The following is a 72,089-nucleotide window of genomic DNA, read 5'->3' as shown; positions in this document are numbered from 1 at the left end:
TTCAACTGCATGCAGAGGCAGACGGACATGTACGTAGGTAAATGCACCATCTGTCACAAAATGTAGAATTTATAAGATTTTTGAAAAGTTATTGATTGCCCTGGGTGTGAACATCAGGCAAGCTGTAAATAGGAGATTTAGGAAAAAAAAAAACTATCCTATGAACAGGTTATTTCATAAATGCTTACTACAGGGTTTTTGATACCTCTTCCCGAAACACATCTAGTACAGGTCACTGTCAGAGAGATACCTGAGAAGATGGACCACTGCTCTGATCCAGTGTGTCAATTCCTATGTTGAATCAATGATATAGAGATGAAAAGTTTGATATCACATTATCAGTTTCTTGAACCATCCAATTCTCCTCCTCTTCCCCATTCAGCTATTGATTAAATTAAATGTACTAAGGTAAACAGAGACAGAAAAAAAAAAATCCTTATCTTAGTGCGGCGCTTTGACTATGCAGCCTGCAGAAAAAAGAGACAGTAACACCAAACTACTGAACAATGTGTAAGCTAGGATTATTCACAACATCTCATCCGTACAAAGGTGCAGCTATTTGGTTATTATTTTTAATGCCATTTAACTTTTTATTATTTTTAGTACTATGAGTATGCATTTGCTGCTCATTACATGCTGCAGTTCTGGGGCAAAACTAAGTACAAAGAGCCTGTGAAGGACAAACCTCTACCATTCATCTGTACATATGTACCATGCTGAATCCTGTATGTTATGGAAAGATTCTCTGTAGATTCACCAATCTGAAGAAATAATGAGCTTAAAGCAGTGGAACCTCTGAAAATAGTTGACAGTTAGATAATGATGGATATGCCACAGAATCCAGAGATCTTGGTGCTGGAGGATGAATGATGCATATAATGAAAAGAAGGCTAAAGCTGATCACCTTCCCTGTTAGTATAAACACGTAAAATGCAATTCAGTGTGATGATGGTGGTGGTGCATTGCATAATAAATTATGTGTCTAGATCATAAAGGCAATTTTTTATGATAGAAAAGTTTAATAGAAAACATATGTAAATGAGCATAACTTGCCAATTGATGCTTTTTGACCAGAATGTTACAGGAGAAAATAATTTCTTCACTGGCAAATTTGCAAGTTGAGCTGAAAAATGTGACTGAGTTCTACATTCTGATTTTGCTCACATTCTCAGACATAGAGGGATAATAGATTAGTTAAGAGATGTATTTTATTACTGTAAAACTGCTTAGCATTGTGCAGAAATTTTGGAAGTGCTATGAGTGAAAGCTGGTGAAGAGGAAAATGTGGTCTAAGTTGTTGATTAATAAAGCATGAGATGGCCAGCTCCTGGTTTTCAATTCCTGGAGGTTTTCATGGGCTCAAGATTGGGCCTAGGGCATTAGGAATATAAATTGTCCCAGAAGAGAAAGGTCCAAGAAAATCCAATGGGGGAAGAAACAGCAAACAAATAAACAAAACAAACAAACAAACAAACAAAAAACAACAACTGGATAGTAACATATCACTGAGATAACATCCCTTGTTATCACATCCCTGCACAATTAGCAAGGTTCTATGTGGCAGATGCAGCCAGGATACATAAGCCATGTAAGTAAGATGGGAGGTAATGGCTTTAAGTCACACCAGGGAGGTTCAGGTTGGATATCAGGAAAAATTTCTTTTCAGTAAGAGTGACAAGATATTGGAAGATGCTGTCCAAGGAGGTGGTAGAGTCTTCTTCCCTGGAGGTTTTCAAGAAAAAAGTAAATGTGGCACTCTGGGACATGGCTAGCGAGCATAATGGTGATGGGCAGATGGTTGCACTAGATAATCTTAGAGGTCTTCTCCAACCTTAATGACACTAGGATTCTGTGATTATACTAGGAGACAAGGCATCAGATGAAAAATCAAAAGGTAAAAAACCCAGTGTAGGGAGGCTTCTGACAGCCTGTGGTCGCACTAGCAGCATGATTTTCAGGATATGGATATGGATATATGGATATACTTTGAGTCTGATTTCTCCACTGAGTGTTCTTATTTTTGGCTATTCCAAAACATTCTCCCTAGGATTGTCTGTACTGAGGTGAGCTCTTAGGGATTTACTGTTCCTAAGATGAGTAAGGTAGTCACTGAAATATCTTGCTCATACCATGAATAAGAAGTGTCTTTCTTTACCGAGATTTATTTACAAATGTAACGAGGGTGGAATTTGCACATAGTAGTGAAGGATTTTTTCCATGCTATTGGCCATAGATTCAGTAAACTGAGTGTTTTCCTTTTTTCTTTATTTTCTATTGTTGTACTGGAGGTTGTGGATGTTGTTGTCTAATAGTATCTTCAAACACTCTTTGCAGTTTTTAAAAATGGCAAAAACTACCTTTTAGGAAGTTTTAATAAAAAAGTATTTTTCCATGTACTATTGTCTGTAGAGCTGTGAGACAATTCTAGCAAAAAAAATGTTGTTGAAAAACATAGGGTTTTTTTTGAGCCTTTATTTTACTATGGAGAAGTAAAATTCAATGAAATTTTCTCAAAAAAATTCTAAATAAAATTTACACATCAGATACAGCCAAAATACTGATAAAAATATACCAAATTGACATTTTGAAACATAGCAGCTTGAATCAATGTTTTGTTTTGACATTTTGATGCAAAATGTAGATATTTTTGTGTGACATTTCCAAAGCAAGTTGGGATTTTTTTTGGTAACAGTCCTATGGAAATATTTAATGATTTGACAAGCAAATGTCAAACTGTTAGAATTCCCATGCAACATAAATCCTGTTTGCTGATCAGCTCTTGTCCATGCCCCCTGAAGAGGAATTAAGCCTATCAGTGTAATAGAAATCCATATTCCTACACAATAAGTTCCAGTTCAAATTTGAGTTATAGCAGTCTCGCATAATTATTCTTTTTTGGCAAATTCTTTTAAGAAACAGTGGGTGTAATGTTTTGTCACTTGGAGGTTTTTTTGAGGAAACATCAAATTAGACAGAAAAGGCATAAAACTCATTTCAAGGGGAATCTAGTAAATTATTTTATTAACTGAAGCCAGAAGCAATTTTTTATTTTGTCAAATGCCATGCCGCCCTCATCTGTACACAAGGGAAAAAAAATAGCCTAAAATAATTTTTCACTGTCTTAGTGCACTGCAGCATTCACTTCTGGTTACTGAATAGATGTCCCAGATGTGGAAGTTGCATAATGCTCACTTTGGCTGATACCACAGACTTTAATTTAACCTGTTACTAAATACCAAAGCCAGACCACTAGTTTTATAGAACTATATATGTACTATATATTTAAAAGGCTAGAACCACAGCAGAATATTTTTTGCAGACAAGACGGACTGTCCATCTGAAAACACTGTAAATGCTCTTCCTAAGAAGGCTTGATAGAAAAGCCAGCTACAGTCTCGAAGAAGGAGATCAGAACAGAGCCTGCCTTTAAGGTTGATATCTCCCAGTGTTCAATAAGGAGTTTTAGTTCTGGTCTGACAATGATGAACACACGTGAGGAACTGGATTCTAAATGCTCAGCTCTGAAAATATATACTAGCAAAGGCTGCCTCCAGAAGGCATTTGGTGGTCTCATTTCAGTCAATCAAACAAAGATTTCTGAGTTCCAACCCACTGCTTCTTTACAGTTACTTAAATTCACATAAATGAATGGAAAAAAAAAAAAATAGTGCTAATGTGAGTTTTCCTTTGGTAGAGAGAAGCAAAAATAAACCCAATTTTTCCATGTTTTATTTTCATATATTCTCACCAGGGCTTGAATTCTTATTCATACCACAATATGTTTTATAAAAAATATAAGAACCAACACAAGCGAACCTTGAATCTGCTAGAAATCTGCTGATACTAGCTGTTCTCCGCTGAAATGGTTAATAACAAAAGGAAAAAAGAAAATGAGACCCTTTATTCTAGAGAGCGCACATTTATGCAAAGAGGATGTTTAGCTGGGGGTGAAGGGATGAGGACTTGGCTAGTTATGAACTTGTAGAATAATCATGGGAAAAATGATGAAGTGTTCATAGTGGTATAGTAATGACATACATAAAGCAAACGTGTTATGATTAGATCAAATTACAAAGAGAAATGAGTAAATGTTGAGAACAATGCTGTGTTCAATGTGTAAACAACACATCTCTCCTTGGCCGGGGTTGTTATATGCAAGCAAGAGTTAAAAATACAAGAGCAATTTTTAGAGGCAACCTCATGACTGGCAATCAGTGCTAATAAGATTCTTTTCCTCTTGCAAGATTCACAGAAAGCCCTCAATCCATGCCAAGCACATTCAAAGGCAAGGGACTAAGCGCTCCCCTTACAGGTTCATTATCATTCGCAGGTTATCCCAAGCCAAGAGAATCAGGAAAGCAAATGAATTAGTGAGAATTAAGGAGCCTCTGTGGTCTGAACCCTCTCCAAATCTCAGCTAAGATGAAAGGTAGACGCTGATGTCTTGTGTCCCAAGGTTTTCAGAATTGGAGCCCCAGTGCTGAGCCGCTTCCTCCAGAGCCTTACAGAAATGTGCAGGCAGTTAATGTTGCCTAACGTCTCCTGACCGTGGGTTCAGCCATGTGGGAAAAGTTTTACGAGGCTGCAAAAACCAAACCCCCTTTCACTCACAATTAATTACAGGAGAGTTGCTATAGCACCTCGCTGTCAATGAGTCCAGTACGAGTGCACTTCCTTCTCATCTCACTCAGTATTAATCAAAGATACTGGGGTAATGTCTTAGTACATAATGATATCAAATAGGATAGTTAAAAGACAGATCTATAGCACATTGAACCTGCAACTGCATACTAGTTTACTGCAAGCAGTATCTTAAAGGATACAATTTGCATATGACACAGATCAAGATCTCCAGTGTTTGCCTCACCTATTTTGATTTGTGTGCAATGAGTCAGTAACTGGCAATTTTTTAATCATATACTTAGTTGTAGTTGTTATGATACAATGATCTCAGGGAAGTGATGGACTTGAAGTACAGCATGTTGGAGGGATTTCAAAGGGAAGCAGTTTGTTTTCATTAAATACTTGTTACTGCTAATTACATTTGATCACTGTAAAGAATACAGTTTAATTAAAGAAGCATGCTGTCTAGAAAAAATATTTGATTTCCAAAGGATAACTGTATATCTTTGCATCTGTAAGTCGGGAGGGAAATATCAATTGAAATGGTGTAGATATGTAGGTATGTACGTGTGCGTATGTGTGCATGCGTATAAATAAAACAGTATTGGTTTGGGGAGAGTAGAGGCTTAATAGGAAAAATATTTGTTCAAAAGGATTTTTGTAACTCTGATAATGGAATTACTCTAAAATAATAAGCTTGTATCACATCAGATGCTATCTTTATGTGTTTTTCAAATTATTTAACATAAGTAATTATCTGCATTAAAATAACATTTGGCACATGACATTAACCAGTGTTTTCACAGCCTAGGTTTGTATCAACATTTTCATCAGATATGTTTCTCTGTAAAGATTTTTAATGTCATCCATTACATGAATAGTTCAGTATGAAATTGCATGTTTTTCTTAATAATGTGGAGGTTTACTTTTTTTTATTGCAAATGATATTTTTCCAGGCTAGTTGGAAGGAAATTAATATAAAATGAAGGCTGCTAACTCTGCATATGCAGCTGAAGTCTTGAATTCATGTGTCAGTATATGTAATTGTTCCTTTAAACAATCATGTTGGAAAATTTTCTAGTTTTTACTTCCCCTCTTCATATAATTTCTGACTCATGACCTGCTATCTACCAGTCAGGCTTGATGTGCACGGCTGTATCTCATTTATAATAATCATGATCTTTACAGAGAGATCGATTAAAATATTATGGTTCTTTTAAAATCAGAATGCATATCAAACGAAGCCTCACTTATAAAATAAAGAAGCTCAGCCTTTTGCAGAGTCTTCTCGGTGTGAATAAGGTGTTGTAAAAATCTTTTAATATTCAAAGACAGTTAATCATTAAAGAGGCAAATATGTTAATAAGTTTTTATCACAACTGAAAATGCTGTTAGTGGGTCTCTGAATTATGCTGTTCTATATACACCGCATTTAACATGGTTAGGAAAATGAGCCCTTGTCCTGAAATCCTCAAGTTTTTTTGAAAATCACCACCTCAAAAATAATGTGTAGTTCTAATAAAAGGCTAACAGCGTTTACGGAACAATTTTCCTTTTTATATGCGCCATAGCTCTTATAAAAAAATATTTTAGAAACAACAGAACATTTTAAACCCCTTTCCTTTCAAATAAAATTGATGAATGTGAAGAAAAAAAAAAAAATGTATAATTTAAATGAAGGCTGAAAATGTCTATCTGAGACATCAGTTTTAGATAGTTTCTTTTCCTTGTACTTACAATTATTTTTTGGCATAATGTTAGAAATCATAGCCTCTGTGTTCCCTGCAAATAAAATGGTCTGAAAATCAAAGGAAAGGTGAGTGCAAGCTGCAGGATAGTGTTAAAATTCAGCAAATTTCAGTCTTAATTCCTGAGCATTGCAGTGCTTGTTTCCTGTACCTCTTTTTGCTTGCACTAAGCATTGTGCACATCTACCTGGAATTCATTTTTATAAATAAGATGACAGAAATACTTCAACTGATATAAATCTCCCCAATTTCTTACGAAGCCCTCTGTGTAGTGAAATTATCCTATTAACTGCATTTTTTTAATACTGCTCTTATTTTTAATTCAGCTTCACCTGTGTTACCTTATGTCTTCCTTTAAGTCAATTTAATTTATATTCTCCAAAGAATTAAAGGCAGCAGATGCTGGTAAAATCCTACGGAGAAAGGCTTTAGCACACGGCAGAAAAAAACTGTTAGAACAATTTCCCAGAAAGAATCAGTCCGGAAAGAAGCGAACTACACACTACCATTGTGTGCGCGTGTGCGTGCGTGCGTGTGTGTGTGAAGAGCTTCCCAACACAAATATTATTTAAAATGGTGTGAATGTGCAGCAGGCTGCAGCGCCAGCAGCATCAGCCAGCCCTGCATTAGCAAAGCAGCGGGCCCTGCCCTTGTGCCGGCCACAAATGACCAGTGAAATCCCAGAGGCACTCTTGAATTTCTGCATTCTCATTTCATCAGCTGCAAAATATCTGTCACTCACATCCCACACTGGGCAAAGTGACACCTGCCAGTCTCAAGAACAAGGACAAATTAATGTTCCTTCACCAACTGTATCTCAGAGACGAGGAGCGAGCGGCGGTAGGAACAATCAACAGCTCAAGTACATTGTTAAAGTTTGCAATATATTTCTGGGGTTTCCTTTCAGCCTGGGTAATTTCCAGCAGCTGTTGTCATTTTGTGTTGTTATTGAACATGTGTTCTGCTGATTTCCTTCCTAATGAATCTTTTAAAAATATTTGCAAAATATGTGCAGAATTGCATTGCTGAAGGGTTCTTAAAGCCACAAAACAACGCTGCTCAATTTAGAACAATGCGTGGCAGAGGCAGCTTGCTGGCTGCCCGAGGAGCACACAGTGCAGGCTCTTACTCCTTGATCTTCCTAGAAATCACTTAGAAACATTTTGGACACCAGACACAAAAAACTTAAAAAAAAAAAATAAATAAAAACAACCCAAAACAACATAAAAACATTTCTGATGTCTGTCATCATGTCACATCATGTTATGCAATATTATATCTGCTTGTGATGAGATGCAACATGACAGGATGTAATGCAATGTAACGTATCAAAAAATGTAAATAATCCACTTTTGGGGATTAGATATCTGCTGTCAATTCCTATAGCAAGAGTCTGAACTGAATTTATTGAGGCGGATGGAAGCTCAGCGAACGCCAAACTGTCCGTGGTGTTTGCAAACCAGCACACATCACAGTTCACTGCCTCTCTCAATTACTTTTGGATAGTTTGGCTCGTATATGAGTGTGTTACAACGTTAAATAAAAGTTCTTGCGGTGTATGGCTTTGTGACTAAATCATTGTGTTAATTACAACTGCCTACAGCGATCATTCTGATTATGCCTCGCCTTACCATGAACGGCACTTTCATTTCTAGTGCATTTCTAAAACTGCTTTGTGGAAATTGCTGTACTGTTCCCATGGTGGAATGGGAACACTCTAACTCATAGAGTGTGAGCACGAGATCCAGTAATGACATGAGAAAAAAATGAAATGATGCTTTGGGCCAAACAAGAGAGAGCTGCCCTGCCTCCCTGAAGTTCCGAGGCTGCTCAGGGGTTGGAGATCTCCCCTTAGATAGTACAGCTACTGCCACTGTTCCTGCCAAAGGACAGGAAGGAAGGATGAGCATTTCTACCCTATTGGTAAGTTACTGAGGTAAAGCACCTGCATTTAGACTTGTGCAAAGCTGGATACCTCATCCAGCAGTGGAAGCCCACCGCTGCTTTCCCATCGGCTCTGGAGGGCCAAAGCCATAACACTGAAGAGGGGGCTTTCCTGGAGTTGCATCATGTCCTGATGGTTTTTGGAAGTGAAAAGACCTCGGTGTGCCTTCTCAAGAGGGAGAGGGGAACTCGAAGGGCAGCACACCCCCGCTCCTGTGCCATCAGTGGTCAGCCTTGCTCCCAGCCACCGCCTGGTCCCATCCCTGCCCCTTCTTTCCCTTTGGCTCCCTCATGGCAGTTGCACCCAGCCCAGAATTAACCCACCTATGTGCCCTGTACCTGGGAGACAAATCCAGTGCATGTATTTCCCCAGTATCCAAGTGTTAATGGATGTTTTGGAAATTGTGTTTTATTTTCTTTCAACAGAAGACAAAAAGGCAGATTGTCTGCAGCCCTGTCTGCAGCACAGGCACTCTGCAAAAACCTCCTCAGCGCTCCGATGGATTCACCCCCACTGCCTTCAGCTGTGTTGGGAGCTCGAGCGCAGATGAGTGAACAGCATTTTAAGTACCATGTTTATTCAACGTGCTCTAAGCAGGGTTAGATAATACGATATTTATAAAGCCCAATTCTCTGTACACTTGAGGGTTGCCCACCTCACTAGCACTGATGCAGCTGAGCTGATATTAGCAGTGGTGAGGGGCAGCTGTAAATTTTGCCTCATGTAGACAAGGCGGACAAGGTAAGCAGGCAGACCCTCGCTGCCGCCGCGTGCCGAGGAACAGAACCTTTTATTTGCTGTCATAGTGATGACTTTTAATTGTCCCAATAAACAAGCTTTTAAAAAGCTTCTAAAATGTTCTCTAATAACACACTTTGGTCTTTAGCCATAGAAATGCAGAAATAATTAGAAGTGCCATTGTGTACAGTGCCTTCTGGACTGGGCTGAAGGTGAAGGAGAAAGTATCATGCTATCCTTGTCAGCTGCAAGGGTAATTACTGCTGGCTGAAATTACTCAACATTTGTTTATAAGCTCCCCAGAGCATGCTGTAAATAGATTGTCTGTTATAGTCCAATCACATTAAAACGCTGCTCCTTGCAAACTGCTACCTCCTGTTTTCTGTAAGCCAGGCAGAGAAAGCCTGCTGCTCACTTATTGAGCACCAAGCACTGAAGAGCTATATTTAATGTGATTGTTTTCATTAGCTCTTCTCTGGCTGATATTGCATTTGTAGTTTGTTGGGTTGAAAAATGGTGTGTTGCATTGCTTTCATTTGTTGTAGTGCAAGTGAATGTCTTTATTTCTAGAGGGTGTATGCAACAGTTGATGGGAATTTTGGAACAGCAGAAGCATGGGAATATCTACAGACACTTGTTCTCCTCCCAGGCAATGGTGTTTTTCTATTGGCCTTTTAAATGCTTCTGTACTTGTTCCAGTAGTGGTCACATTGCCTAAATTGTCCTTTGAAGGATGAGAAGTATTTTCATAAAAGGTTAGAAAGAATGTATTTTCCTTAGCACTGAATTTTGCAGTACAGCATTGTCCTGTCCATTATGACCTGAGTTCTATGAAATAGTGATGCAGCCACAGCCTGTCTGTTTGATTTGCTCTCAGCATGATTTACCACATCATATCACTACAGCCCAGGTATTTCCAATAAATATGGGGCCAAATTCATTGCTGACATATGCAGACTCAATTCCATTGCTATCGATAGAGTTGCATTTGCTCCCACCAAGGTGAATCCGGCCACTAAACTGAAGATTTAGGGGAACGAAGTGGAATTTTGAAGGAAAAAAAAAAAAAAAAAAAAAAAAAAAGCAAAATCCAAAAACCAACTCCCTCTACACCACAACCACTGTATATTAACAAAAAAATAAAGGCAGTACAGATCCATTACCGGGGCAGAAATTTGTAACCCCTGTTTCATGAGTAATTCATGAGAACACACACAAAGGGTATTTCAACAGCACTCATTTTTATTTACCACTGATTACTCCCCCATATCAGTACTGATTATATATAGAATGAAGTGTGGCCCCATCTTGTCGCATTTATTTGAAAAGGCTAGCAACAGCAAGCTGTTCTGCCTGCATCCGTAGCTGGGAAAAAGTCTGGACATTAGGGAAATTTAAGCAGGTTTTCTTTAAACCCTGATACTGCCCTGGTGTAAATTCTCACGGAAGACATTGCAGCCACGACAGCTTATACCAGCTATTGAGCTTCCCAGGAAATAATGCAACAAAGCAGCAACATTAGTGACCAGTAGACAATTACTAAGGGAACACAGATAATTGGAAGAAAATAAATGACCTGGATAGAATAGGGAGTATAAAATGAAGTGCAGGCAAAATCACTGTGCTGGATGCTTTCCAGCAACCCATGTCCCAGGTGCCTTTCTTCCAAATTTTAAGATCTGCATCAAGCTTCTGTTCTCTGCAAACCAGCCAGGAAAAGATTAGAATTGAGATCTGGATATCCACATTTTCTTCTAACTGGAATCACTGACTGTGGAAAACTGTCCTTCTGGGAAAGATGCTGGAGTGCTAGAAATGATGATTCAATTGCCCATTAAGATAATTCCTGGAAGTACTACTTTCTTGAGGCTGTAATTCCAGGAATGGCAATCACAGCATCACTTCTCTGACAGTGCGATAGGTATCTCCAGAAGCGGATGCAGCAGGTGAATATTTCCAGTTACTGCAGGCAATGCACCACAGGTTAGATCTCCTGGTTATCTTTATTTGCAAAAGCTAACTAATGCAGAATATTGCAATGCTTTGATGATGAATTACACCAATTGTTTTGCAATAAACTGAAGCTCTTCTGCAATCCAGGTAACATTTTTTATGTTCCCATTACTGCTTTTTGTGCTATTAGAGAAGCAGTGAATCTTTAAAGAGAAACTTCCTACAGCTAAAAAAGACATTAAGGGGGAAAAAAGCTGGGAGCCATAGTGACAGGTACAACTAAGGCTGTATCCTTCGGTTCCCTGGAAACCAGTCAAACACTATCTCATCTTGCAATGGTTGTGTCTGATCCTCCGCTTCAGACATCTTCCTAATAATGGCAACTACAGAGGTGACTCTCTGCAAATAAGGGCTTACAGCAACTGGACATCCATCATATATCTCCAGAGCAACATTAGACCACCCTAATGGGTACTCCCGTCTTCATTATGATATTAATTCTCTAAATTTCCAAAGTGATTTCATTTGTAAAATGACAAAGGCTGGCTGCTCAAGAGACAAACTGTTTTCATCCCCCTCCTGCATGCTTACAAAGGCTTGCTCGCTTTAGTCTTTGGGGGAAAAGAAATTTGATAGCATCAGATCTCTTGTGATACACAAGGCTGCCTAACAGCTACACCACCTGCCAGCACTGCATGCCTGCCCATCCAGGCTGAAGATTTCTAAAGCAATGGTTGATGAGGAGAACATGGAGGCTGGTTTGGGAGGGGGCTGCGGGGAAGCTATGCAGAGAGAAAATAGAGGCTGTATAAAATACTCAGTGTGAAAGTGAGGCAGGATTGAGGGTAAGGGTGAGGTCAGAGCCAAGGCTGGAAGCTGAATCAATCTGAACAAAGTTGGTTTGGTTAGATTAGGTAAAAGCATGATTTTCTCCCTGGTGAATCAAAGCCATTGCTGTGGCTACAAATTCACTATCAGCCAACCAAAGCAAACGTTGCACAGAGAAGCAATTTTTTTGCATAGCTCCTGATCTCCAAACTCTTGAAGATTAAATAAAATAGAGATTAAATTAAAAAGAAAATCAGTAAACCTGTGACATCTCCAGCACTTGCCCCAAATAGCAACTAACTAAAGTGTCTGAATGAACAATAGTGAGGAAATAAGGAGGTTCTTCCAAGGGCAGCAATAATTGTAACCTGACTGGTGAATGAATTTGGAAGCAATCGAAACAAAACAAAGCATTTAATGTACTGAAAAGTTGAGAAGACACCAATCTCATTAGGCTTTATCCTGCTTTAAGAGAGCACCCAAATGGCATCCTGAAGTTTGCCTACGTTTGGTTTTCCTTTCATTTCACTCCTCATCTTTCTGTCAACAGAGCTGGGTGCACGTGGGCAGTGGTGCAAGGGTAGCCTGCGCCAGAACTCTGCTCCTTCCTTCTGGGAAAACCGCCTTTGGCAAGCAGATTGGTTCTGCTTGCTCCTGTGAGTACTCACATACAACTTCATCCCCTTTTGTCCTCATTCCACTGTCAGTTTTCTTTCATACCAGTTCCTTCTTTATCCTGTTACCAGTTAATCTTAGTGGCTGCATGGGGCATCCTGGGCTCTGGGCAGCCTGGTCTAGTGGTTGGCAGCCTTGCACATAGCAGGGAGGTTGAAACTAGATGATCATTGTGGTCCTTTTCAACCCAGGTCGTTCTCTGATTCTGTGATTCTATGATCCTGCATTGTAGCTGACCTTCAGCTGGCATGAAGACAGGGAAATGCCTTCAGGGGAGGCAGAGTATGCCCACATGCTCCCTGCTGGCACAACACGGCTGCTCAGCATGGGCAGTGACACAGGTGGCTCTTGGAATGATGGTACAGGGCATGGTGTCACCCTGCACAGATCGTGGCTTCACATTCCAACACAGCCTTTCATCAGGCATCTATTGCAAACTCACCTCTTCATTAATGTTGATAAATGTATCAAAGAGTGACTCCATTCACACATATGAAAATCTTACTGTAAAACCTCATTTAAAACTAAATTAATTAGAAACATTAGCAACATTGAAGAGGATGGCTCTTACTTTCTCCCAGTGGAAGCCTTCATGTTTAGGCTAGAGTCAAGCTCCATTTTTCTAATTTTCTCTTTCTCTCAGGCCTTATAAATCTTACATCCTTTGCTGAACAGCTGCACAGCTTCAGTGGGAAGCCAACTGCCCCTCTCCTTCTTTTCCTGCTCTGCCCTCCTTTCCCAAATCACCAGTAATTGTGACTTAACTTGGCAGCCAGAGGCTGGGCTGGAAGCCATAGATTTGAACCCCCTCTCTCTGAGGAGGTCAGTGAACCATAGTCAGTTCACCAGTTTCTGGGTGAGTGCTTTAACCACTGCTATAAAAGACGAGCAGCAGCATCACCACCATCCATCTTCAAAAATTAAAGAGTAATCCAGTTGTCCAGCCCTCGAGGAACAAAGCGCCTGTGAGTCAGAAGGTTTTGCTGTGAATGTGAATGTGAATTACATCTTAATGCTTAACTGAGGGCTCTACGTGCGTGGCTTAGTCCTATGGGAAATATGATTTGGGGTTATTAGCTTCTCTTCCTCATTTCTTAGTGGGTTTAAACATTGCCTCACTCAACATACTTTCTGCTAAAAATCCTTGATTTCAGTGGCAAATATGCACCACCAAAGGAACCTGGATCTTGGAATGGGTAAATTTTACTCCAGAAATTGAGGCTCCTAATGTATTTTAGGTTCTAGCTGTTAGGGCTGAATTCTTCTGCTATATGACCCTGACAGATGACAATTGTCTGATTCTGATGTTTCTGTATCTTCTTTTAAAATAGATAGGAGACAGAGATGTTCAGCACCTCTGGGTAACACTCCACTGCCCAGATCTACAGATTCATTTTTCTGTGTTTTAAGTATTTATGAAAAAGACATGATGATCTGCGGTGGGCTTGAATCTGTCCCTACCACTTATTTATATTTTTCAAGATTTTGCATTCCATAGGCACAAATTCAAACATGCTGTAAAGATTTGTACTGTGATTGCTTGTCTCAGGGATAAAGTTGGCTTTATGTTGTATGCTTATGACGTTATTGATGGCCCTCTGGCCTCCAAATTAAATTATCAATGGAAAATTCTCTGTCATTTGTTTCTCAATGTCACATGAATGCAAAAGTATTTTTCTGTGCGGATTCATGGAGAAGACATTCTCGCTTTGCCTTGAACTTTGCCTTTTCTGAAAGAGGTGCAAAACTACTGCTTCTTTCCATCTTCAGGTAAATACCGCAGTCCCCTGCTTAAGATGAACTCATTGCAGTTGCCATCAATGAAGCCTCTACTAAACCCCAAAGTCCTGCTTTTTTTCCCCAGATCACAGGCTAGTGCTTTGGTTATTGTTCCAGTTTCATGTGAGCCAGTATAAATGCTTTCTGACATCATAAACTTTGTTTTTGCATACTATTAGATGCTTCCAAAAGGTCGAAGCTCAAGATTACTATGTCACTTCAGTATGGATAACAGGCTGCATGATTCATTAGGGAAAAATAAAAAAAAATAATTTCTTTCCATAAGCCCTTTCAATGCTCTATATTAATCTACTACAAAGCTAGAGCAATCATACACCTGTGTTTAGGCATTTTTACTGTGGAAGAAAATTAGCTGTAAGAGCTTTTGTGTTTTTTGTTGTATCTACTCTTAGGAACAGGAGGAACATTTCTTAATGTTTTTTTATGTGTGTGTTTTTGTTTTTTTTTTCATGGTGAGGGGAGGCCAGACTCTTAAGAAGTGGTGTGACATGGCTACTTTGGCATAGAGAATGGCATGTATTTCCAGCTTCAGGGACAGCAGATCCATGCACAAGGAGTGGTCTATGCTCTTGATTACGCACAGGAGAGTTGAACTGATCTTTGTTTGCAGAGTTGGGGAGAAGTGAAAATGTGGTACAAATGCTATTTAGTATGCTGGTAGGCTCAGTTTCCTAAAGGGGAAAATGTAACTGAAAGCCATTTCTGTTTGCACTCTCCACCCAAACTGTCCCTTTATTGCTGAGCCTCCGGAAGGCACAATACAGTCTGACCGGTGCTCTGCTCTCAGATACCTCTCAAGCAGAAAACAAGTTGTTTGCCATTTTCTTCTCTTGTCAGATCAAACCAATGCACATACTCAATATACCTATCTTGAGAAGTTTTCTTTATTGATGACTCTCACTTTCTCTGCAAACAATATATTTTCTACAGCAACCGTCCAGGTAAATAGGGTTCACTCTGGAAATAGAAGGAGCAGAACCATATGGGAGAGTATAAAAATGAACTGACCTGAACCACGATTCTGAAAACATTGTAAATTGTTTCCATACCTTGACAAATGTTCACACTGGTTAGGAATGCCTTTGTTGTTGTGACTTGTCCTCTTATTGCCTGGCATGTCCCAGAGAATAGTTCTGCTACTATGCTAAATTATAACACAGGGAGATAGTTTTACAGTTTCATCTGGTCTTCCCTGCTTTACTGACAGGCTTCTGTTACGCTGCCATAAAACCCAATACATGAATGAGCTCAGAATTTGGTTGACTTTGTTTGATGTTTGTTTGGCACGTGCTTTCAATGGTATTTGAACTTCTGCAGTAGTGTGGAGGTGTCACAACTTCAGTGGAGTCTGAAATGTGACTGGTTTGGTAGCAAACTGTTCAGTGGCTTTGTGGTGTGCAGGAAAGCACTGCACCTTCTAATGGTTGCCTGGGAACATCTGAAGTAATTTTTACCTCCTCTGTGCATACATACTTTAAAAAGTCATAAATCTATTGTATATACAATAGCTGTGTAGCATAAGTGTCACAGATCCATACAACACATTTCTCCAGAACTGCTCTTTTGGAATATTGCCATTCAAGTATAGGGGTATCCTCAGAAAAATACTAGTGGCACACATAATCTACCATTAAAAATAGCAGTCCTGTATAAAATCACAAGTGTAGAACACAAATATACTCCAAATTTGCTGCTGTATTGTCCTGTATTTTTTATTAATTTTATATACAATATTTGTTTTCTGCCATTTGGGATGGTAATAACAGGAATTATGTCTCTTTCACTAAGCATGCTTTTTTAATATAAATAAGCTTTGTATATGCTAATTAATAATATATTGCATCTACAGTGACTACTGCATACATTAACCCTTAGATGGAAAGGACTGGTCTTAAAATCCAAAATTGTCAGATGTTCTCTGCACATGCTAGTGACATTGCATTTTTAAGAAGGGATTTTTATTTTGCAGTTCAAGCTGGCAATCATCTGGGCATGAAATTATGCTTTTGATTTTATAAAATCATTTAAAATTCTGAAATTAGGGATACCTCATGATAAAACCTTATTAAATGATAATAATAACATTTTGCCAAATGGTGCTGAGAATTGTTCTGAGAAGAAGGCAGACATTTCCATTGATTCATGAATCTTCAAATTATCTTCAAATGATTAAGTGCTCAGGTTCCCAGCACAGTAGCTGTGTGGAGTGGCTTTACCACATGGTGATGGGGAAGTGGAATAACACACCAAGCCAAATAGGGCACTGCAGGAGCCAAGGGTGACCTCCTGCCAGATGGACTCACACACTGTGAGGAGCACAGAGGAAAGAGTGTAGCCTTCAGCTTGAGAGACAATATCATCAGTGTTTGGCTTTCCTAAACCATTCACACTGATTTCCAGTGCAGGAAGAGCAGGTTGATAGTGATTCTATTTACAATTCATTATAAGATTGTAGAAGATTGTTTTAGACAGGAACCACTGACCTCCTATTTCCCTTTCATCTGCAGGAGTACATTTACAAATGAGAGTCTCCTTTAAGGACACTGGAGTGTAGAATTATACTGGGCAGCTTCTTCTATGATCTTCTTTATTTTTTGGGTCAGGAACATCACTAATTGGCACTTGACAGCACACTTCCAGATACTCATTGTGAATCTCATAGTGTGTCTGATGGTTGATAAAGAGAAGAATTCACAGATCCATTTTAGTCCATCAAAAACTAGATGCTGCATAGCATGTACCACATCTGGCAATTGACAGCACCATGTTTGCTAAGGTTATCTGATTGGAAGAGCTGCAAGCAATGAATAACACAGCAAAGCTGCATGTGATAACATCCCCATAGTGAAACTGCATCTGCTGACAGCTTCATGCTTGCCATTTTAATATTCTGGACATTATAAGTGGAAAGTGCAAAGAAACACTCCCAATTTCCTGAATGCACTTGCCAGACAAAGATACACCACAATGCATTTGATACATTCTTTTTTGTCCTGCTACTTTTTCACATCTTTTCTTTTTGCATTAAAAAATGGTAGGATTTTATTTTTCTTTCTGATGCCTGAATGTATTTGAGGTATGGGTTTGTTTTGCAGTAGAACTACTGCAACTTTTCTGCTGATGCCCAGAGAGAAGCAAGTCAAAATCTGTTTCTTTTCTTTTTTTAGTCTAAAATAGTTATTTTTCTATATACTTTATAAATAAACTAATCATTTCAGGACTTTACTGAACACTGAAAAAAAAAAAAAAAAAAAGACAGTAACCCTGCCTTTTTAGTATTCTCAAAATATAAAAGACACTTTCTGAGAACAGAAGAGCTCTTCTGTTCAGATGAAATTCAGATGAAATCAGAAATCAGATGATTTCTCCATCATGAGAAATCAAGTAGAGGAGGCAGGAAATCAGCATGGCTGAGCAAGGACCTCCTGGTCAAACCGAGGGCTCAGAGGGCTAAAGCACCTCTGTTATGAAGAAAGGTTGAAGGAGTTGGGTTTGTTTAGCTTGGATGAGAGAACACTCTAGGGAGATCTCATTGCTGCCTTCCAGTGCTTGAGTACAGTACATATAAACAAGAGGAAAAAAAGAAACATATAAACAAGAGGAATTTTTATGTGGTCTGATAGTGATCAGACAAGAAGGAATGGCTTTAAACTAAAGGAGGGGAAATTTTGGTTAGATGCTAGGGGGAAATTCTTTATTGTGAGAGCAGTGAGGCAGTGACACAGGCTGCCCAGAGAAGCTATAGATGCACCATCATTGGAGATGCTCAAAGCCAGTCGGGTGGGGCCCTGGGCAGCCTGATCTGGTGAGTGGCAACCAGCCCTTGACAGGTTGGTGGAATTAGATGATGTTTAAGGTTCCTTTCAACCTAAGCCATACTATGATTCTATGTAGGCTGGCATATTCAAAGAAAGAGTTGTTATCAGTCCTAATAAATGGAAATATTTTATTGTACATGTTCAACAATGTTTGTAAATTTTAGGCTCATTTTATCTGAGAAATAGTTTTCTCAGATGTGGACATCATACCTACTTACAGGATCTTCAGTAGAAAGTAAAAAGCTATGTCACTGCATGCACTAGATTGGCTGGCTCTGATGTGGCATTGAATGATGGATGTTCTCCTGGCAACAGAGGAAAAAAGCACAGCAGAGAGAAATATTAGTGTTCTGTTGCATATTTTTGTGCAATATAGTCTCTGAATCTCAAATGCCCTAACACTTGCATGCATTTCAGCACTGTGTTCTTATAAGTGCATTACATAAATCTGAATTACAGGCAGAGCTATGCAGACTGGCAAACCCTTCTTCTCTGAACTCTATTATTTATAAGATTAAAACCCCTGAGGTTTCAAATGGCAGGTTTATTGTCAAGTACAATGTACTTTTCATTCTGAGTGGACAAAAGCCTTTGAGCTTACCTGAGTCTGCATGGAAACCTTCCTGCCTGCCCTCAGTGCTACCACATGTATTAGTGGAGGCCAATCTTTTCTCCAGGGGTGTGAGACAAGCATCCTGTAGGGCCCTCCACCTGTACTACTGATAGGTACCCTATTGGAGGAGAGCTCTTTCTTTACAAGCATTGGGATGGCCTTCATCCAGGGTTGTGTTAGAGCTAGAAGTACTTAGAAATGTTATTTGCAGGAAACAGTTATCCACTTAGTTCAGCTTCTGGATTTCTTTGCATTGTAACTGCATACAGATGTGACCATTCTTCAAAGCCATTCACTGATAATGGCATGGGATAGTCACAAATTATTTATTCTGTTGTTATTAATTATTTGGTACTCATGTGTATGGACGATTCTTTAAAGTCACAAATCAGTGACCATTCTCCCTGATTAGTTTTGTGAGCTAAAAAAAGAAAGAAAGAAAAAAAAACAACAACCACTATAAAGAGGATAGAAGAAAAAGGTTTCAGAAGGGCTTTTTAAATGTTGCTGATGCAGGTCTCACATTGGCTTACATAAGAGCATTTCCAAATATTCTAGCAAAGTAAACTAGGCTGCAGTCAAATATAGTCAGAAGGAAAGGTTTTATATATTTTCAAATTGAGAAGGCAATTAAGGCTCCTTGGATGGCCATTAAAGACCATAATCTGAGGAATTTCAGCTGAGGCATTTTAAAGAACTACAGTTGGTCTTCCAAAGTGTCAAATGTCTTTCAGATGTGCTTGTGTTAATGAAACATATATTCATCAATCTTTAGGGTGGGAGGTTTTTACAGCTGCTTACCATTGCTATATATGCACATAAAATCTCCTCTCTTGTTCTCAAATCACAGACATGGGGAAAAAAAAAGAAATATTTTTTTAACTAAAGAAGTTCCTTGAACTGCTCCAGCAAGTGATCGCAACAAACTGCTGACCTCCCTGTTTGATACATGTTTTTTTTATTCCAAGACTTTTAGAACTTGTGGAGGCATGCAAATGGAAACCAGTAAACTTGCGTGAGATCTATCAAACTAACATTATGTTAGTTTTTGTAACAAAGACAGGAGCTTGTGGGCTTTGGATGGAAGAATGAAAAAAGAAATAATGGTTAATATAAGAAAGGACATACAGTTCTTGTTTAATGGATTAATAGGAGCAATTAACCTTGTAGTGCATTAACATTTTAGGACTGAAATGTGAGTTAGTTTTACATGAAGTGTCCTTGTAAAGGTCAAACTGAATTTTTAAAGAAAATTTAAACTCAAAAGTTTGTATTTTTCATCATTGTCTGCTCAGTGATATATGAATGGTCACAATTCAATACCACAAAAATTAAATACGGTATGAGATACTTAGCTGATTAGTATTAGAAATTCACATTTAAACTATATTTTGCAGAACCAATAGGTTATTAGTCAGAATGTACTTAATTTTATTTTATTCTATCTTTTCATTATCTTGTGCTTCTTAAGTCTGAAGTGATATAAGTAAATCAAATGTATTATGATTATGCCAAAAGACCACCAGAACCTTTATGTTACATAAGTGTTAGTGGTACACTTACTTATTTAATATTCAAGCATACGTGTCCTTAGTTAAGTTTAGTCACTTCCATGTGCGTGCTTAGAACGGTTATATTCCTTGACCAGCCAAGATCTCAATATAACTAGTAATTACAAATGCTGTGTACAGACAGAGGGGAAATGTAGCATGACCTGGAAGGCAAATCAGAGGCTGTTGTCAGGAATCATCCTCAAAAGTTTGCTTCAGTAGAAAGGATTCTAGAGTTAGCACTTCAGGGAGCAAAACATGGATGTTCTTTATTTTTACTATTTTGATATAAATAGATATATATACACTTATTTTCTGAATTCAGACTTCTGGATGCAAATGTTTTCTCAGTAATATGGTAGGGGACTATATGGGAACTGCCGAATCATGGCCTGAACCTCTGATTGATCACCTGAGTCAGACACAGAGCACAGGTGAAGGCAATTTACCTGTGCTGCTGGAAGGGGTGGAGCCTGGCTGCACCTCTCCTATACCCATTTAAGAGCTGACTACCTCTGGGAAAGGATCTCTTCTGGAGATCTCTCCTTAGGAGTTATGCAGCAAGCCCAGGATGTGGGTAAGCTTTCTATTTATTCTTTTTGTTGTTATAATCTGCTCTGCCAGACTCACTTGTTTGTCTCATAATTATAACATCTCTGTTTTCATTGACTATTTACAACTATTTAGGTCTAAAAATTCATTTTTACTGAATGTTATCTTTCCAAGCTTTTGGCATACACTTTAATTTTCTTTTGGATGTTTGCTTATAACCTATAACCTTATAACCTTCCTATAACTCTTTGTTTAAAACCACGTGGATGTTTGGTCTGGTTCCTGTTGGTAGTTGCTGTAGACTTTCCAAAGCAGAAGAGTCTGTCAGATGGAAGTTATGTGGCTTGATGGTTTGCTCATATCCCTTTTCTCCTACAGCTCTATTAGGCCAAGTTCTTGGCTATAAGAGATAGCTTCTCACTGAGGCCCAGGAACAAAAGGTGTTGTTCCTTTCGTGCTTGCACACTTCCTGACTGACCTCTTCTTCCTCATCTGGTTTGAAAGAAAAGATGCCAGCATTGATCTTGGGATGAAGTGCACATAACAGCACTTTTCCCCAGATGATTTTCATCTTTCTCTTCTCTTATTTGAGTTCTCGTATTATCTACAGAAATTATAATCCCTTGAGGGCAGAAGCTATGTTTCACGTGGCTACAGTGGCGGCACAGAAAGCCAAAAAGGATTTAAATGCTATTTAAGTGAATAGTTTGCTGACACATACTTTCAAGTTATTTAATCGGTGTCCCTCTTTTTTTTTTTTTTTTTTTTTTTTGTTAAGTCTAATCCACAATTGTTATAAGGCATTTCTTAATGTGTAGATTATTACTTTTTCACATGTTGATGATGATTCCATCTGCTTGGCTGCATGATTTAGGAGAAATTCTCCTTGTTATGTAGCTTAAATAATTATGGCATTTTTGCCCAGGCCTTGAGTGTCAAAACAGAAAAACAGAATTAAGGAATAGCCAGTAGGAAACTAAATTGCAAGATTTGTGTAATATAAGGACAATATCTGAGCATGTTTTTGGCCATTTTTTTTATATATGACTATATGACAGTAAAAGCCAGCAATCAGGCCAAGGACCTGATAGAATCTGATAGAGCATGTCTGAAAGAAATTTCAGTTTTAAAAACAAACAAAAAAGACAAAGCAGCTGAGGAACTAGCCAAAAGGAAAAAAAGCATTGGTAATGGTGTAGACCATTCATGGCTACACAGAATTGTATGTGTACTGCTTAGCGTTGACCATTGCTTGTGATCTAAAGTTTCTTCATATTTAGAGTAATGCAGACTTTGTAAGCTTCAGAATGTGAATTAGGCTTAGTAAAGGTCTGGAAGGTGAGCTATTCATTTGCTTTACACGCTTGGGTTGTTTGCTTGACTTTTCAGAAAGATTCTTTCATGTATACGACATAATGTCAGGAAAGTCATGGAGATGAATAAGGGAGAGATGTGCAGATAAAGAATGGAGGCTGTTCAAAATGGTGGGTAGACCTCATAATCAATAAATAATATTTTAAAAAAATATAGCAAGTCTTGGAGACCAATAATGGAAAAAGGGAGTTAAAGAGAAAAAAATAATTCTTGAATGAATCCTGTAAGATGTAAAAATGGTTTCAAAAGGGGTCTATTAGAGACTCAGTTCATTTATTGAAAATTAGAGCTTTTGATATCTTCAGATTATGTCTCTTTGCAGATAATCTTGAAAAACCTGGATTTACCTGTACCATGGTAGATTATGATAATATAGATATTTAATGATAGTCTTGTTTTCCAGGTACTGCTGACAGTAGGGAGATAGACAACGTTCGTGAACTTTTCAGAATGGAGTATAGCTCTCTTATGTTTGTAAGCACCCTTCACTATTTTGTCACCAAAGATTGCAGATATTCAAATAGCTAAGCCCACATCTCAAAAGCTGATCTAATTTCGTATCTTTCTTACTCACAACAAAGGCAAAGAACAATGTTGTCTGTTGGCCTGTTCTTGGTATGTGGCAATGAAGCACCTGAAGGAAAGCAGTAAGTGCATGAGCTTGTCTAATACAAAGAAAAACATCCAGAAAAAAATATTTTGGTGGCAGTTTGTTTATTGACAGTGATACCTCATAGGTAAGGAATCAGCAGTAACTGGTAGATCAGCATTTGACTTCTGAGGTTTTTGTTAATGAAGTATGAGAATCTAGCCATTTTCCTAAAGAAGTGGGCTCTCCACCAAACTGCCTCTGTGATAAAAAGGAATGTTTTCACCCTGAAAACCTCTGCTTTTATAAGGTGGTTCTGAGGACGGAGCTAATACTGAATGAGAGAGAGATACTCTTTCTGCCGAATTCTCAGAGACTTGTTTTGCCAGGTTTAGAAGACAGCATTCCAGAGAGATTCTCTGAGAACCACTTAACGTTAGAAATATGTCAGGCCTAAGTAGGGCTTTACCCTTCTAGTCTCCTCTCTCAAAAGTAAGCTCAGCATCCCTTGACTTTTATTCCGTTTTATGAAGCCTGCTGTTAGAGACACACCATTTTTTTTGTCTTCAAAGCTTAGAAGATAGTTAGCATAGGCAACCTATCTTTGAGTCTCCAGCTCACTCCTGTTTAGATACCTCTCCCTCTTATCTTCCTAAACTCTCTTACTATCCACAGATACTGCTAGTCAATTGGGATATCAAAGATTATGCAGTTTCATTTTTACATTCCCTATATTTCCAGTTAATTAACTGGCTTTTGAATTTAAATACAACAATGCCGCTGAGGCAGTTGTAGAAATGAAAGTATAAAAAATGGTTCTGGCATTTGTGCAGCAAATGTTCAAATTAGTGATATTAATGACAGTAATTATTACACGCAATCTATATAAAATAAAAAAAAAAAAAACTCTGACCAAAATGGGAAAATGTGATTTTTAGAGTCAAATGCAACCACGAGAGAGTATTTCAGGTCCCTAGTGTGCGGTAGTGGTGATGGTGCAAGAGTTCATACATCACTGTGAGTGAAAGAAACGACTTAATCTTACAACTGTGGCTGAGGCAAATTCTCTGGCTTTATCTTTTGAGATCTAGTCTGATTTTCAGTAGTGGTATCTGTCCTGTCTGATCTGCAGCATAGTTACAGCTTTACCACATACCTGACTAAGTGAAAAGTATAATAAAAGGAAACACTTACTTGAAAATTCTCAGTGGTAGCCCCATAATATCAGGGAAGCGGTTTTGGTCCTGCTGCTACCAGGATCAACTGACCATGAGGGGTAAAGCAGTTGTGGTCCAGCTGGGACCATGAAGAAGAGTATCTGTAGGACTTGCTCAGAGCCATTTTTGCATTCTGAATAAAAAACCAGTTATAAATTCAGAAATATCAAAAGAAGTTCAGCTAATTACCATGTTATATCAGATCAAATTTCTAATTATTTCTTCAATCTGCTTTTACTGTATGTCTGAGTCACAGTAAAGATTTCAGGAATATGGTGAAGCTGTGCATTTATACCTGTGTTTATTACGAATCTGTGCACAGAGCTCTACCTGCAAAGATACTTGTCAGTCAAACAGATTTCACCATATTAATTCTCTTTTACTAATTGGGAAATGGAGGTGAGATAACATTTATGTCATGTGAATGACGTATCTCTGAGCTGAAGCAAAATCACAACATGGATTTATTGTAAACAGAAAACAAATCAGTTTAAAAGTGGAGTCACACAAGTGTTTACTTGTTCATTTAGAGTTGAAAGAAAAGCAGCAGCAAAATTTGTGGGAATACTGACCATACTGAAGGCCTAATTATGGGACAAGCATATTACCTACTTTGTAAAATTTGTGAATTTATATGTTTGCCTGGTGTATGGAAATATATACATGGGTCTGTAATTTATATGATATATTTCTTTAGTCATTAATTACCACTTTTAGCTCTAGCACTTTAGCGAACTTACATTAAAAATAAAAACAAGCAAGTAAAGTACACAAACAAACAATACAGTAAAGTAATATCTCCCTATAGGGGCATAGGAAATGGTAAGGAAACACATATCTAATACAAAAGAAAAGGAGAGAAAAAAAAAACTACAATTACAAAAAAAAGCCCTACAAACTTGCCTTAATAAAATGCATTTGCCTTTTTTTTCCTCAGAATTGAAGATCCACTTGGAATCTGAGCCCTTATGAAAATGTCCTGTTTTGTACAAATAATCACAAGACCAATTTCAAATTCATCTTTACATTGGACTTGTTGTGAAGAATGCTCTTATTATTAAATGAGGATTGTCTTATCCATTTTTTCTTAATAATTTCATCGCACTTCTTTATTTTTTAAATTTAAAATGATGCTGTATTTCTTAAAGAAGCAAACAAATTCATATATGCAAATATGTCACAAATCTAACAAATGCTACAGATTATACAACTGCCATGTTATTACGTCCATAACTTTAAAACCTTTGCTTTGGTGCAAATGAACTGGTAGCAGGAGAAGTTGTGTCAGGTTGTCATTGACTGCTAAGAATAACTGCATAATTGCACATTTTATTCTATCCAGATAACGATGTCTTTGAATTATCCATTTTTTCCAGGGCGAATTTAAAAAGTGTGGGAAGGAAAACATGAAAATATACTGCCTTTTGAAGCAAGTTAGTAGTAAAAATGAAGTAGCAAAATATTTCCCTTTTCCCTGCTGGCTTGTAACTAATGTGAGTTTCTTGAAGTTTTACGTGCCAACAAAAAATGATAAATATGTTGGAAAAAGGAAGGGGAAAATGAAAGAGTAAGCTGACCATATAAAGTAGCTGATGTAAAGATGGAGAGACATAGCCATAGAAACTAGTCACATAAATAGTCATGAAATGAAAAGTTTCAGATTTGTATTGAAGTAAAAAAAAAAAACTACTTAGAGAAAGGCCAACAGGCCAGACTAAATAATCCTCGACTTAACGTCCAATTCTGAATCACATATTAGCTGCAGAGATTTTAATGTAAATATGCCATTACACTGTCATTACAGTGATCAGGCTGCATGGCTCACAGGTCACATCTCAGCCACTGTTAATTTTGCAGGCAAAAGCTTTTTTTCTCTTGAAATGTTAATAACTTTCTATTAGTTAATGTAGCGTGACTAAAATTCAGATTAGATATAATTCATTTTAATATCTGTGACTGGCTATCCCGATCATTTAGCAATGGTTTCCAGCTGAATACAAGATGCTAAATTGGACTCATTTGCATAGCTCTGTTAAAGCAATGCCATTCTCTAAATGTAGGCATCTTGAAATTAATTTAAAAGATTTTTTTTTTTTCTGGTTTTGCTACCAGGATAAGATCTTTTGCTAACAACTAATTGAAGTTACTATAAGCCTAACACACATCTTTTTCCTTCTTTTCTCAGGAACAAATGACTAGTTAATATCATTAACTAGGGAAAAAATAGCCTCAGTTCTTCTTAGAATATAAAATGGTTGAATTGGGAATTGTGGACAGACCAGCCATCACTACTTGTAAGCTTTGAAATTAATATGCTTTCCTACTTTTAAGCACACTTAGCTACATTGTTGTATGTCAGAAGTTAGCACTGGAATGACCTTGAAACGATCACTGAAACCATTGTGTTTGCTTAAAAATATGCTGTACAACACATGTGCATTTAAGGTGCAGTTTAGCTTTGGGGACCTTCACCAGTTCCTGAAAGAGTTCAGCACACTGGAAAATGTAGGTTGTTATTAATCACTAATATTCTTCCCTTAATATGCACATATAACACAATTTAATGGTAATGGGAGATACATTAGCCCCACAAGGAGAGAATGGCTGTCCAACTTATCACGCCCTATCTTTGAATGTATTTCAATGAACATGTATGTGGGGGTTTTCTGAGACAATGACTTGATACAATTGTAAAGAGGGATGATCAGAAGCCTTTTTTCTTTTAAATTAAATGCAAACAAGTAAACAAGCCTATTACTTACATTTGTCAGTATGAACCATGTATGTGGCATATAATATATATCCATGTATCCAATTGAAAGTAGTGTCTTCTGAATACTAATTAGACACTCACATGCACAAGGACATAAATCAACAGTGGCTTTTTTATTATTTGCATTATCACAGTACCTAAAAGTTGTTGTGGTGAAGCTTGGAACCCTGTCACATTGGTGTGTGTACAAACATGCAGTCTCCCATCCCGAGAAGGATCAAAATAACTCTGCGACTGCGAAAGGAGAGACAGTTCTTCCCCTTAATTTACATACATGAAACCGAGAACAAGGTCAGAAAGAAATAGAATAATGAAAGTGTCATGGACTGACAATGCATCAGATTATGTAACTGTAAAATTTTACATGCTTCACAGTGAAGGAATTTACTAATTTTTAATTTAAAATGATTGAGAAATGTGAGAGAAATAGTTCAGAGTGAAAATGGTGGTTCATATGCTTTCATGTTTCTTTACATCTCCAAACTGTTTGATGCCTCTGTGTTACGAAGCAGAAGACTCCTTGGCTGCCAGTGAGATCCTAAGATTGTTCAGCACTGTCTTGTCCATCAGTTTGTCAAAAACCTTTTGTAACAGTTAAATAAATAAATGAATAAAATAACGTAAATTAGGAGTAAAAATTATAAGGAAATATTTTGCATAACGCATAGATTCACCAATAGGACATAAAGTTACTGCAGTTATTTTCATAAAGCTGTTAAAAGCACAGTACCTATTTTATTTAAGAGCATGGATTTGAAGTAAGAAAATCATGAATGGAAGCCTGTTAGCCCTGACACTCTGTGTCCCTGAGAGAAGGCAGTGCGACCAACCCTGGTATGACATCACCTGAGTACCAGATGCAAGACCACAGCAGATGGGGTAGGAAATTGTGGGAAATAATGTCAAATCTGTTGATCTGCTAATGTGTACATACTTAAATATATGTAACAACTCTTTGCCTTTCTGTCAGACAATTTAAATGTGATTGTCCCTATCTCCTACACTTTCGCTCTAAAAAACAATGTGTTCTGGAATGCTTTGTCTGCTTAAGTTTAAATCACTACTGGCTCTTTCATGGGAAGTCTTATCTGATCCTCAGCTTAGTTTTCTTCTCTCAGCTGGTCATAAAACTACCCATCAAGCTCATGAAAATGCTTATGCGCAGCGGTGTTGGACAGATGTGCTTTTCCATTTGTAATGAATTTGTACACTTTCTACATGGGAATGAAATGTCATGTTCAAAATTAATAGATAACAGTGTATATCTTTCATTATAATATAACACTTACCGATTCCCGAATCTAGAGTTTCTCTATCATAGTTTTTTTTTTTTTTCTCACAGAAATTAGAGGTTGGTTTTTTATTGTTGTTGTAGAAAGTTTTTTTTTTTTTAATTATAATAATGACAAATATATTTCTGCTTGGTAAATATTAACTTTTATGTAATTCCTGACTGGTGTTGTAATATTAGATATAAGAAATCCTGAATCAACAAATTATAACATCCATTAAAGCATTAAGGATGGGTATAAATGAGGCCTGGACATTCCCTATTTTGGGGAAGTTTAGAATTTTATTGATGGCCTGCACGGAACCCAAGAAATTGCTGAAATTGGCAATGTTCTCCAGATTGTGTTTGTTCTGGTCTGTCTCTTTAGAAGAGTGGCAGACAGGATTGCTGTTAAATAAGCACCAATAAACTTCTTAGTTGAAGGGGGAGAGGAAGGTTATTTGTAAATATTTTAATTGCTCCACTTGGGCTGGGAATAAAAAAGCTTACAAAATAGCACCCACAAAGCATGTCAATCTATATTACCTTGTCAGTGAATGAAAGACATGCCCAACCTAATTTTACGTTGTTCTGTTTAAGTGTTTCTATTTTCATCTATTTTAAAATTACTTGATACTTCTGTTTTACAGAAACCAACTGGATGATTGGATGTCAGCAATTCACTGGGAAGAAGAAAGGTAGCAATAACTGCTGCCTGGGGCGGGCTGAGATATGGTCTGGATTTGAATGTATAGTGACTAACCCCAAACCCCATATAGTTGTACCTCTTGCTTCAAGGGCTTTTTTTCTTTCTTTTTTTTTTTTAAACAGTTAAAAATTCTCCACTCTTTCAGAATTGTAGAAAATGTGGAGCCCCTTATTATGGTTCATGGGAAAGAAAATGCTACATTCACTCCAGGTATTTCCATACAGGAAATGCTGTGGTAAATAAATAAGTTGGTTGGTTGGTTTTCACAATCTGAAAAATGAAGAGAAAAAAAAACAAAAACAAAACAAAACAAAAAAACAAAACAAAAAAAAACAACAACAACAAAAACCCTAAACTAAATAATTTGGAGCTATCTCAGTATAGTTTAAATGATCTCACTATAGCTCCAAATAATACAAGAGGACTTCTATAAATCATTCCCTCAGCCTAAAAAATAACACTGATTGACTTGGAAAATAGAGCAACTGTGAGGAAGTTAGGACCAGTTTGTAGATGCTTTATTAGTAGAAGAAGAAACTAAATTCAGTGGATAAATTATGCATTATAAATTATTCCCCCAGGATGTAAGTTGTAACATTATTGTACTGTAAATTTCTGAGCTATATTTATGCCCTTGTTTGACCAGTCATCAGACAGACGCAGAACAAAACATTGTATGTAAGAACTCTTCCTAGGGCTTTTCCAGTACAAGTTCATAGGTTAGCAGCCATTCTTGCATGTTATGCATCCAACCAACCTGCTGCCATCTACTTTTCCTCAAGAAAGGTGCCTTCTTTCATGCTGTGTATTGCATAAAGACCTCTGTGGCTCTCTTCTGGACTCAAGAGGGACATTATTGCAGCTTCCCGTATCTAAAGTCTATGATGAAGTGCATAGGTCAGAGAATTCTCCAGCCAAGAGCTAATGCAGCTCGTTGTGCCTTTTGAGATTTCTGGTTTACAAACACAGTCCTCGCAGGGTAACTCTGGCCATAGAAAGAAACAGGCCCTTTATGCTGCATTTGAAAAATAGCATCCTTTGTCTACCTCTTAAATTGTAACAGGAATATATAGTGAAGTGCACAGCTTGTCTTTTTTCTAGATCTATATCCTCTAGGGCACTGAACTGAAGTTACTTCTCAGTCATTTCGTCTCAGATCAAAGTCATTTCACTTAGAAACTCAGGTTGAGCTTGAAGGCACAGTCTCTTAAGTGAAGGTCAATGGTTTATCCATTACAGCACCCAACCCCAAATTATTTTTGCAATTAGTAATATTTATATCTGTTTTTATAGTGTAAAAGAATAAAGAAAGGATAGTCAGCATTTTCAAGAAATACAAGTTAAAGGTGTCCTATCATTTAAAATGATATATCATGTTAGAAAGGAAACTTAAAAGCTGGCATATGCAATCTAAAATTAAATACAGATTTTGAATTTCAGGCTGTGAAGCTAAAAAGATCAAAGGAAACTCTTTACAGTTCTTTGGAATTTGGTATTATGCTTCCCGGGAGGTCATTTACTCCCATAATTTAGTCTGACTTATTTTGGCTTCAGTTCCATTAAAAGTATGTAGCAAAAAGAGGGCCTCTTTTTACTTTAATTTTTAACTGCAACCTGTCAGTTAAAGGGGAAAAAAGAAAAAAGTATCTGGAAAAGGATGATCTACAGAAGTACTAATAGCTTTCAAATCTTTTGACTTTTTGAGCCTGATATGGCTAGAAACTTATCTGGAAAGATTGTATTTTAACCCTTTTGACTGTTCCTGGACGCAGTGTGCGCTTCTATTGAAAGAGAACTTATTCACTGCCCTTGAACACATATTCTATCATTTTCACAAAAACATCTTCCTTAACTGCACTGTCTTGACTTGTTGGACACAATAGTAGTAGGACCCCATCAAAAGCATGCCTATCATGTCAGTGAAGTATCCAGTTTTCCTACTGTCTGGAGAAACCAAAAATGAGAAGGATACCTGCTGTGATGTGAAGGCAGTGCTGATGGGTCTGAACAGACTAAAACGTAGTCTTACTTCACTGTATTTTGGGATCAAGAAGTGCAGGGTAGTTCCAAAAGGATGACAAAAATTTTAAGGAACTTTTGCCTTTCAGGAAAGATGTGGTATAGACAGTCCTGAGGCTATTATTTTTAACCTATGCCAGTCTGTGCAAGCAGGCCTTACAAACAACAACAACAACAAAAAAAAACCCACAGGTGCTTTCTGTTCTGAGACAGTAAGACCACCTGGCAGCAGCAGGAGAGGGTGGTCCAGAAGTATGCTTTCACATTCCGCATTAGCACCAATCCTTTCTCACTGAGGAATGAAAGGGGATGGTACAACAGCTGAGCTGCTCATCTGCAAGAGGCTGACTTTGGCCAGGTTTGAGGACAGAGGAAAAGGCAGGGAGTGGGGCAGAGATATCCAGTCTGTAGAAGACTTTGCTTGACATTCAGGCTTTTAACTGATCCTGAAGAGAGTCCCAGCAAAATCACTTAACAGCTGTATGATCTCACTGCATTGTAAGATGCACTTGCATATGCTAGATGTGTGTGTGTGTGTGTGTGTGTGTATATATATATATATATATATATATATATATAGCCTTGCTTTTGGTTTTGGCCACACAATTTAACTATTTTGTATTCAGTTCAGTGCAATACATACAGTCAATCAAGAAGCATGCATTTGATGGAGTTCATCTCCTCTCCTGCCTTCATTTACTTTCTAAACTGCTAAAAGTTTTTGAATATTTCTCTCTCCCTGCTTTCCCTTTACTGCAGTATGGTAAATAAAACTAAAAAACAAAAGTAGTATTAAACTATAACAATCATGATGGACTGGTCTTATTTCTAGTATTTGCAAAAATTGGGATACTTACTGTTCCATTAGAAATGACTAATGATAATCTGGTGTTCACCAAGAATTTTTCAGCAAGGTATATGTTTGAAAATATCTTCCTGTATGATTAATGCTTTTTAAAACATAACTGTTTCCATCTGACAGAACCAAATGGATTAGGAATTTTACAAATGCTTTTTTCTTTCTTTTTTATTTTTTTTTTTTTTGCAGCCAAGGGAGTAGTGGCAGCAGAGAGGTTAATTCTCTTCTTTTCATGCAGGTATCTTCTTAGAAGAGAAGTGATTAAAGGAGCTTCTTTTTTGGCATAAAAGTGTTTTTCTAATCTTGTTGAAGTGCCTAAAATGTGTTTGAAGAGCCAGATAAAAGCTTGGACTTTTTATTTAATGAATTATTGGTTGTATGTTCCACTGTTTATTTTGCTCTGTCGTTGAAACATATTTTCTTAAAATGTCTTTTTCTCTGCTGCAGTCAATAGGCAGTAATGATGCAAGACATACAGGATAAATTTCAACATCAGGTATAAAAGAATTGCTCTCTCACAGACTCATACCATTGCAAAGATAAAGCAGGAAGAGATGACTCATTTTAAAAAAACATTGGGAAAATCTTAATTTCTTAGAGATACTTGGGATAAAAAAATCTATTGTGTATACTTGTGTATATATATTGTGTATTGTGTATATTGTGTTTATTGGGGGCTGGACTCGATGATCTCTGGAGGTCCCTTCCAACCCCTACAATTCTGTGATACCTGCTTAGCAGGTTCCCAAAGTGTTTCTGTTCATTTACTGTTGCCAAGATTCTCATCTCCACAGTATTCTACTGGTTATTCTCTTTCTCTCACTCTCCTCTCTTTCTAATTTGGATTAAAATTTTGTTTATTTAATTAGGCATCAAGTACTGACATGCAATAGAACCCTATTTTGATTACAAACACAGTATCACTTACTTTAAATCACAGATTATGGAAATCCTACCCCCAATGCTAGAATAGGGAAAAAACTCACTACAGTCAAGCAAACCTTTAGCTAAAAAGATTAACATTGTACCATGCAAAAGTTCTCTGCTGATTTTAGATCCCTCAGTGGAAAATTAGACCTAGTTTATTGAACTAAAGGCATACATTGATAAAGAGAGCTCTCTGTTCTCACAAAGGTATCGACTGCTCCTATCATTATAGGATTCCACAGTATGCTTTACCACTGGGGATGGAATAGATCCAAAGTGGAGGAAGAAAAGCTGTCTGAGCACATGCAGAACTTCCCTGAACAGCAGTGGCTTTTTGTACTTCTACCATGTATCTGAAAAACCATTATGACCAAAAAAATCGCTATAGTCAGAGCTAGCATATGGAAAATGAGGCTTACCTGTGATCTCCAAGGATCATGTTCTCCATTGAGTAGCACATGTTCTCTGGCATCAAGTGTCTACAATGTTCTGCCTAAACCTGGGCATCTGAATGGGTTTGTCTTCAAGAAGCACACAATAGACTCACATGTTACAATGGCTATTTAGAAGGTTCACTGAAGCATGGAATTTTGTTGACTTGGAAATAAATAAGGTAGCCTAGACTGTCAGCAAAGTTCTAATTGTATCTAGTTCTCATAGAAATAGCAAAGCATTACATTAACACTGCTAGTCTCAGAAACTGAGATTCTCCGTGTTAAGCATTTTTTTTTTTTTTTGCTATTGCTCAGTCCCCTTCATCTAAACCTGGCTGCCCTCTCTTCCCCTAGAAATTGCAAGAGTTGGAAGGCGCAGCAGTCCAGCTTCGGTATCCATTGAGATCAAAACTAAAGAAATGGACCCATCTCTATTCAAAATGAATTTCTTTCATACAAAAAACACAAAGGAAACTGAAGCTACATTTCTAAATACTGAAAAGCAAAGAATAAAGGTGACTTTTCCCTTAAAGTGTTCTATGCCAACGTCATTTAGTGCTTTGGCAAATCCCAGGATATTCTAAGAGGACTAGTTTAGGGTAGTAAGCCATGCACATACCTTTTCATTAACTGCTTATTTTCAAACAGAGGCCTACAGAAATTCCAGTGCTCTGAACCCTCACAGGGGAATGAAGCAAACAGAAAAGATCTTGTTAAAAGTGTCCTTCTCCAAAGACTACTTTTTTCCATTTTTTTAAGTACTCTTCTCTGGGAAAAGAGAAACCAGATTTAGCTGAAAATGCCCACTGTGCCAACTTCCAGTACTTTCTTGTATTTGTCAATGGCACCAGCCAGTTTTGGCATCACTCCCTGTTTGTCTATGGCTAGGGTTCCTGAAAGGAGGCTGAAATAGTAGACAGGGTCACTTCCGTGGGTAGATTTCATGAGATTGCATTCTCTATGTGCATGGCTTCTGTTTCTCCTGTGTATACCAATGATTAACTATGATTAGTATTTAGTTACGCAGAAGCAGTGCTTACACAAGGTTAGTGCCTTGCTCTTGTGTTCTGCTTTCTGTCACTCATCCTTCAACCTGGAGTCCTCTATTTAGCATTACAAGTACCTTGAATATTCTTCTGTCATCTCTAACAACCCCCACTCTGCTTTGTTCTATGGTCTTTCTGAGCATCTTTGATAGCTGATTTTTTCCTTTCCTTACCGTTTTTCCTTCTTCATTAAAATAACATTTTAAATCCTTTCTTTTCTCCCTCAGAGACAGCTTTTTTCTCTTCTTTTTTTCCCAACCTTTTCTCACCTCTGAGAAGTTCCCGAGGTGAATATTCTGTCTTGTCAGTCCAGGGCTCTTTCTTCACAACTGTGTATCTACTATCTTGTTCTCCAAACTTCTATCACAAACTTTTACAATAATAATATATAAATAATTATTGTATTGCATTTTGTACTTGTATATGGATGTTAGCTACAAGCAGATATTAACATGATATTGAGATTGTAATATTATGCAAGAAGAATGACATAATTTAAGCAAATCAATAAGGGTTAATAAAACCTAGATCTTGTCAGAGTAATTTGATATATATTGATGAGAACTTTAGGATGTTATACAAATGTAGAGAGAAATAGTTTTTATGTAAAATTTGATTTGATTTCATGAAACATCTTATTACAAAACTTGAACATTACAAGATCAATATGGTACATACTAAATATATTAAACATGACATTGTTCTTAAAAATGTAGTTGCAAATAGTGAGCTGTCCACTGAGTACACATACTTCTAGTGAGTTGTTAATCTGTTTTTATCTTAATTCATGGTGTAGAAGAAAACCATCACAAGTTGTAGACATCGCTAAGACTATGAATGCAACATATAAATAAGAGATTAAGGAATAATGACAATTCTTAAAGGATACATTGAGAACAATTGAGTTAGGCACAACCAAATTGCATTTCAGTGAAGGTAAGATCATACAACGAGGTACAAAAAAGTACATGTGGGGATGCATCAAGAAGAGTGTACTTATCCAGGAAAAGTTACAGTGAAAAAATTGGCTGGAAGGTGAAGCATGATTTGTCACTTCTGTGAAAATTGTTAGTGTGAACCTGAGCCAAAAGATCCCACTTTACGCTTGTTGAAGAAAAACAGGTCTATAAGCAGGAATCTCCACTGCCTTTTAGGTGAGGCAATGACCTCTCTGGAAATACCTTGTCTTGTTCCAGAAACCAGATTTGTAGAGATGCAGAACACAAGAAGGATCTGAGAAGGGACAGGAGTATGATTAGAAGACAAATAATCTATTGTATACTGGGAAACTCAAAATGCGCAGTCTCAATTCATCAAAGCAAAAATTAAGCACTGATTTAATTGCAGTCCTTAAGTGTGTATATGAAACAGAAATGTGATAATCTGTGCCTCTTCAGTCTGATTAATAAAAAGACAACAGTATTCAGTGAATCCAAAGGAGCTTGTAAAATCTTGATTGAAAAAATTGTATATCTTTTCCTGGCAAGGATTGTTAATTATTGAAAAAATTATGCAGAAGTGTGGTAGTTTCTCCATGATCAAAAATTTAAGCGTTAGAGCTGGATTTTTTTCTCCTAAAGAAAGTAAGAGCAAGACAAAACTGAAGGAAATTGTGTGGTATACAAGAGGTCAGACAAGATGTTTGGATGTTCCCTTCTGTTTTCAGAGCTTACGAGTCTAGGCAGGAACTTGTTCAAAGAATTTATAATCTAGTCTTCTATGGGATTACTCATATGCTTTAAATTGAACAGGTGTTTAAGTGATATGCTGGATCAGGGCCAAACAGAGCTAGGCTGGTGGCATGCCATTTCAGTGCCCTTTCTGCAGCTGTGGCAGAGCAGAACTTCAGGCTGGTATACTAAAAGCCATCATATTGCACCAAGTAATTGGCTTAGAAAACAACATAGATTAAATGGTGTAACCAGGACTAATTTTGAAATGAAGGAAGTACTGAACTGAAAAGTGGTACTACAAATACATGAATATTACAGCTCTGTGGCTCAACTGAGATCGACTGATAAGAGATTTCTGGTGACCTATGTGGAGTGCACTGTTACAGCAGCACCATCTTTGCAGCTAGATGCCATGCTAAGGTAGGAGTTATCTTCAAATAAATCATATACACAGTACTAGACTTCTAATCACTTCATTAACTGATGCTGCTACAATGGTATTAAATGGTTGTGTAGACAGCTCTTGGTTATATACATCATGATTGTGGCTTTCTTCCTTTTATTAGCTTTCTCGATCTCTATTCTATGTAATAACTAGTTAAATGATCTGATTTATGTGCACAGATGTAGGATTATGTCTGGGCAAAGGACGCCTGAGCATTTTACATAATTTATCTGGCTTTGATGTGTAGCAGATCAAAATAAAGTTCTAAAAGGAAAATCTGGATGGAAAGGACTTGCTAAAAGACATATAATCTTACTGCAAGAAGTTGCTGACTTTTTATCTGACAACTTTCGCGCTGTTTAGCTTACTCCTCTTACACTCATCATTGCTACTGCCTGATAAATGCTTTCTTCTTCTCGTTATCTTTGCAGATTTCTCCATTTATCTACTAATGTTCTGCCAATGTGCTAGTGGAGAAGAGCTGGTCTTCATGTCTTGCAGCTTTATTACTTTAGCTTACTTTAGCTTATTTAAAACTGTGTGGTTTACACCTCAAAATGGTATGTTATTTCTGTGTGAGGAGCTAAATGCCTTTCCTCCTCCTGTCATCATGGTTGCAATTGACAGCAGTATCTAAGTAAAGTAAGTTTGGAAATTACATTTGAAACTATACAGGTCTTTTGGAGAAATTCTGGTTTCAATCAAAATTAAAATGAAAAACACTGTAAGGTATGGCTTGGCAAAATGATAATTCATATGAAATAACTGTAGTTCACATTTAAGGGGTACTGCCTCGCATCTCAGGATAACCCCAGCAAACAGCATCAGGTTTGTGAACTTCTGGTTAACTCCCTAGTCACATTCAGTGCTGCTGTTGCTGCTCTAGATAAAGTAGTGGAGCTGGAGATGTGAAGATCAGATAGTTTCTAAAGTGGTTGGGCAAATATTTGGTGAATGTCTAGGCTGTGTTTTTCAGAAAGCTGCCTAACTTGCAGACAATCTCAGCAATTTCAGAGTGGTTTATGGGGTGAAGAGAGGTTTGCTAGCATGTACTGTACTCTAATAGTGCTGCCCTTGTACAGCTCCTCAGAGGGCCACAGCAAGCCAGCATGCACAGGGCAGTCCTGTTCAGAATCACCTTGGGTGGGGGCTCAGGGCTGAAAGCAGGCATACATTCTTATGCACCTCCCACTCCTACAAAGATAACTGTAAAAATCTTTGGGTTTTGTTTGTATTTAGAAGCCCTCAAGCATCTCCCTTGGTACGTCTGTATGTACAGTACAATTATGCATGCATTAGGCACCAAATGAAAACAAAAGGCATTTACCATTAATTACAGTGGAAAGTCACCGTATTGTGATCATACACAGCTCCAGTGTTGCTGCCCAGCTAGATATCCTTCTCTCATGCAAACAACAGAGCCAAACTGAATTACATAAAAAGAAGCTACATACTGACTCCCAGCAGTATGTTTTGACAAAACACTTTGTCTACTTAAATGATTTCAGATGCTGTAGTCAAAAGCCTTGACTGCAAATAATGGGTTCATAAAACCTATCTTTAAAATTTTACCTGACAGTAATGCTGTGCAAATATCTGCACTTCTAGTTCACCTTCTCCACTTGTTTACATCAGGATTTTAATAGAGTGGCTGTCACAAAACAACAGCTAAAGGCCACTGTTTGATAAGTTGCTATAAAAACAGACTGTTTAAAATGACAATTTCCTTCTTAAATTCAGCCATCACAAAAAGGTGGTGGTTAGGAAAATACTGAAGAGTAACAATTTTTAGGAGGGCTGCAATAAAATCCTTTCAAGTTCAGTGACAATCTAACCAGCAATGACTTTGTAAGAAACTACATTTCCCATCTGTCTTCAGTGTTACTGAGAAGTGACAAAAATACAAAAAAAGAGATGAATACTAGAAAAGTGAGAAGATAGATAGACAGATAGAAAGACTTCTATTTTTATATTGGCTTCCTTAGTTTCCATATGACTACAGCTCATTAACTGCTTGAGAAAAGAATTGTAACAGAGGAAAACCTCTAAACTTTACGTGTAGAACAAAAACCTAAGGAAAGATCTTCTGTCAGTCAGTGCTCTACCTTAGAGCTGCCAGCATTCCCCCTGTAGAATGGCTATGCAGAAGGCAGCTGGATGCTGGTGGCCCTAACATGACCTCCAGGCATGCACATCCAAGGCCCAATTCACAAGAAATCACCCTACACAGCAGCAAGTGTATACTGAAGTGCTCTCATCAACAAGGTGTGGGGTATGGTCAGGGAGTGTATTTTAGCCTGTCACAACTTTCCTGAGGAGAAGGCATGATTTGGAGGGAGGATTACTTTACTGGCAAGAGGAGTGTGTAGTCACCACTGTGTTCTTCTGTCATGAGGCAGAATTGTACATTTTTGAGTTTTCACAAAAAGAGAACAACTCCCCATCATCTCTAATAGTTGGTTAAGTGGCATAGCTGAATCTTATCAGTATAACGCAGAGTAAGATTTCTATGGAGCTACACATAAAGGAGAATTTCAGAGCCAGAATGGAGGTGAAAGATATGTAGACTGGCTTAATCTCACTGGTTTAGTTTAGTCTAATTTTATTTTGTGCCAAATGAGTCATTCCACTCTGTTGGAGATCTTCACTCTCAGTAGACTTTCCATAGACAAAAGCCTTGGAAACATAATAAAAAAGTACCAGTATATCAAAGATAAACACCATGTTTCCTTGGATGTTACCAGAGCTAAAGATATTAATCATCATTTTGTAAGAGCTACGATGTTTAAAGTAGTTGTAGTCAACCTGTTTTCCTTTTGTTGTTGTTGATTGTTATTTCTTTTGTTGTGTTTTGCAGTTTTCTGTTCTAATTTTAGTCCCCCTGATTTACTGCTATGTAAATTCTGAGACAAAACTTCCATCTTTGATGAAATTGCATGTGCAACTCAAGGGAGAAAGACAAAATGAAAAAGCTGAAATTTATGAGAGTAGACATGAGACTGCTAAAGCCTGTGCCGACTCTTGCTTGTGTTCACCCACATTCTTCTCTTCTGCCAGTATTTTGGGAGAATTCCTTTTCTACTTATTAAGGGTTCACTTTATGAATCAGTCTTACTCACCATTGATCAGAATATCTCTTCCAGATGAGAGAGCTGGCCTCTCACAGAGGCCCTAAGGCATAATACAGCAAATGTCATGTATGGCTCTCCAGACCTACTGCTAATAGCACTAACAGCAGGACTTCATTACAAATCTCTGAAGATCCCAGTGAAATCAAAACTTTAACATGCACATACAAATCCCCCTTCAACAAAAAAATGTATTGACCTGTACAGGTGGGACCATGGAAGAAAAAAACTGAGTATTTTCCATTCTGCTCAATCCTTTGGAAAAATAATCATGAGTATTTAATGAGGAGTGAATTTTATTACAGATTAAGGGAACTCGTCACACAGAGGGAGCTACAAAAAAGGTTTAGTGGCACTAAGGTTAGTAAAATTAGGGAAAGATGCATTGGTATCTCCAACGAGTCAATATATGAAACTGCAAAGGTTTTGAATAATTATTAATGTGATGAACAGTAATAATAGCTTCATATCTCAAAGTCTGTTGATCCCTCCTTATGTTGTCTCTGAATCCTCCATAATTATCACAGGGAGTTGGACTGATGCTACAAAGTGAAAGGGACAGAACTGGTGTGACCACCTGTGGAACGCAGACATGTATTGGATTCCGTGCTTTCTCTCTTGCCTCTATGGGGTGAGAATCCCCCTAGAAAAGGAAGCAGGTACCTACATTAGAACTTTCCCCTTTCCCTTATCAATACACTCAACTAACAGCACATAATAACTCCACTTACTGCATTCCAGGAGTTGCTGAAGACATGCATTAGATGCTGTGTGCAGACTGTGCCTTCAAAATACTTTTTACAGACAGTACTAGAATGACTAGAAATTTTCAGCGTGGTTATTATTAAATAATTTGTACCTGTGCAATGACTTACAGCAAAGTCTGAAAAATGCTTTGGCATTAAGAGAAGCCTCTCAATGTTTTTGAGGAAAGAACTATTTCTGGTCAGAACCTTTTTTTTTGCCTTTTTTTTTTTTTTTTTTTTTTTTTTGTCCTGTCTGGTTCCATTCCCACTCTTGCTTTTTCACGTCTTTTATTGTTATGATTATTACTATTATTACTATTATTAATATTATTACTATTATTACAGTAAAAATACGAAACTCTGGGCTATTATTAAGGCTCTCTCTGTTCTATTGTGACTTTTAATGTCCAAGAGAAGAGCATGAGTATGACTTTTTTGCTCATTTGCTGTGTGTCATGGAAAAAGCGATCTTAGATATAGATCTGAAACATAGATCTGAGTTTTCTTTCTTCTTTTTTTTTTTTTTTTTTTCCCTTCCCCAGTACTCAAAGCACTTGCTTAAAAAAAGATACAGAAAGATACTCAAAGAAATCAACTCACCTGATACACTGTAGGAAGAGATTTGACCATAGCTCCCAAACTTGTGCTCTGACCATCAGTGAACAGCTATGCTTATCATGATAACTTGTTTTTAAACCAAGAGTGATGTGCAGGGAAAATTAAGATTGTATATTGATGGAAAAAATGTAAAATGGTCTGAAATATAGGAGATAGGGTGATGGAGACTGACCCCAGTCACCTATTATTTGTGTAATTTTAATTACTCGCTCTTTAATTTAAGCAGCTGACACACACTTTCAGTGGTGTTCAGAAAGTTAATAGGGCAGCTGAGTAAGGACTTTAAGGTCATATTCTTGTCCTTTGGTGCTTATTTTATTTATTAGTTGCTTCATTAATATTCTTAGGATTACAGAAATGATCATTTATGTATATAATACATCTTACAATACTATACATTGGTGAATATTGTTCTGTTTATTTCTAAATATGTCTTCTTGATTTTTAGTAGTAAATTTAAAATTTGTATCAAGTTTCTTCCTTCTTTACATTATTTCTTAGTTATGATATGTAGTCATCAGTTTGCTGACAATAATTTTCCCAGATGTCACTCTTTGATTCCACCCTTCCCAACTGAAATTAAAATATTGACAAAAAGCATTTAGTATGAGCAGAGAAAAAATGTGAAGAGCCATTTAAAGTAGAGGAAGTTCTACATGTATTCCTTCTATACATATGCATTTATGATTCATTTCCAGTTACATAAAGAGTAATGTGTGTAAAATTAGTGTGCTGTCTCATGTTCTTCTTGTATGTAGATAAGTGATGACATTTAATTGGCATTATTTTTTTAAACCAAACAAACTACTATTTGCAATGTGAGAATAGAGAGAACCTATTGTTTCTGGGCCATGATATCTTCAGTGGAGTTGAAGGGGAACTGGTAGATTACTGGAGTGAATGGAGTTTGCCTTGTTCATTTATTAAATCTTTTTCCCAATTTATTCACCCTCTTGCTTATGCATCTGTCTTTGTCGATAGCACTGTGCAGGAAGGGAAAGTAAACACAGAATTGGCTGAGGACCTGCAAGTTGCAGCAGTAGCTCTCAAGAACAAAGGTGCTTCAAGCATGTGGTTATCCAGTTCCTGAGGATAGAAGAGTGGACATGGTGCCATTCCATCATCCTCCAGCCAAACTTTCATAGTAGGGATAGAGGGAGCATGCAAGATGCTGCCTGTGATATGTCTTGTGATGAGGCTCCAGGAGAGGCTCCTTTGCTCCCTTCTCTGGCTGGAGAATGCTTGCTTCTTCCCAGCATTTCTTTCTGAGCAATTCTACCCCTTTGTGCAGGTCCATCTCCCACTGGGAGATGTTACCCAGTAACATCTGGGTACAACAACCAGTGTTACCCACTGGTATGGGTGCACAACTTGAGAAGAAGAAGAAGAAACTCCCTGCTCCCATCACTCAGATGGAGAGGTGACTTTGGACAATGCTTTGCAACTGTAGTTGAAGACAATGAGTGCACTAATGAGGTGAGTCAGAAAAATTATCACTGAATGGATGACTATTAAAATATTTCTCATAATTCCTTGTGTGTTATCATGAATATTGTTTTTTTCTTCATTGGCACATTTTATTACTTTTCTGTTTAGAGGTTACCTTATGGTGGACCTTTAGTATCCCTTAAGGCTTTACAAACAAGACTGTGTATCAACAGATTGTGTGATACAGTGACACACATCAGTAAGTATTCTCTGTTTTAAATTCATTGCAGTGAATCGATCTCATAGCATTAACAAATCTTTTTACATATCATCCTGAAATATCTATTCAACTTAAACAGCATGGTTTAGACATTGAGCAATGGGCAGTGAGATCACAGTCAGCATTGTAATCTGAAGAATTATAGAGTTTTAAGGAGGAATGTGTTTTCCTGCTGTCAATAAATGTTGTAAATCCTGAATCAGACAATGCTGCAGTGATATCAAGACAGAGCAATCTAAAAATGTGTAGCAGAACTGCTAAGTCACAGCCTGAACCAGAAATTGAGCACCTGGTGGGAAGGTAGGGGCAATCCAAGGCACCTCAGGTGCATGCAATGCCCCTGAGTGACTGGAAGGGGTGGAGTCAGAATCCCCCACATCCCAGACCTCATATAAGGGTTGGCAACAGAGGCAATAGTATGTTGCTGGAGCTCCCTGCGTACCTGAGACCTTTGAAAGGTAAGCAGCTCTTTTCCTTCATATCTGTGTCTATGGTTGCTGCATTTGGGTTTGTTTTCCTCAGTTGCTGCAGTCAAAAGCTTTGTCACCCTGCTGTTATTGCTGTACTTCTATCACATTACAGTGTTACACGATAGCATAAAATTATCAAGAGAAGGAAGGGAGTGGGCTACAGAGAACTTAGCACTTCACAGGGTTTGCACATGTGGTCAAGGCAAATTTCAAATACGTTGTATTGTCATTGTTCTATATTTAGTTGCACACCTGCTAGGAAATTCAGTCTTTGCTCTGTCATATAAACAGATAGGCTTTAGGAAACACTCATCATTTTAATCCCAGCATGCTAATGGCCCTAGTGTGAATACAGACTTCTCAATTAAATTAAAGTAATTTGAGGAAAGAACAAGTCTCACAGGCTCAAGTAAGGTTTCAATAACAGCAGTAAATTCAGCTGTCTATTCTTGAAGTCTTTTTCATTGGATGGTGTGTTGCTGGGATTTCTGGTTCTACATAGATTGTTTGCTTAGATGCAATCTGAAAAGCATGTGTTCCAGTAAGAAACTCTTGAAATAGTCTGCAATACAGCTATGTTGCTGAAAGTGCATTTGTACTTCCCCTAGAGTTAAATTTCTGAGATCCCTTGGAGTTAGCCTGGTGATATGGAGCCCTGATGCTTTTTCTGGGATCTTCTTTGATGTAGGTCTGTGCAGACTTCTTTCTAAGAGCGCTTCAGATCTGCAGGATATTTTAAGGGCTAGAACAAAATATGTGTCTCTAGCCAAAGAATAGGAATTGTAAATGGGTGAAATGACCCCACATTAATACAACCCATGTAGCCTTATCTATTTACAGTGTTTTATATTTCTAACTACCGGATATTTATAAAAAGTCACTATCTCTATTGGCATTTGACAAAGGACACAGTTAAATGGACCTGGCATTTTCTTATTCATGTTGTCGAGCTACTTGAATTAAGGTTCAGGCATCATATGATACTGTGTGTTTTATGGATAAAAACAATCTGACTCCTGCGTGGGCACCAAGATCTAGCTTTGCTTCGAGAGATATTTGCCTTCATTTTTTTTAATTTTTTTTTTTTAACTTTTATTTTTAACAAATACAAAAATACATTTTCTAACACACTCTTCAGTGATCACCTTAATTTTAGTGCTTAATTTTGCTTCACGTAGGATTGTATCTTATTTACAAGTCTTTACAGATGTGCTTTCCAGTATACGTGAGAATTTTGCATTATGTTTTTCTCTGAATTGCCCCTCTTTACTTTTCTCCCTTTCTTTGGTTTGTTCATTTTAGGCCATAAATATTAAACCACAGAGATTTGTTTCTACTTTCTTTAGTTAATTAAGGACACTGTTGGATTTATTTTGTGCTACCACCAGGAGGGCACAACAAGTGAAATATTGTCTTACTAGATGGCTCATTCATTAGCATAAAATAATCAGTGCTTTTGGATACCAGCACTTTGGCTTATGAGGTTGAGGTTTTTGTGATCTCATCTAGGACGTTGCAGCAGTGGTAGAAGGATAAAGGAGACAGACAGTGTGAATGGGGGGGAAAAGAAAGAAAGGGAGCATGCAACTTAGCTGTTGAAATTAGCAGGTTTCCTTAAGAAGCATCAGGCACTTAACAAAAAGGAGAGTGCACAAGTTAAACTTGCCTGGAGGCATATCTAACTGGCGCCTAGGACACAACACAGGAGTAAGCTAAAGTAATTCCCTACTCTGCTACTAACAGAGATTGAATAATTAAAAAAAACATTCGTTCTAGCATATGATTTCTCCTTTGGGTGGGGAAGAAACAAACAAACTACCATATGCTTCTACCAAACATTTCTACTGATTCCATCTGACTTACATTTGTCAATGTAAAGTGATGTGACCTTTTTATTTTTTTTTTTTCCCCAAGAGGGATGATGGTCCATGTTAACATTAAATTTACAGATACATGCAAATACTTAATGCATCTTGTATCTACTTTGGGATAATTTATCACTGAATATCAGAGAATGAGTATTTCTCCAGGAACTATTCTTTATCTTTCTCATTCCCCTGGGGCCCCAGTCTGATTTGCCTTCTGTTGGCCCAAACTTAGTGGAAGACTTGGGTTCACCTATAGAGAGAGACCACGTGCTTAGACACTACTGTGGACCTCCTTCAGACTCCTTTTCCCCAGGTATTTCTCCACCCTCTCTCTGAGCTTTTCATGATTATATGAAAAATTAATAGGATTCTGAGCCACGTTGCCTTTCCTTCCTAATTGCATCAGAGTGTAGGAAGGTGAAGCAATGATACAGTAGGGGAGGCTGAACCTCCATGCCCAAAACAAGGAAATCTACTTACATAGGGGGCCCCTCTGCGTACAGATGTGGGTGGTGTGACCTATTTCTTGGAGGTTTTATCATTTTTGGAAGAGACACCGGTAATTCATTCTTCCTTTCTGAGGAATAAAATAAGAACCCAGACACATTGATTATTAATCATTCATCTAGGGGCTCTCCTCCCTCTTGACCAATGACATAATCATCAGTGAACAATACGTATACTATAATTGACATTTGCACACACAAAAAAAAATCAGTTTATATTGTATGCATCTGCACTAATAAAAATAGTCATCTTTCAAATCCTCCTTTGCAAAGTCTCACTGAACAGACTTCAATATCTATATAGCATTTATTTTGACCTTCGCCTCTCTGATTTCTCTCCACTGGGGAACTGTATGCAATACAATATAACAGACGCATATTTTATTAAAATACATGTTTAGGCTACAGTCTTCAGAAAGTTCCAGTTAGGTGCACAGAAAAACACTGCATCCAGTTGGAGGTTCGACCTATTTAGGTTTCATGTAAAATTTCACCTATTTCTGTCACTCTGAGAATCAGTTGCGTAATTACCTTCTAAACAACTCTGTTGATGAGTTGTGTAATTACAGTAACTCAACAGGTCATCCTAAATTGAGTCTGTGCTTCTGCTTGTTTAAGATCTCTATTTTGATATCACAGATAATTTAATGTTATCTATCCACTGTGGTAACCAAAAGTTCTAGACAAAAATCAGTCATTCCTACTTATAGATGAGTCATTTTAGCATGTTCTACTTCCAGAAAGATTATACGTCTTGCTTTTCTTTGCTTTATTTTATTTTGAGAGAGAACAACGGAGCATACCAGTTGCTACTGCAATTGTATAAGTTCTTTCTTTCATAAAAGACACCCAGATGTATATGAGCACTTGGATAAGTAGAAGACAAATATGTTTGTTATTGATAGATTGTTTTATGTGGATATTCTGTTTTGTTCTTTAGCAATGCTAATTAATAACATCTAGGCTTACAGCAAGCAATTACACATAAGAATTCAGGCTTTTATAAAAAATACTATAAGGTGCTTGATACCATTCTTATTATGTATGTTAAAAGAATAACGTTTTACTTGTGTGTCCTAAAGAAAAAAGCTAACTTCAAAGCTGATGGGGTGGTCATGGATGAAGCAAACCAGTGAAATGGTGAGTACTAGGAAATCATACACCTTCAAGACCAGGGAGGGCTCTATGCCATTGGTGTGTACTTTGAGAAGTGTGATAAGTCACAATAGAAAGTGCTGTATTTTATTTGTAAGATAACATACTTACAATATTACAATATTGCACATGAAGAAATTAACTGTATTTTGAAAATATTCTCTTTGAGGCACCAAGATCTATTACTTTAAACAGCGATTCCATGCAGAAGCAAATACTGAAATGTATGAGAAAATAATCTTAAGAATTTTTCTTTGGAAATGTTACTACTGAAGTAATTTTAAATAAGGAAGAATTTAGCACGTTTGTATTTGTATTCCCAATGTCAAACTCTTTTGTTATCACACTTACACCTCTGTTATTAATGTTAGCCATGGTTTGCAAAAGAGGAAAAGCTAGTTATCAATGAATAATTCAGGCTCCATAACTGTCAGACCTCATTATTTTAAATAAGGCCTGGTAGTTCCAGTTGTAACTGGCTAATTGCATCATTTAAACTTAAACTGTTAGAATATTTCACATAATTCATGATTTTAAAAACTTTTAATACATTCAAAACTACTGTAGTACATAGGGCAATTTGCTTTAAATCAGACAGAGAGAACAAAGAGACATTCTCGTTGTGGTACAAGTCCTCAAGTGGTTAAAATAAAAAGAAGAAAAACTGTGGAGAAACCAATATATCCAGCAGTTAAAATGAAATTTTATCATTAGACTGAAATGGAATGAAATACTTGTAGAAGTGAAAGCTGAAAAAAAATTGAAACATCTGAAACTGATGAAATAAAATATATTCTAACACCCAATGAAATTATATTGCAAAATCATTCACAAGCTATTAGTGAAAATAGCTCTTTTCTTTTTTTGTGGCCATACACTGTGCTTTGGTTTAATTTTTGGCCATAAAAACAATTCCCAGAGCAGCTAAAAATATATGGCATAATGATTTTTAACAAAAATGCATCCAGTGTTTACCAAATGGCTATAGGGAGTTATTATTTGTTAATAATTTGTCCAGTAATATTAGTTTATAGTAATACAATCAACAATATTTGTGTTTGGTTTATTTGTTATTGGTTTGCCCTTAATAACATAGACCTGATAAAGTGAGAAGGAAACATATTTTACATATATTTTCCTTCCAAGAATACACAAAGCAGGAAGAGTCAAGGGTCATTTGCAAACTAGACTAAATTTAAAATACTGTTTTAATCTTTCTCTTCAGCTTCCTGCTCAGATTACATTCAGCAGTTTGATTTGTATCGTGTATCTGTAAATGTGAGAAATTAATATATACTTCTAAATGCGACTTCAAAAAGAAAAAAAAAAGACAATAAATCTCAGTTGTGTACTGAAAGCTATTGCTATGTAGTACATAAAGGTATGTACAGTAAAAGAAGTTTATCCTCATTTCCCAGTTGAGATATTGAAGTTCAAGATAATCTATATACTAATTTTGTAGTCTCACAAACGTGCATACAGATGCACTCATCATGCTTCTGAAACAAAATCTGGGACTTGGAGCCTCCCTTACAACTTTAACAGAATGCTGTATGAGAAATCATGGTAGACTGCCTGAGCATTATAAAAAATGAGAAAAACTTGCATTTGCTGTCTCTAGAATCACTTTGATGTCTTATTTATTTAATTAAAATAACAATATAAAACACCCACAACTCTCAGCTCTCATGTTGAAACTATAAATTTCAGCCCACGTATCCATTAAGAACATCATTAAGGCTGTGGAGGTTACACAGCAAGGGCTTGGATCTTATCCGATATGTAGCAGCCTTGCATTGCTGGATATCTTGTAAAAGCCATCCCTACATTTCTGCATCATACTGGAGGTCATTACCACATACATTCAGAAACTGTGTGTTCTTGTGTTTGAGAGCAGAATTAGTGCACTGCATGGATTAGCTTCCTGGATTTTCCACGTGCTGAAATCGAGCTATTTCTACTTGTGGGGAAAAAAAGAGAAGAAAAAAAAACCAAAAACAAACACACAAAAAAAAACAAAAAAAAAACAACCCACAATATCATCCAGCAATAATTGTTCCCCACAGAGATGCAGACTATCATATTCTCACATTCTTCTGAGCTCTGTAAATTAAAAGCCCAGGTTTCTTGGAAGATGTATCTCTTAAAAAGACAGACAACATCAGATTGAGTCTTGCAGATCTTCGCTTAATGAACAGTAAAAGACTGTAAAAATTCTCTCCTGGCTCCTCAATTCTGGTCTTGCTCTTCCAAGGAGATTTGCACCCCTGGGCAGGAGACAGCATGAATTTTCTGTAGGTAAGTCAATTAGATATAAAATTTTCTATGTTACCTGCATGTGGTCTAATAATGTTACATGCAAGCTCTGATAATTATGAACTTGGAACACCTTATTTTCCCAGTTGCTATGTGTTCTGTTGGTAATCACAATGACAGTGGTTTTCATATTATAATAAGCTGGTATGCCATAAAATGAGTAATTATTGCAGTTAATACTTTGAGTATCATACAGTCCTAAGCTTCAACTTATTGGAGATGTCCATGCAGTATGTCTCAGCGAGTTCAACCTGAAAGTTATGCTGGGAGGTCTAATTTCAAAGAAGCAAATGCAAAGCTATGTAAAAAAAAACAAATAGATAAAAACAGGTCCTGCATGATTATGGTCAGGTAGATGTAGGGAAGAGAAAGGCAGAAGAGTCTGAAGGTGATCCATCACAAGTGTTCTAGATTCTTACAGTTGGCTGTAAACTTATCCTTATAGATGATTTTAAACTCATCAGCTTCAAAACCCAAAATTGTGTATGGTGACACAGCACCTCTCTAAACACATCCCATTCTGGTGGTTGAGACTAATGCTTTAATGGTCAGATTCGAGACTGGCATTCAGAGCTAGAGGTGCCCCAGTGAGGTCAAAGCTCATCTACTTAGTACCATGAAGCTACATTTGTTTATGGGATTATTGTTGTCTTATATGAGGTTTTGAGTTCCTCACATTTAACTCTTTAGAGATCTACGGAGTCAACATTTGGAAATAATGACTTTATAGCAAGGATAAACTAGGAAATAATGGTGCCTTGATATTATAGTTTGTATCATGGAATGTCCAATAACACAATAATATTCATAACTATATATAGGCAAGATAAAATAATGTAGCAATACTCGAAGAAATTGTGGATGTATAAGTCTCAGTTTTTTTAAAAAAAAAAACTCCTTAAAATATTATGATTTTAAAAATCTTAATGTTATAATGATAGTATTTCTCATTAAATCCATATTGACACCAATCCACATCCTTACTTGTTCTTTTCCCTGTTATCTGACACCAATGGGATATAGTCAAATAAAAAATTAGTAAAAACTAGTTGCCTTCCCAAGGAAGAAAATATTTGCTCTTCTTGTCTTGCAGTGTCTGGAGACTTGTTTACTGTGTTCACTTCCTGTAAGCTTTGTCAGCTCAGCTGTCTGATCTGCAGCTTCATTTTTAAATATTTTTCTCTGAAAAGACACCAAGTAAGTCTCCAAATGTTTTATGTCTATGGCCACATCAGATACTGCAACGAAAAGGTGACTTATTCCAGTCTGCCTTGAAGTTATCCAGAGTTGGCTTCACCCTTGTCAAGGGCTGACTCCCTGGAAGGAAACGTCAGGTTTAGGGTATGCTGGATATGTTCCATCAGTGAAAGGAATCAAGTTTTTTTTTGTGTGCAGAACATGGTCTTAAAGTCAGCCACTGACCAAAAAAAAAAAAAGCTTTTTTCCTCAGAGTTATATTCACATGGTTGAAAAATACATGGTAGCTGGAGACAGTACAGTAAGTGGTAGGTGTGATACAGAGTAGTGCTCCTACTGCGCATATTCACTCTGAAGGGTCATTCAAAATGTGTCTCTACATAAAAGCCCCAATGTAAATAATGTCAACTGTCTATGAAAGCAGGTGATTTAGGTCACCAAGCAGCATATGTTGGTTAAATTGTATTATTCTTTCAAATACTTAATGTACATCTAAGCTATTCACTTGTTAGAGTGAAAGGAGGCAAGGATAAAAGAGGCTTGTTTTTACTTTGCTTGTCTATAAAATCTTCACTATGGAGAACTATCCACTGTTTTTTAAAAGAAAGCAAACAAATGGAGGCATGCAGTGCCATTGAACATTATAAAAAAATGTTTGGGAAGACTGCGCATGAGCTGGGTGAAGAGGGAGATCTGAAACTAGCTGCAAATGATAAGAAGATACTGAAATACATGCGAGCATCACTTGAGAACTGTGAAAGAATAAGGCAAGGGTTTTTTTATTGGGATGAAAATGTCACCGAGTGTCTCATTATTCTTAGATCCATTCTTATTGCAAGAAAGCAACAGACCTTAGTGAAAAACAGCAAGAAAACTCATTATTTAAAGTGTGTATAAAAGCAGAAAATGGAGTTAAATTTCAGGCTTTAAAAGCTCTCATTTCTCAGCTTTGATTGAAATCAGGCCAAGTCTTGCTTGAGTATCTTGAAAATCCCTCGTATCTTTTCTCCACAGTGACCAGCAATTCTACCTGTGTAACTGGGCAGAGGAGGCTTTTGAAATTCAGACTATTACCAGCCTTTGCAGGAGAGGCTAATGGAGTCCAAGAAACCTCTTCCTGTGTTTTGCATTCGAAAATCTTGCAGTTGGTCTTAGGGGAGCCCAGGGACTGTGGTGTTATCTCTTGCACAGGGGAGCAGGTCCCCAGGGTGAGGCTGAGCTACCAATCAACTGAATTTGCAGAGTGGGCCAGGTTTGCAGTAGACAAAGGCTTCCTTCATTACCTACTGCTGCTTGGGATGTCAAAGTAGGGCAGCAGCTAGGAATCCATGTGGTACCTGTTGCACAACATGGTTGCTTAACAGATTAGAAATCTTATAATCAGATATATCTCACCATGAGAAGATGTTATTACTATTCTTTGTTTCAGAGAAAATTGGCAAGAACTTCTCAGCTGTGGATAAATATTTCTACAGTGTTTTCAACACTATCCTTTTATATGTAAGTGCATCGTGAATTTTCCTAAGCACATATTTTTAAGGAAGGAAACACGCTACAACAGATGCATTGAGCATAATTCTGCCAAGTACAAACATAAGAGTGCTGCTGTTGACTGTGAGCATAGAGCGGTGAGCTAAGGTAGAGAACAACAGTATTTGACAGAGCTGGTCACAGCTGACATTTCTGTTCTTGATCCAGTGAATCATCTGAATCCTGTAAGAACATTCATCATGGAAACAGTCTGAGACGGAGAAATAAACTGAGCTCTCTTACAGAATCTATTCTTGACCCAAACTGGTGATGTTAAGAAAGGGCTCTGATAGCTACATATATTCTGTTCACTCATAAATAATAGGGGGGCACTGTTTACTGTTTGTAGTCCTTGTGGTTACAGTGGGACTGTCACTGTTTTATTAGTTACTTTTGCACTTTCTGATGTTCCTGTAAAACAACATTCTGTTTCAGGAGATGTGCCTGTCAAGGAAGCAGGAGAGGGTGGATAGCATGATGAGTGCCTTCCAACACTTTGTTTATGTCTCTGTGGGGTGGAAGTATTTTGTTAACTCTGTGCTCACAATGTGGATCAGTTGCTGCTGCCAACATAAATATTTTCAAATATTTCACCAAGAATTGCTGCGAAGCTACAGGAGATTTTCTGCCTATATGACTGAGATTGTGTCTCCTTTGATTTCAACTTCATTTAATTTTGCAGAAGAGGCAAACACAAGATGAGTAATAGTGCAGCCCTCCAACTTGCATTATTGATACTTCCAAAGTGTCCAGTTCAAACAGGGGCAGAATGTTAACAGAACTGAGAGTATCAGTCTAGTGGCTGAAGGACAAAAATAATCTGCCTTTTTGATCTTTGCTGGTCAACAAAAGCATGCTTTGCTTGCTCCGTAAGTCTTTCATGTGAGAGAAAATGGACAGAGATGAAAACCCACGTCTGATCTAACGCTTTTGCAAGCTGTGTTTTCGTACACCCACAGGAGATGAAGAGTTCTGGCCTTTGAGAATAATGGACAAAGGTAAAAGAGAATTCCCTTCTGTCATGTAGAAAGTCACTGATAAACTTTATTCTGTGTATAAAACGTGCTATGGATGCAGGGTTATCATCCTTAAGTACCTACTTTCTACTGAAATGAACTGGTCAGAAAATTGGAGGCTCCAGGAATAAGCCAGACCCTCAGTTCTCTATGTGGATCACAGTGTGAGCTTTAGAAAAAATATTTATAACACACGTCATCACTTTTCTAACAGATTTTGTTTGGAGAAGCTGGATCAGACAGAGCTGGAAGACTGATAGATTGCTCTGACCACTGACTTGGAGTATATACAGCTAACTGAACCAGTAATTCAAAATGTTTTTTAAATAAATTTAGTGTTCTATTTCCTGCCTATAAAATACCTGCAAAAAATAATAATAAAAAAAACATTAAATGTATTAATTCACTAATTGGTCTAGCTCACCTTTTTTTTTTTTTATTACCTCAGGATAGAAAAACTGGAAATATGGAAATCTGCTGATCTTTATTCCTGATTGCATGAGTAGTGCTTTCATAGTGAAAGCAAGAAGACAGGGGAATCTATGGGTTTTTGATGCTCTCAGGCGTTGGGAAGTTTAAGAACAAGGAACAGTGAATGAGGATTAGTGGATTTTAGAAGAATAATCCTATGAACTGCTTTTTTTTTTTTTTTTTAATGGCTGAGAAAGAGGAATATTTTTTGATTGCCGTACATTTATTTCTCTCATTTTTAGAACCTGCATTAACAGTCCCTCATTGTCCATGCGTCGCTCAGATGACCAAGGCCAAACCCTACTAACCCTGGGCAGGACAGGAGCATGGTGTGAAGTGAAGAGCAAGAGAAAGTTTCACAGGATAAGTGATGGCCAACTGAAGTTTCTCTTTTGTGAGTTTTACCTTTTTCATCCTATTTGACATTTCTGAAACGGAGCTGTATTACAGATTAGTAGCCCATGGCAGTAGGCTGGAGAGATGAGATTTTAGTGTGATATGGTACACAGGCAGTGGAGGAGGGGAGTGAGGGTAGGGGAGCAAAGAATGTGTGAAAAATTGAAATGACAAGGTCGTGTTGATAGCTTGGTTGTGGGAGCTGTTGAGGTAGTTTGTTGCATTATGATTAGAGATGGGCTTATTCTCATGAATAAGATCAGCTGATCTAAACCTTCATTCAGTTCTCTGAGCAAACTCAAGCTGAGCCTAAGGTAAGGTTAAGACAAATCTAGCACTACTGGTTTTGGTTTCCTAGCTCTAATGTGCTAAGACTCAGCTCACAATGGAAAGCTAGAATCTAGAAAAATGTTAAAGACACACATCCAATTTAAAATCACTCAGTCTGGAAAACCTTTGACAATAACAGTTTTACACCATTTCTAGCCTTCCATCCATAATGAAGAGCTTCATATCCCCTCTGATAACCATCCTAGTAGCAAAATGAAGCCAAGTCTGCAAAACTCACAAATTTCAGCCCAGTTTGTTTGTTTGTTTGTTTGTTTATTATTTTTTTTAATTACTTTCTTCTTCAGGTGAGATGCCAAGCTTTGGTCAAAGGCAACCCATGAGAGCAGAGTCTGCATATGACGACTTGCATTGGGATCTGCACTGAATATAGCACACAATCCATCTGCAAGTCGTTTCTCTTCACCTTTATCCTGTGGGAAGTAGGTTTGTATTCAGATTTAGTCTACAAACAATTCTACGAAAGCTGAATTTCTGCTGTTCTGTGGTGTGCCATATTCCCTGCAGTGAGGGCTAAGTTCTTCCTGTTTTGTGCAGCGTTTGCCTAATGCAGACAAAATTCCTCCTCCTCACAAGGATTCTTGCAGAAAGCAAAGCCAGAGAGCAAGGGCAAATGGAGACAAGATGTAGATTACCTTGGACTCCCTGTTTTGAAACACTTGCCAAGCTCATTGAGGTAATAGTTTTGATTTGGTAGCATAACAGAATCCATATACAGCCTGTTTCTTAAAAGTGCAATCAGCATTGTAGGCTTTCTATCCTTTTTTTGAGTTAATAATGTCAGTGCTTAGCTGTTAGGTATTACAGGTATTGGTGATGATACAGTGGGGCAGAAATATACGGGATACCAGCATGTTTTGAAGTGGTAGTTCTTGAGTCAATAAAATAATGACCTGTATCTGTATAAGAAACATTTTTCGTGACCATTTCTATTCTCAGTGTGCTTTACAGACCTGACAGCTGCATCTCTTTCAACTGTGGCAATGCAGAGCAGCTCCTCCAGCTGAGGCTACAGGGACTCTGCTATGCAGGACTTGAAGAGCGAGGGTGAGAAGCTCTACTTGTTCTCTGCATCAAGGTAAATAGTTGCCTGAAAATTTATTCTCATAGGCAATTTATTTTTTCATCATCTCTTTTTTTCCTTCAGGAATATGTAGCAGTGGAATTAGGTAAAATTCTATCGAAGAATCCTTTATTCCTGTGTACAAAACCTGAATTTAACCTTGCCAGTGATTTAAAAAGATTTAGTTTATTATTTATTTTCTTGGACTTCCACAGTCTAGACAAGTCTCCACAATTAAAAATTCATAATAGTTTTCTTCACTGATTCTCAGACATCTCTGCAGAGCATGTGATGTCTCAAAGCTTCAGAGCTCTGTGCATGCATCAATACTTACAAACTGAGTTCAATGAACTTGATGCTTTTTTTAAAATTTGTAGTTATCATAATTAGTTATTAAAATAGACATACTTTGCATGGAAAAATAACAGCCATTTTATGGCCGCACATTTAGTACATGGCTACTGCTTTCTTCTTTCTAAAATCTACAGAAGACACATGACTTTGATGTCAGTAAAGCTTGTGTCATAATCATCAAATGGAGCTGGTGCCAGATAAGCCAGATGGATCTTTAAACCAACAATTTGTATTTGTTTTTTATGTCAATGACTTATTTGTCATCCATGAAACTTGCAATAGGACAAAGTAAGAAGAAAGATTTATTCTGAGAGAATAAAAAAAAGAGACCTATTAGGAGCTTGTGTGTTATTATTTGATCAAACAGCACAAATAGATGACTTGCAAAGATCAAGTACAAGACTTGTCTCCAGCTGAGCGCTGCTTCATGCTTTGTACCAGAGCTCAAGAGGGACAGGGACTGAATGGTTAGTTTATTCCTGTGTACTGTGAAAAATTTCAGAGCATTCTATTCATATTGCCCATATTGTTTATTTAATCACGCTTTATTACATTACTGACATACTAGCATCTTTCTCTTCTCTCTTACTTTGTAAGAATATGTAGAGAAGCTTTGTCTCTCTTAGACAAACTGTTTTACATACATGTTTGTATACACTGTATAATATCCTTCCTCTGGTGAGAAGAAAAAAAAATTAAAAAGCAATGTGCTATGACTTGCTTTGGCATTTGAGAGAGGTGAGGAAATAAAATAAATATAAAGGAAATATAAACTATTATTTAAACTCTTATCTGGTTTTTGTTCTGTTTTCCCTAAATATCTGTTTCTCTCCCATCTTCCTCCCTTCCTCTCTCTCTCTTTTTGTAGTGGTAGATGCTGGAGACCTTCCGAAGGATGTGCATGAGACTGCAGATGTAGGCTGGGGCCAGTTTCCTTTGCCCTTCAGAACATGAGGAAGTTAAGACAAAGAAAGTATGCCTTTTCCATTTGATCTTTGTTTATATATTTTGATTTAATAATGGTAACTTTTCAACAAGCTCTGACTTTTGTCTTATGATATAGACTGTTCCTAGAATTGCATGGCAACAAGCAGAATCCATTTTAAGGGTAGATTTTCATACTTAATTTTATTTATGACATGAACGTAATACTGTGGTTTTATAATGAATCTCACTAACACATGAAAGACTGTTTAAGACAATAATATGAGAAGTCCTCCTTTCAGTTCAGATTCTGTGTGAGAGGGTTAATGTCTGAGCACACTGGAGTCACCCCTGTGGATTAATCCAGTGGGCTCAGACCAGTCCTACTCAACTCTCCAAAACCAGCGTGATAATCAGCAAGTCTCTACACGGAGTTGACGAGTTAAGCAATCACAATGACTTGACCATCAACTTGACCTTTAAGATCCCTTCAGAAGAGATTTGATCCACACTGATTTACTTTATCTCTCAGACTGTAAGATCTGTACTAAAACCCTGATTGACCAGAAGTCTTTTTTTTTTTTTTTTTTTTTTTTTATGCCTTACGTTAGCCAATGGCCCAGTGTGAAAACAGTAAGTGAAAGTCACACCTTACTGAATTCGAAGGGAGGACTGCTTTCAATGGAGCTAGAATTTCACCAAGCAAACCCCATTGACAGTATTTGGGTCTCACCTGTGTCTGAAGAGATGTGAAAGCTTTTGTGGACCCCACAGTATCACTATGTAAAATGTATCTTGCAAGCTACTCTGATGTCTTCATGACACTAATGTGCATTTAAAAATAGTAGTTTTTATTAAAAAATGTACAATGATGACATAAATTATTTACTGAGTTACTGCAAAATGCTGTGTCGCCTGACATGATAATTATATTGTTCTGCCATTCCACTAGTAATGAAAGCCTTTACTTACTTGTAAGTTATTTTTTTACTGAACATTAGCAAAGCAACATATTGGAAAAATAAAACATAAAAACAACATTAGGCATTTATGTTACTGTCACAGATGCAAATAATATAGGCATTGATGTTATCCACTGAAGCTTATCCTCAGCTTTCCATAACCACTACTGAGTATCTTTTATTATTTAGGTTCATCCCTCACAGTTCTTTCAGATGGCATTTCCATAACAAAAACGGATATTTTATGGGGGAGATAAATCATCTGCTTTTGTATCTGCTCCCTTTTTTGGCTTTAAGGATGGCTTTCTACCTATCTATTCCCTCATCTATTTCTACCTATCTATTTCCTCATCTCTTTCTATGACTGGGTGACCAGTCTGGTAGATGAGGGAAGGGCTGTTGATGTAGTCTACCTAGACTTCAGCAAAGCCTTTGACACAGTCTCTCACAGGCTTCTGGGGAAACTGGCTGCCTGTGGTCTGAACAGGTATACACTTCTTTGGGTAAGGAACTGGCTAGAGGGCCGTGCCCAATGGGTAGTGGTGAATGGAGTGAAGTCCAGCTTGCGACCCATTTCAAGTGGTGTCCCCCAGGGGTCGATACTGGGGCCCATTGCTGGGCTGAGGTGAATGGGATGAAGTTCAACAAGGCCAAGTGTTGGGTCCTGCACTTTAGGCACAACAACCCTATACAGCGTTACAGGCTTGGGGACAAGAGGCTGGATGATTGTGAAGAACAGAGGGATCTGGAGGTGTTGGTTGATGCTCGGCTGAACATGAGCTGACAGCATGCCCAGGTGGCCAAGAGGACCAGCGGCATCCTGGCCTGCATTAGAAGTAGTGTGACCAGCAGGAGCAGGGAGCTGATCATCCCCCACTACTCAGCACTGGTGAGGATGCACCTTGAGTATTGTGTTCAGTTTTGGGGCCCTCACTACAGGAAAGATGTTGAGGTTCTGGATCGTGTCCAGAGAAGGGCAATGAAACTGATGAGGGGTCTGGAGCACAAGTCTTAGGAAGAGCAGCTGAAGGAGCTGGGATTGTTCAGTCTGGAGGAGGCTCAGAGGAGACCTCATTGCACTCTACAACTTCCTGAAGGGAGGTTGTGGTGAAGAGGGATTTGGCCTCTTCTCCCAGGCAACGGGCAGGACACGGGGAAATGGCTGCAAGTTGTATCAGAGGAGGTTTAGATTAGACATATGGAAGAACTATTTCAGAGAGTGGTCAGGCACTGGAATGGCTGCCCAGGGAGGTGGTGGAGTCACTGTCCCTGGCAGTGTTCAAGAGGTGTCTGGATGACGTCCTGCGTGATATGGTTTAGTGCTTGTGGTGGCAATGGTGATGGGGAGACGGTTGGACTAGATGATCTTATAGGTTGTTTCCAACCTTGTGATTCTATGATTCTATTGATCCAAATAGGTCTGATTCTTTCTGTATTGTATTGATAGAAGTGAAGTGTGGATATGCAGCTGCCACATTATGTATCTTCTATATATAATATTAGCTCTAGGCAAGTACTAAAAATGTTTTCTGTTCATGCTGATGTAGTTTTCTGATGTTTATGAAATTTTATTTATGTAGGAGACAATTTAAAAAACAAACAAACAAACCCTAAATAGAACAACTACATCTATACCCCAGAAATTGAAGGTGAGAGAAGATGGGTACCTGGTGGTGTAAAGAAGGAAAACTACTGATTAATATCCCATACAATTAAAATTATAAAAGACAAAGCTCTTTGCACACCTTTCCAAAAGCAGTGGCTTGTGCCACATAGGATTCTTATTTTGGTTTTTATACTGATGTGATACTCCAAGTATAGCATAAATTAATATTTTCCAGAAGGCAGACTTTGACCAGTTCAGGATGTTTGTTGCTGGGGTCCCTTGGGAGTTGCTCCTTAAGAGTAAAGGGGTCCAGGAAGCCTGGATGCACCTCAAGATGGAAATCTTAAAGGTATAAGAACAGGCTGTTCCTGAATGTGGTAAGGTGAGCTGTAGGGGAAGAAAACCAGTGTGAATGAATGAAGAACTACTGTTGAGACTGTGTAAGAAAAAGACAGTCTGTGTCCTCTGGAAAAAGGGGCAGGCCACTTAGGGAGATTACAAGGAAGTTGCTAAGGTTTGAAGGGAGGAAGTTAGACAAAAGCCTAACTCAGATTGGCCAATGCAGTTAAAAGAGAATAAGAAGTCCTTTTACAAATACATCAACAATAAGAGAAGAAAAAGGAGAATTTCCATTCTTTGCTTGATGCAATGAGGAATGTGACCACTAAGGATAGGGAGAAGGCTGAGGTCCTCAACGCCTTCTTTACTGCCTTTAATAGACAGATCATTTATCCTCAGGGCACTTTACATCCTGATATGGAAGTCTGGAATGCTATGCAGAATATACCCCTGGTGATTCAGGTGGAGAGAGTTAAAGAGCTCCTCCTCCATCTGGACTGTCACAAGTCCACGGGACCGGACGGACTCCATCCTAGGGTGCTGAGGGAGCTGGTAGGGGTGATTGCTGAGCCCCTCTCTGCCATCACTCCTAGTTGTCTGGAGAGGTCCCAGAGGATAGGAGACTTCCGATGTGACTCCCATCTACAAGGGCGGTAAGGAGAATCCAGGGATCTACGGGCCAGTCAGCCTGACCTCAGTACCAGGGAAAGTTATGGAGCAAATCATCTTGGGTGACATCACACGGCATGTGTGTCGCATCCAGGAGATCAGGCCCAGCCAACACGAGTTCATGAAAGACAGGTCATGCTTGACCAAACTCCTCTCCTTCTACAATTTGGTGATCAGTCTGGTAGATTAGGGAAAGGCTGTTGGTGTAGTCTACCTCGACTTCAGCAAAGCCTCACAGTATTCTCCTGGGGAAACTGACTGCCCACAGCCTGGACAGGTATACCCTTCTTTGGGTAAGGAACAGGATAGACAGCTTTGCCCAGCAGGTAGTGGTTAATGGAGCTAAATCCAGTTGGTGACCCATTAGAAGCTTACATTCTATAAGCACCAGTTTGCCATCAAAGCTACTATCCCAGGAACAAAACAGTTTAGAAACTCATTGATATTTTACCTTGCAGTTGACCGCAAACAATATTTCAAGGTCTGGTTGCCAATGTATGCAATTAAAGAGAATTTGGTGAAGTAGGAGGAGGAGGGGGATGGCTGGTAACTCCCAGTAATAACATGAATGTCAGTTATCTGTTGTCTGACGTTGAACCAAACTGTGAAATATGTGTAATTCTTCTAACATTGCTACTGATGTAGTACCCAATTTTTGTTTTTTTTTCTTGGTACATGTGACTGCTTTTGACCATGACAGGTTTTCATAAATCTGGTGTCATTATAAAACACATGAATTGTGTCACCACTGCTACAACAAGAGAAATCCATCACGGATCAAAGTGCCAGGAAAAGTCCTATTTACTATATAAGCCCCACTTAAGCTTTCCAAATACAGCCTGAGTGGAATTTAAGTGGGCCATAGGCCACGTTTGGTTCCTATACACAAGCATGAATTTTACACTGTAAAAACAAACTGAAATATAAAGCATTTTTCTAATGTAATGCAGAGCTATGTGTAGTTACAAGGACATCCAGGGCTAGATATCTTTGCTAGTATATTACCTTGAATACCATGTTATTTTTTCCAGAATGCAAAACAATAAAACAGTCCAATATTATTTTAATACTTTTAACATTGGACCTTTAGACTACATAGTATATCTATCTAAACAGAGCTGTCTATATCCTGCTCAGATCACAAGCTTTGCTCAGGGATCATGCCTATCTCCTCATTTGTACATTATCTAGAGTGCTGTAAGCAACCCAAGAACTTCTCTGTTGTGAGAGATTCACTGTAATCAGAAAAAAAAAAATTACAATCATTTATTTATATATGCAAAAATATAAGCCATTACATTACATAACATGTATTTTTGATTGCAGAAAGCAATTGTGTTTCTTCACCATAAAGCTCTTTGACTTAAGAAGCCACTTCAGATCATACTGCATCCTTTTTTTTCCCCCACCATACTTAAATGCAATGTTAACTGATGCTTATAAGGTGCATTTTATATAGTAGGTAAAATTGTTGAACTCCTCAAAAATAATTACAGACCAAGCAACATGACGCTTGACTAATAATTAAAAGTCTAGGGAGACATGTCACACCATTCTTTGTGATGAGTAAAACACTTTTTGTGATTGATTTCAGCACAGATCTCAGCATCTGCCTCCTTTCTTTCTAAATCTCAGTGTTTACTCAGCATTGCAGGCTATCGTATTCATTTGTTTCAAAGCACTTTAAGAAACTGTGTACCACTAGAGACCAAAAATCTCCACTGAGCTGCTTTGAATCAGATACATGATCTTAAAGATCCTTTTTTGTTCCAGAGCTACTAATTTGTCTCTACTTGAATAAAACAATGGAAAATAAAATACTCTCTTCATCAAGGCTCATGTACCTAATTCAGCGTAATATTTCATTTCAAATTGTCTCATTTTATTCTCTCTGATTCTGTTAAAAAAAAAAAAAAATCACTACAGTGGAAGAAAGTCAAACTAGAGATTATATTAGGCCAAGGCAAATGGTATTCACCTTTTATAGTCCCTATGTTTTATAATGAAGATACTTCATTGAAACAATGATGCATACTTCAACAGTTCCCCGGAGAGCAGTGAATCCTGTTTGGAGAGATTCATGAATATGTGCATTAGCACAGTCCAACTGGAACTTGCCCTTAAAAAAGAACCACAAGAGAAGCTGATCTGTTTCTGCTTATGTATATAATCAGAAGTTTATCATATTATCTCCCCCTCCAGAGGGAAAAGCAAATGCATATTCTTCTACCACTTTCAAATGAGAAATGCCAAAGGAAACAACATTTTTCCCTCCCTACACTTTCAGTGACATTTATTGTATGGATCCATAAAGACATTTCAGAACAAGAGGAAAGAATATATTATGAATTTCTGTAAATGAGGATTTATTTTGCATACAATTAGTCATAGCGTAAACCTTTCAAAAAAAAATACATCTGCATTAATTTAGTCAAGGCCATCAATAAACCTGAAGTGAGTTCAAAGACTGCTTTAGATGGCAGCGAGATGAGACAAACATTTCACAGAGTCAAGGCTTGCAAAGATATACATGAAGCTCTGTGTCCTGAAGATGAATGAGGAACACTTGGCAGTTCTTGAAGCAGTAGTTTATTTAAAGTACAAAGAATTCAGTGAAAAATACTTCTGGCCAGCAGTTGGTGCCCGGCTTTCAAGAAAAATGGCAGACCACCACTAAGCTAGTGACAATGATAAAGAATAGCCACATAGATTTGCAGATTTATCTTTAGGTTTGTAGCAACCTCAGCTCTCTGAAAAAGGGTATAGTGGTGAGACTTCTTAGCATCTTTTAAAACAAGCTAAAAAGAGCTATGCCCTATGATGGTGCATATTATTAAGTGATCCTCACGTTTGCTGGACAGTAGCAATAAGCTTTATCACCCAAAATGAGCAATCGCTTGATCTGAGCTAGGAAAGATTAAACAGTGCAACAAAATGAGAAAGAACCGAATTATCGATCATCTTCTGGCAAAAATTTGCCACAGCCTTATTACCACCTCTTCTGCACCTCCTTGATTCTGCAGCACTCAGATCCATTTATATCGGTAGCTGGTGGTGCTAAATGCAAAGTAGAGTTTGCTTTAAAATGTCTTCAATTTTATTCTGGCTAGGAAAGGTTCTGATGCTACTGACTGGCATGTTTAATTTAAACTGTCAAACAATCATTACTAAGACATCTGTGAAAATGAATTTGGAGAAACTCTTACACGACATAACTTCCTACTACCAAAAGTCACAGAGGTTGTAGGGTTTTTTTGTAGTTTGTTGTCTTTTTTTTTCCAAGTACATATTAGGAGTCCAGCTTTGTTCCTTGCAGCCCAGAGATCCTGCATACAAAGCTTTCCGGATGTCTACAGTCCTCTGTGTCCTGAAAGCAAAGCATCACTGCAACTCTACACAGTAGTTTTTACACTTTGAGGGGAGAAGCATTATGCCTTCTAAATAAGATATATAGAAGAGGCATAATTATACCCTCTAAAGAGGATATAATCTCATAATTGTGCAGTAGAGCTGTCCTCAAATTGCACCGCAGACTGTACTTGCATGCCTGATAGATTAACACCAGGCTCAGCTTCTAGTCTGAGGGTGTTATTTTTACTTAAAAGCTGATTGAATATTTCTGAATGTATGTGTGCACACATACATGGTTTTGTGTATATAAAATGCACTACTCACTAAAGCAGAACCACCTTTTGGGTTTGTTTTCATACATACACACACACATATATGGAAACCAAGCACTTGAAACACTTGTTTGTACATTTTTTTTTTTTTTCCACAGCTAATAATGGCTCTTCACTGTAAAAAGAAAAACACTTTTTTAAATCTAGGGGTGGGGAGAAAGGCTAGCAGGTTTACTTTGCTTAACTTGCTGTGGTGTACAACATTCAGCTACAGCACTGCAGCTATTACTATATGTCATCAAATAACCAGCATAAGCAGATGTGCTGCTCCTCCTCATTGATTTTACACAGAGGTTTAGAGAACAGGAGCAGGGCACTATGCCTATTCCTAGCCCCACATAGGCATGCACATGCTTAAGCACAGTAAAGAAAGTACTTAAAAGAAAATAAATATTTTGTGCTGAATAATTCACCACTCCTAGTGCTTTGGCTGGGTATGGCATTGGAGTAAAATGGCAAAAGCCAGGAAATTTAGACATTTCTGTAGGCGCAAGGAGAAAATGCATCAGCCATGTATGTATTTCTAAACATTTATATTTTCATCCTTGCTGTCTGGTGAGTTTTTGAACTTGTGCAAAACAGCAGTTTTCACAAGTGGAACTGTGATGTTGGTGAAGACAAAGCTTGTGCATCACAGCAGGGGCTCGGGGGGGGGGGGGGCAGGGGTGGGGAACGAAGGTCAAAGGGTAAATTCCAATTGCTGAGACATGTTTTTATGAGTTGAATCTTAACCATGTGATAAGCAGCATTCAGACTCTGAGTAAAAGGCAGGAAGAAATAAGCACTGGGGAGAATTTTGTGATCCACTGTACAAATTGGACAAGAGTTGAGCTCTTCCTTTCCACTGGTTGTTTGCTTCTGTTCTAGTGCTCAAACGAAAGGTCCTTATATAATTAACATTTTCCCTCAGCTTTTGAAAGTGGAGCTGAAAATAAGCACTTGGTTTCTGCTGCATTTGTTGTAATTACTTCTGCTTCATACAGTGCCTTTCATTCACAGTGTACAAAAAAGAGAAGAAAGCTGCTGATACCTCTTGGTAGAAACAACATGCTAGAAGGAAAGGGCAGCCATTACACCACATACAAGAGCTCTGTGGGCAGAAACTGCAGACACCTGTGTAAACGTGAAACAACAGCAGTTTTCACAACAGCATATGTAGCAGACTTTGACCAGATTATGCCCATCTCACCAAAACAGGACAGGGGGCAACCAGGACTTACATCTTCCTGACAGACCCTTCTCCTGCTGATGAGAATCTTTCTCCTGTTAGTCTGTTCTCTTGATAGCTAGGAGAGCACAAATCCTGCATCCAGGTACATGTTATCTGTAATATCCATTTACAGGATGGATAAGTTAATTATTAGCCATGTTGTGGCTGAAGTAATGAAGCTCTGTTTACCATTATCTCTACAGAAGCCTATGTGGGCCACAAAAATGATCCAAGGGATGAAATACCTCTTCTACAAGAACAGGCTGGGAGAAGTGAGGCTGTTCAGCCTGGAGAAGAGAAGGCTCTGGAGAGGCCCAACAGTAGCCTTTCAGTATATAAGAGGAGGATGGGAAGGCTGTAAGAAAGAAGGAGTCAGATTCTTTAGCAAGGTGTGTTGTGATCAGACAAGGGGAAGTTGCTTCAAACTAGAAGAGGGGACAGTTAAATCAGATAAAAGGAAGAAGCATTTTACGAAAGAGTGGTAAGGAGCTGGAACAGGTTGCCCACAGATGTGGTGGAAGCCCCCTTCCTGGAGACATTCAAAGTCAGGCTGGAAAGGGCTCTCTGCAACCTCCTTGAGCTGTAGGTGTCCCTGCTCATTGCAAGGAGCTGGAAGAGACATTTCAAGGTCATCTAGTCCAACTCATCCAAGGATGAGCAAAATGGGATTTTGGTAGGCAGGGACATCATTGCTACTGAAAATTGCTGAAGATGTTTCACTGGAAGAACTTATTATGGTGAAGAGGAAAGGTTGGTTGGTGGCTGTATGACTGACCTTGCTAAATTAAGTTCTCTGTTGATGCAACTGCTTCATGTGACTCAGAGAATGTTCCACAGCTCATGCGTGCAAAAATAATTAATCTTTTGCTTTTATAGAAGTTGGGAAGTACCGCAAGTGATACACCACAAATTAGGCCAAACAAAAAGAATGAGCTACTAAACTGTTGTTGCTATATATGAAAGAAGGTTTAGAAAAGAAGGTCTTCTCCTTTTCCTGTTCTCAAAGCTCTGCGAACACTGACAGTAATTTAATCTAACCAGAACCCACCCACATAGTTTGACTCCTGTGTTTTGACAGACAATTTACCAGTTCCTCAGTTGGTCTAAATCAGCAGAGTTTCATTTCAGTCACTGGAGCTACACTGGTTTATTCCACTTATGGATCTGATCCAACACGTACAAATAGATACAGGAGGAGAAGAGTTCTGTCTATTTTGTCCTTTTGAACAGCATCTGCTCCCTATGTTTTTTCATACTTAGCAAATTATCATTAAAAATACCAATACCAAAAAATACCATAAAAATTACCAGATTCCATAAGTGGCAAAAAATACTTCACATAAACCTGGTACAAGTTCCTCAAATGAGTAAATGCCACTGACTTTTAAGGACAGTGCATGTGAGGTTAAGCTGATAGAATTATCACTGAAGTTCATACAGGTGTGAAGTACAGTCTACTTCACATCAGTAAAATTTATAAATGGCAGTAATTGAAATGTATCATTTGACTCTGAATAGAGCTGTAACATCCATGCTCAAATTTCTATCAGAGATCCAGATCTTTCTAGGTCCTTCAGGGTTAATAAGTATTCTTAGCAGCTTGAAGAACCAGTCCCTCTATTAGCCACTATGGAAGCGCTGTGCTTGTCCTAGAAGAATCAAAATGTAGTAATGGAGCACATCTTTCCACTTCTTAGGTTTTCATTGCAGTATCTTTCTTCTGTACTGCTTTTATAATTGAGTTTCCCTATTTTGGAATGGGTTCACTTGACCTCAGAATAACCAAAAATATTACTAAATTTTTTTTCACCGTTTTCTAAGGAAAAAATGATTTCCTTTACTCCTAGTGTCAGCAAAATAATAAATTAATGTTACTTTGCTGATAGCACACTGGTCAAAATATGTAAACCTAAATAGACTATTTGCAATGCTAAAAGCTGACTCAAACCTTTTTATTTAAAACAGAGCTATTAAATAATCTACAATAATCTATTAAATAATCTACAAAGTCAAAATAATTAAGACCTCCCTATTTTAGGCTGGAGAATTTTTAACAGCATTAAGACTTTCACAAAGCTGAACAAAAGCTTTCTGAGGGAAGTTTTAGAAGGAATTTCTTTGTTTTGTCCATATTCTAAGTGCCCTCTACTGCCAAAGGAGTTGTACTACATAGAGAGAGCACTCAACTGCAAACAGAAAGTAGAAACCCACCCAGAGACTGGTAGAAAGGAAGACTTCTGGTATTTCTTTTCAAGATTCATGTGGCTGGACTGGAAAGCTACTGACAATAGAATTTCACTTTTTTTTTTTTTTTTTTTTTTTTTTAAATAATAAGAGAAAATCCAGTTGGTGAATGGAAATAAGCAATCCCTTATTTCTAGTAGCTATGTGTTCCTTTTTTTCTTCTGCAGCTTACCATCCTGTCTAGGCTTCTCTACATATCTGTAATGCTCATTTCTGCTCATGAGAAAGTTGTGACCCTGCCCGACATATAGGCAAGTTTTACACTTGCACTGTAAAGATGGGCAGGAGCCAGCCACTCATGGGGGGCTAACAGGGTGCAACGGCTGCAGAGGATAGGGAGCTGTATTCAATGCTGTGTTCACTGGTATCACAGTAATCCCTGGGTTTCTTAAGTTGGGTTTTGGTATCACAGTAATCCCTGGGTTTCTTAAGTTGGGTTTTGCTCTGATGGGAAGGAGCACACTCCAGCTTCGACACCTCGGGTGCCTCTTATTCTGCACTTCTCTGCAGGACAATTTTCATTTTTAATGAGCTCACATCGTTCAATAATTACTAAAAGCAATTTAAGAGTTTCTGACTTTGTTTTTCCCATATGCAGCAGTCCGATTTAGAGAACCCATGTCTGCTGGAAAAGCAGCCATGATTTGATTGGGAAAGGTCCTGAAATGGACAGGAAAATACAACTGCTCATCATCCCAATAGTCACAGTGACAAAATAAAAGGATCAACATGCACTGTATTGTATTCAAGATAGTGCATTTAATGTTTTGTACTATACATATCACAAGAACACACTGCACATATACTTCTGTATATTCACACATATATATATGTGCATGAAGTTATTGTGCATTAGTGGTGGTGGGTATTACAGTCACCCTGGCCGAGCTGTGAAGAAACAAAGCCACAGAACCTGCACCCCCTGATCACATTAACCCTTCATCCTCCAGCTCATCCTATTCTTTTGACACAGTCTTATTCCCTGACACGCTTCCAGCCCCCGTTCAGGTCAGTTTGAGGCAGGGCGCGGCCACTGCCTCTGAATGATGCAGAAATCCTGGAAAGGGGGAAATTGCAGCTGCTTTTTGCTGGCACAGAGGCCCTGCTGGTTACCGAGGCGACCGTTGCCGAGCGGGTCCAGCCCCATCCCCAGGACTCTGGGAGCTGTCAGGAGCATCCAGCACTGCGCATTTACGGATGACGGCCAGTGCTTGGCTTTAAAAAAGTATCTGAGAAATTACATTTTTGCTTTTTTTTTTTCCCCCTTCAGATTCACAATATGAAAAACATTCTATAGACCTCTATGACCTCAGGGGATATTGAAAAACTATAAAAGCAAGAGCTCAGCTATATTTTCTGGTCTTCCTCATGAACATACAGGATTATTTTCCACATATGTATTCTAAAGTCCAACCAAGCTGGACACAGAAAATAAGGCAAGCTACAGAGACAGCTTGGTTACTTTTGGGAAAGGTTTTGAAACTAATTTCCTTCCCAATAGTATGACATCACATTATTAATGATTTTGCTAGAAAATAGCAGAATTCTTAAAAAAAAAAAAAAAAAAAAAAAAAAAGTGAATTAATGATACAGGTACATTAAATTGTCAATTGTCAAGTCAGTTCTTGGACTGGCTAGCTATGATTTCTCAATAAACAGTTCATCTCAAAATTGATGAAATTTATACACAGAACATCAGGAACAGGTGTTCACAATTATATTTTGCTTCTAGAAACACTCATGTTTTCCTGTGCAATTAAAGTTACATCACCCATATGAAATGAATCTGAATTATTTCACACTGTCTATACATAGGGTGCTTTTGCACACGTAAGAGCTATGAAGCTGCTTGCTCTTGAAAGTGAAGTGCTTTGTTTTGGCACTAGTAATTTTCAGCATAATGTTGCTGTAAGCTTTCCAAGAGTAGGATGCCAGCTTTTATTATTTGAATCTCTATGTCATTTTTTTCCTCATATTTTTTGATAAAAGAAGTAACAAAGATGTTGATTTTTTCCTACATCTATCAATGGATTTTCTTCTGGATGAAATAGTTTGAGGTGACAAATTTGATTACGTGCAGAAAAAACACATTCTAAAGAGCTCTTTAGTGTAGACAAACTGAATGAGAAGCTCTAACTGCAAGTGTAAACCAGAAAAATTCAAATGAGCAAGAGACTACATATGAAATAAATACATAGCTATTCTACAAGCAATATCATTTCTTAGTATCTTCTGATCAGAACTTGATACTTTCAAGGAAGGAATGTTCCAGTCAAGCAGAACTCATTGAGTTTACTATGGTAGTAACTGTGTGGACTTAAGCGACTTCTTGAGTACCTGTAGTATATTGAGTTATACCAACCTAGGGCAGAAGATTCAGAGCTAATAATATGCAGTAGACCTCTCTGCAGCCCCACAAGTTAGTTATTTCTGCATGGAGATACATCAGAAATGGACACTGGCTTTCTTGTCAAGTTTGCCTCAGGAATGAGAAGTGAAAGAAAAATAACTGCAAGCATAGTTACTCCTTGAAATCTGGTAGTTTAACTGAAACAAACTGCACAGGTGGAGTTTGTTCTCCCAAGTGTGGTACAACTTCTGTTCCACCGTGTCACCAGCCAAACCACTAAAGGTGACTAAAAAAAATCCAGGACTGGGAAAACCAGTCAGCAACAGACTGAGGTTAAAGTAGAATTAAAATACACTCAGGAAAACAAGCAGTAGAAATAAAGGAGGAAACAGACAAATGGTGGCAACCCCATGCCATTATATTAGTGTTTCTTAGCTGCTCACTTTGTTCACAGACAGTAAAGGACATGGAAGATGAGGATGGATGGTCAGCAATGACTTCTCATTAGCCCACTTGGACTGAGACCCTCAAGCGGAAGAAATAAGCTTGCCAGCTTCCTAGCAAAAAAAGACTCAGTGCACATGCTGCTAATGGTAGCCTTTACTGGAAGACCAGCTTTCTAAGTTCCAGCTGTTTGAAATCAAGATAACAAGTCCCTTACTCCTCCACACCAGAGGCCAGCACTCCCCAGACTCACTGCTGAAAAGCATCCCAGCTTCCTTGTTCTGGCACAGGACCTCACCCTTTTCTGCCTTCTACTTTGGTTTACATGCACGCTTCTCCTGCTTGATCTCTCTCTCTCTCTCTCTCTCTCTCTCTCTCTCTCTCACACACACACACACACACGTGTACACTCTCCTTCTATATATGTGCTTACATTATGGATTCATGGGTTGTCACACACATTCCAGAAATATGCTTTACTTGTGGTATTATTGCAGTGCATAAATAAACTGTACATGCAAATACATAGCTATCATTAATATTCCTTCATACCCTTCATCCTGCTCTTCATTAACTTATTACCATGCTATTGCTCAAAGGAAACAAAGGCCACAGTTTGATTTGCTTAGCACAGAGATGCACAAGTAAATGCAAAGAAATTCTGATTATTATCCATGGATTATAAACAAATACCGCATGACTTCAACATTAAGAGTTCAGCCTTCAAGACACTAAGAAATCCTCAGCAAAGAATAAGGAATGAAGCAATTTTATTTAAAGAATATGCTACTGCTGTATTGGAGGAAGCCATATAAAGCTGAAGTCCTCTTCATTTCAGATTATTAAAAATTATTTAACAAGAAATCAGAATACGCAGAAGCTTTTCTCAGCCTGATTGCAGAAGATTTCAGTAACTCCTTGCTTAGGTTTCAGTAAGTGCTAATAAAGCTTGCCATCACTGTGAGGAAAACAGCCACGTACTAGAATACTACAAGGTACAGTCCTACTTATGTCAAGCAGTAATAGAGGGATCGCTTGTTTTGAAGTATTAAACAAGAGAATTGAATGAATGTTGATCAACTTCAGTTTACGGCAGACAGATGTTATCAAACTATCTGATGAAAATGTAAATTTGCTTGATAATGACAATATTATTGCTGTAATAGGATCTATGAATTGATATTTGATATGCTTTTTTGAATGTCTGAATTGAGGATCTAGAACTACATAAAATAACTGTTGTACATATTATGTAACTTAAAAATCATTTGATACTTGCTCTAAGTAGGAAATTATCACTAAACAGTTGTCTGTGGTAGCATCTTACTGGGATTCTTTATGTCCCCACATTGTCCCATTTTTATTAATAATCTGTGGAAAACATATATTCACCTAATTTCTTACAATGTTTCCAAATAAAGGAAAGATTGTGAAGTGATAAATAAAGATAAAAGCAGATCATTGATATATGCATTATATAGAGAGTAAGCACAGTCAACTATGTGCTTCAGTGCCACTGATGAAAGTCTGTTCATCTATATAGAAGAAAATATATGGTCAGGAATTTCATATGTCTAAATACGACGAAGATTTTAAGGCAGTTTTTCTAAAAAAGAAGCAATCATAGCAGATATGCAGCTAAACATGAATTGTTTATGAGTAAATACTGTGGCTATTATAAGAAGGAATAAGGTTCAATGGCATAAAATATAGCTGAAGTTTATATTGCCTTGACATTGGAGCTTGTACTATTGGAATCCAACACTGCTGTACATGTTCATTAAAAAATAAAAAAATAAAAATCAGATGCTTCAGAAAAGACATAGGAGAAAGACTGAAAAGTTTCAAAAACATTAATGTTAAGATTAAAAATGCTGGTGGTAAAGCTATGTTGTTAACTCATTTAGTCCACGATTGAGTCCAGAGTCCTGATCACCCATGCTGAATTTCACTTGACTCATTTTATGTCTAGTTGGGATGAATCCATTTCTTTTTCTTTTGGAAAGAACATATTCTTGGAGGGAGCATTTTAGATAATCTGATGTTCTTGAGTTTTACTACTACTGACTTATAAGGAAGAATACCCTCTAGATACTCTTAGGACAAATGCAGAAAAAGTGTAAGTATATATGGAGTTAAATGATATGAGTTAGAGGCAAGGGAAGGCCCGTAGTACAGAATCACCAACTTGCCTTGAGATATTTGCTCAAGTTTTAGTCTGGGCATTGTTACCAATGCAGTAGAGGTAAGATTCTGAACTTATCAGAGAGGTTGAAAGAGCATATTTTCTCAAATCTACAATTATCTATGTGGGGAAAAGTACTTTGGAAAATGTAGAGTTCTTCAGTCTCATAAAAAGATATGATAAGACCCAACAGCTGAAAACAGAATTAAGAAAAATTCAGAGCAGACATAAGGTTTGTACTTTAACAGTGTGGGTAATCAGGCATTGTGAATTAGAAAGCTAGGACTGTACTGAAGTTTTTATGTCCACTCAGTGGTTAAGATCACATCTTTCTCTGGAAGATACTGTCAGTTCAACCATAGATGTAAGATCAGAAGATAAAAATTCAGGGAAGTTCTGTGTTTT

The 72,089-nt window shown here is 37.7% G+C and overlaps 2 long non-coding RNA genes across 9 annotated transcripts; both read left to right on the top strand.

The window, feature by feature from the left end:
- The first annotated feature begins 20,826 nt into the window (after window positions 1–20,826).
- On the top strand, window positions 20,827–27,942 carry LOC122181967. 3 transcript variants are annotated; one of them, XR_006179644.1, is made up of 5 exons: window positions 20,827–20,868; window positions 25,400–25,516; window positions 26,209–26,317; window positions 26,931–27,087; window positions 27,541–27,942. It is a non-coding gene; the product is annotated as an uncharacterized LOC122181967 (long non-coding RNA). The 3 variants fall into 3 exon arrangements; XR_006179642.1 differs by having other exon boundaries at window positions 26,931–27,942; XR_006179643.1 differs by lacking the exon at window positions 25,400–25,516 and having other exon boundaries at window positions 26,931–27,942.
- Window positions 27,943–42,807: 14,865 nt separating this feature from the next.
- On the top strand, window positions 42,808–56,831 carry LOC122181956. Of its 6 annotated transcripts, XR_006179637.1 has the most exons (12): window positions 44,972–45,029; window positions 46,305–46,362; window positions 48,632–48,675; window positions 51,320–51,390; window positions 51,856–52,418; window positions 52,651–52,741; window positions 53,150–53,301; window positions 53,939–54,077; window positions 54,189–54,327; window positions 54,591–54,729; window positions 55,937–56,041; window positions 56,604–56,831. It is a non-coding gene; the product is annotated as an uncharacterized LOC122181956 (long non-coding RNA). The 6 variants fall into 6 exon arrangements; XR_006179636.1 differs by lacking the exon at window positions 44,972–45,029 and adding an exon at window positions 42,811–42,836 and having other exon boundaries at window positions 55,937–56,831; XR_006179634.1 differs by having other exon boundaries at window positions 55,937–56,831.
- The last annotated feature ends 15,258 nt before the right edge of the window (window positions 56,832–72,089 follow it).

This window comes from Lagopus leucura, unplaced genomic scaffold (genome assembly GCF_019238085.1).
Source record: "Lagopus leucura isolate 7727_CA_CO unplaced genomic scaffold, USGS_WTPT01 Super-Scaffold_100012, whole genome shotgun sequence".
NCBI lineage: Eukaryota > Metazoa > Chordata > Aves > Galliformes > Phasianidae > Lagopus > Lagopus leucura.
This window is presented reverse-complemented; position numbering and strand designations above follow the sequence as displayed.